A 72,089-nucleotide genomic window follows, 5' to 3' on the forward strand; every position below is an offset into this window, starting at 1 on the left:
GTTCCTCCCCCGAATACGGTGACGACTCAATGCTTCTTTAACCGCCCCCCCCCCCCTCAGAACCATCATTTTCTTTGAAGGGAAAATTTGGCCCCAAAAGAGTCAAGGGGCTTTTACCATTGGTGGGAAAATGCTGATTAATTGTGTGGTGGTCCTGTGAGAAAATACGCCCTATGCAATGCACTAATTATGGGCCCTGCCTGGGGGGAAAAAAGGGGCAAAACTTTCAACAAAGGCTCATCTCATATCTCAAGACAATGAGGACTCGGGAGAAAGGCAGAAAGGGAACTAATGAGGTGTGTCACCTGGCAGCTGCAGGCACTGGGTTGTTCAGGACCGCAGAGCACCCCCAACACCCCCTCCGCCACCCCGCCCCACCCCCCCCGGACCGTTTCCGTGGAGGCGCTGTGGCCGGCTTCTGCCAAGCCTGTGAAAAGATATGCATGACGTCCCAAAGCCGGATCGCCAGCCCGATCTCGCCCAAAACGTCCGGGAATTAAAAAAAAAAAAAGATTTAAAAGGACACAAAATACCGTTAGACTTCACCTATGCGCTGGAAAACATTTACTGGCCTTTTTCACTGAGGTCTAACAAAAAACTGTTTGGACTGTTGGGTTGCTTGTAGAAGGTTTTCCATGTATGGTAGTCATATGAGCATTTTGCCGGACGAAAACAAAGCAAAAAACGTGGTGTTAAGTTTCACAATAAGAGCTCATAGCTTTTTCACAGTTTCATTTTAATTTGCTCTTTGGATCCACTTCATTGGAAAGTATGCAACACAGATGCAAAAATAATCTTTATTTGAACTCAACAGAATACTAGAATACTTTTTTAAAAAAAACTGAATATAGTATGATTAAAAACTTAAAAATTTTCTGCTCGCTGTGTCATTTGTCTGTTAATTAACGACTGTTTTTCTCAGCGAAAGCCTCGGTGCGGCTCGGTGAGGAACTTCTCGACCGCACTGCTCATGCAGCATTGGACGACATAGCAAAGAGACGGGTGCGTCGAGGGAATCTGCCCTTGCCGATGTCTTCCAAGCTGAGGACGTGATAATTCTCATCTCTGTTGATTCCCAGTCGAAAATATACCCATCTCTCAGCTGCCCCCTTTGCCATTTTCACTTAAACTGTGCCCAAGTGGCATGTCTTGCATTGATTGGTTACTATGCAATGCGCTAATGAATCTCTATGCATTTCATTGTATCATTAACCTTTGACCCCTGGTCCTATTGTCCCTTCACTTTGATTTTGTAGTTTCATACCAGCTAGACATGGCCTCACAAAAGTCTTCATACACTAGGTCTGGGATAAGTGTCTCGCAGTTTTAAACCCAAACGTAGCATCACCCTGACCTGCTCCGGCAGTTGCGCGGTGAACAATGAGACGGTTGTACTACAGGGTTGAAAACGGGGATTCTGCTGTCGGCCCTTTGTCTGCCTTCTTTGCCACTTCAGGAAACAATCAGCACACTGGACCACCCTTTCTTCCCCAAATTAAACATGAGGAAAACAGTAGCCTCAGAAACTGAAATTTCTGAAGAAAGTACACCTAGTCATTGCATCACTGCCAAATGTGTGGGTAAAATTTGTCTATTAATTTTAACAGGGCGGACTACTCTTAAATATTAAATATTGAGGATCGTTAAATATCGAGGAACCTCCTTTTCCCCTATGAGAAACTCAAAGATATTAAAATTAGGGAAGGAATAGCTTTATGTACGGTACATATTGCGTATTACTGCTAATTTTGTACCGTTACACATAATGATTAAAGTAACTTGGTTAGATGAGTCCGCTGGGTTTGTTTAGTTAAAAATTCCACGAGATTCCTTTAAAGTAACTTGGAATTCATAGTTATGCATTTTTGTTATGGGTGGCTGGGGGATGGGGTGATCCTTGTGTGAATAACTGGAAACACCTCAATGTATTTTTTTTTTTTCCCCTCAATATCATGCATGTACGTAAAGTGTTTTCTTTTCCCAGCGTAAGCCGTAGCTCGCTCTGCTCCGGCTTCACAGGAATTCACTCATCTAGCGACCGAATGGTCCAGTAACCTCATTCGTAGGTGGGACGTCTATCATCACAGGTGCCTCCCAGGTTGAAGTCAAAAAAACAGCATGAAAACAACAATATTTTTGGCATATTTTGAAAGGTCTTTAATTTCTGCCCTATAGGTTCCTATTTTAACACAAAAGTGTGGGCTTTTGATTACCTGCTAGTTAAAATAATTACACCGATAGAATGAAACGAAAGTTCTCCATTTTAACTGGTGCCTCAGATTTTTTTTTTTTTATGTGCAGAGTGAGCCCCTTTGTTAAATACCCAGCATTTTTCTTAAATGGGTGTAAAACTAATCTAGGTCCGAACACCAAAACCATCTGTTGTCAAACAGGGGTAGCAGACGATGCAGCAGTTAAAGTGTTCGCTTAGCGTGTAACAGAAGACCAGGGTTAGAATCCCATAGCCTGTTTTAGTACCCTTGATCAGGGAAGCAGATTTCAGTAAAAATACAGTAAAAATTACCCTGCGCTAAATGGGTCAATTATTGTAAGAAGCTTTGCATGCAAGCTTCATATTTTAAGTTGCTTTTAATAAAAGTGTCAGCTAAATAAGCGAATAACCTCTTTAGCGTTCGACAGCGAGCAAGACGGGACAGATGTTGTTGCACCCTTCAGGGGTGTAGGTTCAAGGACAAACGGACGTCCTTGACAAAGGAGCTCCCAGCGCGTTGCTCTGCTGTGGAAGAAGAAGCAAACTGCAGACGTATTACAGAGGAGGTTTGGATCTGGCTGCTAAATTACAGGTCGAAAACCGTCACTGTGAAAATACTCGACATCTTTGTTTGGAATTACAGTGTAGGGTGGTGTGTTTGTATTACAACTCAGCCATTATTTTCAGCGCTTTTTTTCCCCATAAATACAGGGAGCAGAGCTGCTTATAAAGAACAGCAGAGGAAAATGTTATTTGAGCAAGATTTTGGTTTCCTGCACATAGAACTAAGGGGAAATTTTATGTGGAGAGGCAAGTGCTGTTCAACATTTCACAGCGTGTGTCACCAAGTTTCAGCTGACGTGGATGTTTATTATTGCGGTGACTGACGTCTGTGTTTCCAGAGGAGTGGGCGCGCACTTTGTCTCACTTCTGCACCACCGCTAATTCTGGACAAAAACAATTTTTCTTTTTTGCTTGTTTTCTTTGAAATATAGTTTGCTTTGGACCGTTGAACGTTGTTTCGGATTTACAGCCGTCTGGGAAATTAATCTCGAGTTTGAAAAGGAAAATGTTAGTGTTCCTGTCCGGATCAATAGCTCGGGGATTCGGAAGCACCTCTCGGTGGAATGCGAGGGTGTGATGAATATGCAATTTGCCGAAAGAAAAGAAAAAAGAAAAGAAAAAGGATCTGAAGGGCTTCATCTGAAAGTTACTGGTTCTGTTCCAGGCCGATTCGCCAGTGATCAAAGGTCAGGCCAGAGAAAAGCCCGGCAGGAGGCCGACAGGAGATGAGTGCTGCCCGTCGGGGCCGAGAGCACAGAGGACAGGTGTCTGCGGGGCAGTGCAGTCGGAGCGTTGAGCGGATGCTCTGGTGGCAATTGCTTCTGTCTGATAGCGCTTCTGGGGGAACATGTGGCCATCAGGACATCACACATGCAACTCTTATGGGCGAAATCATAAACCTGTAATTATGCTCGTAAGAAAAAAACAGTGATTTTAGAAAGAGTGCCATCTCCTCATGAGAGGACGCTCTCACGGAACCCAGAGATCCTTTCCAGATCAACACCTGTTTATTTCTGCGATAATTTCAAGTGTTCTGTTGATTTCTCATAAAACAGCATTTTTTCATAAAACAACTAAATTTACATGTGGCTCATTACAGCTGCTTTTGGGAAACAGATAATAAATTAGCCGGGCATTCATCACGTGTGGTTATGCCATATGGACTGATTGTTATGAAGGCAGTGATTCTGACGGCATGCTCTTCTACGATATTATTTATAACATGAGCACAGGGTAGTTCGCCACTGAATAAGCCCATAGAAACTGTATACTTTGAATTAATATTAATAATTGGTGATATTAATAAATAAAACTAATCAAATTAATAATTAAATTAATATTCAGATAAGCCCCATAAATATTAGTGCTTAATGTGATTTTGGCCTTTGGAGATACAATATGTAGTATGGTGAGGTAAATGATAAATACGAAGGTGATTAAAAGAGAAAAAATAAGGAGAATAATTGTATTTCACTGGAAGACGAAGGTTTGTCAGCATATTCATATGTTGTGAAAGCATTTCATCCGAAGCTGCAGTTTGCTTGGACGGTATGGTTTTAGAGGAGAAAAATTGGCTTATTAAAAGGATATGATGTATGTAATGGCAACCAAAAATAACTGTTAAAGCCTAAGAATAGTCAAGAGTTGTTAAAAAGTGCATTTTCTCACTGCTTCTATTTTGGATCATGAGAACTCCCCTACAGTTACTGTCAGATGGTGCCTTTTTTGTCTGACAACGCTTCTTTTTTCCAAAAAGCTGTCAGATCGGAGACTCTTAAACACGACGACAGTGTGCGTCGCAGTCCGACGTAGGTGGCAGCGCTGGAGGGCGGTCGATAGCATCGGTGGGAATTTAAACAAAAGGCATTTTTCTCCCAAAACTGCCATCTTTCAGTCTGACGGTTCATGTAAACAATATCCTCGCACAAAACATTATATGCCCATTACAGGGGCCTTGGAATGCGGCAAAACATTCCTCATCCTCTGTCTTCTCTTAAGGCGCAAGAAAAAAGCTTCAAATTAGTGCTTGCAAACAAGAGGCGCTCGCCATTTACTATCAAAAGAAACGTGGTAATTCTGCAGCCGAGGCGTCCATTTTTCACTTGAGCTCTTCAAAGGCCCGGCGTCAAGAGCCAGCGGGTTCAGGGGAGTCTGGAGGCGGAATCCTCTAGTAACCCTTTCTTCCCCCCCGCCTGCTATTGACACTTTGAAAAAAAGCACACTTCCTTCCGAGCCCGCGGTAGGAGTCGGCTCCCGCTTTGTGTGAGGGATGTTAAGAGACGGTCTCTGACTGCGGACCGGGGTCACGGAAGGTGTGCGGGTGGGTGTGCCGAGGACACGGCACTGAACACACGCTCCCGCCCTCTGACAAAGGGGCCTCGCTCGGCTGGCCCGCGCTCTCGCGGCGGCGCGTACGGGGGCAGCCGGGTGGAAGTCGATCAAGCGCGTTGCTCGGGACGGGAAGACACCTTTAAATTTCCATTTGGAGCCTAACGTACAATGAACCGCTAAATAACTAACAACTACCTCAACTGCACACACTGGCCTTCGTTGCTAATTTAAATGTGAGACTGAAAAAAAAATAACCAGGGTAAAATATCAGTATTTATTTAGCTGACCATTTTTCCAGCACTAAGCTACTTAGCCGTTCATACACTTGGGTCATTTTTACTGGAGCAATTTAGAGTAAGTACCTTCTTCAACGGTACTTGAAAACAGCTGGAGGTGTGATTCAAACCTGCACCTTTTGTGTCTAAAGGAACCAGTTTCAACCACTATACCAACTCCTACATGCAAGACTTGGGTTCCACACATTAAATTTGGGACAGTCTTTATCAGAAATTAGACAAACAATCATTTCAGGGAAACAACTGTGACTTTTAGAAGTTTTGAATACTGTGGAGTTGAATACTGTAGAATACTGAATAATTTTTGAATACTGCACACTCATCGTGAATGAACTGTCTTGGATGAATATAGCTCTTTATATGCATGGCAGATATTATGAACATATGCAGAACTGACAGTAGTTCTTAAACTTACCAGGAAGTCTTGACCCATTTACTGCTAGTCACCCCTCCAACACTTTGCAAGTTGCATGTTGAATGTTAATACTAAAAACTACACTGAAAAGTACAATTTTACCAGAAATTTTCCTAAGCATATATAACGGAGTAAACGTAACTTGTTACTACTCACCTCTGATTAAAGTATGGGTATATCAGCACAGCATACACCCCTAATTCTCTGGTTCCTTCTGGTGTATGAAATCACAACATGGACATTTAAAGACAAGCTGTTATCTGTGCAGGTGGGTTGACTCAAAGCTTTAGTAGTGTTGTATGGGGCAGGGTAAGGAGCCAAAATTACCCTTGATCAGCTTATCCTGGGTGTTTCATGCTGCAATGGAGGCACCTGAGTGGACACAGGGATGCTGGAGCAGCCACTGAGGGGAGTTCAGCTAGGAGGTGGAATGTACCCTGGTTCCAGTAAAGTGTGGTGATGCCTCTGGAAGACCTGATCTGGGGAGTGTTTCATCAGGGCAATATGATAAGGGAGAGGGGAAGGAGAGGCATAAGGTGTTATGAAAGCAGGTGTGAAGAGCAGTAGAAGAAAAATAGACATTATAGCCATTGCACAGGAAATTAAGGACATGAGCTTGATTAGCCCCAGTTCCTGCTGTAAAACCCTAGATCAGCATACCATCCGTGAATTGCTCTGATAAAAACTAGTCACCTCTATAAATGGGTAGGGCAGTGGTTTGAGCTTCTGCCTTTGGACCTAAAGGTCATAGGTTCAAATCTCATCTCCAGCTGTTGTACTGCTGAGAAACATATTTATCCTAAATATCTCCAGTAAAAAAATAGCTAGCTGTGTAAATAGTTGTACATAACAGTCTATGATGTGATAAACAATTGTACACAATGGTCTTCTGGATTAATGTAATCCACCTTTATTTAATTAAAATGTTCATTCATTCATTGTCACTATCTCTTTGGACTGGTCAGGGTCAGGCAGTCTGGAGCCTATCCTGGAATCACTGGGTGCAAGGCTGGGGACATACAACCCTTGGATGGGGCGCCTACTCCTTGCAGGATAGCCACAACGACAACCCACACGCACATAGGCACTGCAGGCAATGTAACATTGCCACTTCACCTGAGCTGCATGTCTTTGGAATGTGGGAGGAAAACCCAGGCTTACATGAGGAGAACAAACCTCACAGGAGCTGAGCCAAATTCAAACCTACTCTCGAACAGCCCAGATGCACAACAGTGGATTTAACATATATATTTGTACTATGAGTGTATATCAGTGGGTTGGACCAGGTCCTGCTCTCCGGTGGGTCCAGGGCTCAAGTCCCACTTGGGGTGCCTTGCAATGGACTGGCGTCCCGTCCTGGGTGTGTCCCCTCCAGCCTTTCGCTCTGTGTTGCTGGGTTTGGCTCCGGCTCCCCGCGACCCCGTATGGGACAAGCGGTTCAGACAATGTGTGTATGTGAGTGTATATATATTTACACGTATACTCACACATCATTAGCTAAAACTGCATATTGCTATAGAGCTGTTAACATTACTAGACTGGTTCGTAACATTGAAAAACGAAATTTTAATCAATGTGTTAAAACCAGACTGGAGCAGGGTTTGGACACAGATTTTTTCACCTGATTCTAAATTTTATTCATACAAATTTACATTACATTTACATTTATTCGTTTAGCAGACGCTTTTCTCCAAAGCGACTTACATCTCAGCAAAAATACCATTTGTGCATTACATTAGGAGAAAGAGACAGAGTTGCAGACATGTGATTAAGTAAACCTAGTTTGTTACTTTTCCATTTGATGCCCCGATGTTTATCGCTCGAGTAGATGTATAAAACGAAGGATAGATGAATCCTGATAACCTTCCTACAGAATTTTTTGTAGAAGGTACACAAACATTTAAATACAATACAGGAGTAGCAGCTGTGTAAAGGCTTATCTGGGCATGATCATAAAGTTACTGTGCATGAACATTTACACCATACATAAGCTGGAGAGATCTTGGGCGAAGTGAGTCCACAAAAGGTGAGTTTTCAGATCCTTCTAGAATGTAGACAGAGTTTCTGCAGTTCTGAGTGAGAGGGGAAGGTCATTCCACCACAAAGGAGCCAGAACCGAGAACCTCCGTGCTTTACTTTTTGTGCGCAGGACCACCAAGCAAGCTGAAGTAGATGAGCAAAGGGTCTGGCTGGGGTGTAGCGGATGATAAAATCTTGTCAATAGCTGGGAGCAGCTCTATTGATGCATTTGTAGACAATAACCAGGGTCTTGAATTTTATCCGGGCAGCTGTAAGAAGCCAGTGCAGAGAAATGAATAGGGGAGATACATGGGAACACTTTGGCAAGTCAAACACAACATTCTGTATCAGCAGTGTTCTGTATCAGCTGTAGAGGTTTGATGGCAGTAGCAAGAAGGCCACACAGGAGAGAGTTGCAGTAGCCCAGACGGGATGCCACCATGGCCTGGACAAGTAGCTGGGCAGAGTCAGTTGTGAGGTAGGGACAGATCCTACAAATATTATGGAGGATGTATCCACAGGACGGGGTTGTGGCATCGATGTGCTGAGAGAAAGACAAACTTGAGTCAATCGTCACTCTCAGACTCTTAGCCGAGGAGGTAGGCAAAATGAATGAGTGAGTTGTCCAGTTTGATCGATGGATCGTGACAGGAGGACAGCCCAGCTGGGAGGTGAAGAATCTCTGCTTTGGAGAGGCTGAGTTGGAAGTGATCATCAGACATCCATGCAGAGATGTCCGACAGGCAGGCAGCAATGCGTGTGGAAATGTCTGACGCTCCAGGTGGAAAGGAGAGGAAAATCGGGGTATCACCAGCATAGCAGCGGTATTTGGATCCATGGGAGGCTATGATTGGGCTGAGGGAAGGGATGTAGATTGAGAAGAGAAGAGGACCCAGTACCAAGCCCTGCAGGACACCGACTGATAGAGACAGAGTAGAAGAACGAGAGCTCCACCAGACCACTTGATAGGATCTGTCAGATAGGTAGGACTCAGACCATCTTAGTGCCGCTCCTTTGATACAAAGCTAAGTTGGCTAAGAGAGGAGAGTAGAATCCTGTGGTTGACAGTGTCGAATGCTGCAGACAGATGATTTATTTTAAGTGATAGTACTTTGAGTTTTGTTTTTGATTAGCCACCTCTCAAACAACCACATTTTCTTGTATATTATTACGAACGCAGTGGTATGCCTCGTTTTAATAATTTTTGTCTTGCTGTCTGAATGGTATAAATCACGGTCCCATTTGTAGTTCGGAACTTGGACTGTAATAATAACAGAAATAAAACTCCGAAGGACAGCTGTTTCTGCCATTAAACGATTACTTAACAATGGAGACTCCTTTCTCTCCAGCCGTAGCTACAGTATATACAAGAGTGCCTAGCCGGTCCTTCTCCAAAGTAGCTTTCCAGTTCCCAGATTCAGTTTTCTTAGAAATATGGCAGTAGGCCAGGAAGGCCACTGTGTCCAATCCCTGGTTTTTATAACAGAAACTGTTTCACAATATACTCCCATTTCTCTTTTCACCCCCACTACCCCCCACCCCTCAACCACCCACCAACACACCATCCCCCAATGTGTGCTGCTCTGTGCTGTCTCGGATAGGCTCCCGGTAGCCAAAAGAGGACACCCCATGAGTCGAAGGTGTCTTTTTCCTTCTCCTTCCATTACCAAACTCGCTGGTGTGTTGTCCTTGTTGCTGATGGCTCACGATTTGACTCGAGGATCTTCCTCAATGGGATCACCTTTTGGAAGCACCACAACAAACTGCTCACTTTTCAGAATCGTTAATGTCCAACAACTTGTTTAGGGCAATCTCAGATTTCCATGGACTGACAAAAAGGCCCATATTAAGGAGGTTCATAAAACATTCAAACAATGAAGGCAAAATATGATCAAATACCCGAAGCTTTGAGCATTTATTTAGCCGACAGCATTAACCTACTTATTTTTTTGTAGCTGGACAATTAGAATAATTCGGCATATCAATAAACACTACCTGATCATTTAATGTCACCTATTACATACCACCATACTTTATTCTGCAATGACTTGTATATCGGAAATTTATCAGCTCAGTGCTACTGCTTTACATTTCTTACAGCAAGTCCAAACAGTGAAAGTTGTCAGGAGACCTTTACAGCAAGTAGGTACATTTAAAAACAAACCAATTGTTTCCCCATCCAGTTAAGACTTTTGATGTAATTAAACATGTCTGCTGATAACATGTTTTATCATACAGCATAGCAGCACTGGGTAACTTTCCCAACCTAGAATTGCACTGGTAATAAATCACATTAGTCTCATGTCTGCTCATCTGTATTGTACATTGAGTGACCAAAGGATAAATACTAAATATGTACTCATTTTAAATGTTAAACCACTACTACCGCAGCAGCTACTGTGGGTACAATTTCCTGAAGAAACCATTGATGAAACACTGATGTCTTTCCTCCCTAGATGAAGTTGCAGTTGTGCACCATTGTCAAAAATAACCATGGACACCCACGAAAACTTCTGTTTTAAATAGTCCTCACTTTATTAAGAGGCCAAATAAATTCATTGGGATGTATTTACAAAGAAAGGCAATAAATATTTTATAACAGTCATAAAAATTATTTCCGCATACATTTTAAAACCATAAATGTGACATATTGTTAGTAGCATCTCATACACAATAGAAAACCGCCCCAGTGGCAGGTAAGTATATAATCCAACGATGAACCATGAACCATCGAACATGGCTGTCTAGCTCGCAAGCCTTATCTGGACCAAATCCTCATTCTGATAACCTGTTCTGGTAAATTTACTACATAAATCCCATAAACTGGACTTGATACAAGTTCAGAGTTCAGTCATGTTACTTCTTGCCAGTTCTGAATGGGGCAGAGAAAAAAAAGGTACAGGCCATACATCTAGGCTAGTGAGCCAGAACGGGAGTAAATAGTGGTCGTAACAATGATTCCCTCCATAACCAGAAGTACAAACGCACAATTGGGGCACCATCACCATGTCCTGCCTTTAGGTACCTACATATATGAGGTAAGACAAAAAGCTCTATGTCACTGGATTTGAGCTTAAAAACTTTTGTTGCAGTACACATTGTTTGTGATTTTTAAAAATGTGTATGAATTTTATTAAACTGTAGGGGTCATACAGGACCAAAATAGTGGCTACATCAGGTGGGAATTTCCAACGGTGAATAGGTATAAAAGTCACATTTTAAATACAATTTCATGAAAAACGCAAAGGCATTCATCAGGTAGCATTGAGATGGTTGAGAACTTGTGCAGTCCTGATTACCAAGATCTTTTTCTTGCTACCGTCAACAGGTCTTTCAGGCTGAGAACATCTTGAAATGAGTCGATGACTCCAGCGGTGCCAGTCGTTTCAGATTCTGCATTTCGTTAAGACCACCATCATGACCAACGTTGCGCTAGACGTGCCATGATGTGTCGAGGTCTACGTTGCACAAACACTCCAAAAAAGTTATATATAATCACACGGTACAAAGTTCAACGCACTCCACTCGGAAAAGGCCATCGTCTCACTGCCCTGTAGGTTGGCCCCTAAAAAAAACATTGTCACCGTGAGAAGGACAGGCCTTTAGTAAAGTATTGCACTTAAAGCTAAGCAGTTACCTAATGTGTCAGTGTCACGTGCTACGGTATCTCTTCCTCCTGTTTTGGTCTCCTTGATCAACACCAGTGGGAAAACACTGCATTCATCCTGCAGGAGGGCAACTCATGAAAACCCCACAGGATCAGTTAGTCTATATCTTCTTTAAAAGAGCCACTCGCTGCCACCCCCTCGCCAGAAAAGATCCTTGCCTCTTGTTACAACGGAAGTTGCAGTAGAAAAATCACAAACCCTCCCCCATTACCGCTGCAGTGTATACAGTATAAATAAAATATGCATAATTATATTAACCCACAAATGTCCAGCAGTTTGGAGATATGTAAATGCTCCTTCGGTATAAAAATAAAATCTTTTCCTCAAACTTTGTGGTTGTCAGTGAAGTCTTTAGGGTGTAAGGCAAGAAGGTTGAGATTTTTCCCAGGAGAAGATTACAGACACATTCCTTCGCTCAGCTCACGGCGTGGTTGGGCCGCAAGCGCCGCGCTCTACGTGTCCGTTTCGTCACTGTGGTGAAGCGGAACTCCTCCAGGGGGTCCACCGTGCCCTTGGGGTTGCGCTTCATGAAGTGGACCTCCTGCTGTGTCTGAGCAGTCCGTGAGCCCTTCTTCGGTTTCCCCTTCCGGTTGAAGCCCAGGTACCAGCCCTTGTACTTGGCAGACACCAGGGCCGTGTAGTTGTTCTCCAGGAACTCCTCCACAAAGACACACTCCTCGTTCCTCCCATCGAGCTGCAATTGGGGGGAGAGACATCAGACAACTAGCACCTGCTGCTGCCTACCGCTAATGAGACCGAAACCTGGATTTGAATCAGACTCCAAAAGATCAAATGTTCTACACAGCACTACCATCATTCTTGCTTCCTGTCTCAAGATTGGGGTGAAGGATAAAAGGCATCTCTACAAAGCAAGTGGCCAAGCCCTGTTGCCAAGACCTCCCTGACAGCACCAGTCAAAATGTTGTGTACACCCAAGCAATACTTGTATGGGACCAACAGAACAAAAGTGAGAGCAAAGCGAGAAGCGTTGTGCATTTCTGGGAATCGCTGCAGAGGACATGGTGCCTCACTTCCTGATTAAACTTAGCTCCCAAATGCCTGGAGCAAAATTTCCCAACATGCAGATTAAGACTTTTCACTGGTACTATATAAATCTCGTCTGCTGAAACAACAACCAGAAAACGACTTTTGCTGAGCACAAAGACCATCTACACACACACAGTTCATCGAAACAGATTTGACATATCTGCTAATGCTAACCTTTGAAAGTCAGGTTCGTCTTGGTAGTCTGTTCTATATCTCCAAGACTAGAATGACAGAATATACTTTTGATCAGAAACAGCTGTTTTCTGCTTTTGCAGAAAAAAAAACAGCTCATGGGGGATGTCTGTCTAGGAGAGCAGAACATTATTTTTGGTGAACAAGTGGATTCTGCCAAGTTATACACCTGGTGAGCAAGTGGTATCATAGCAATAGTCAATTGGCAAGGCCGCAGACTGAGAAATAAAGCCATATCTTTGTGTAAATCATCATTAGTTTTAGATAAAACAGTTTTTAATCTGATGCCTTTAAAACAATTTTTCATACTAAATCATCACTTGATCCAATTCATTTCCCAGTTCTCATAGCACTGGTCTCCACAAAGCCGAGAGCAAAATTATGGTGCCTCTGCAAGTAAACATCTCACAGCTTCACATTACATAACAGACTTGTTGTTCCAAATGGAGCAAAAATGTACAGGTTTGTCTGCAATGCATCCTTTTAGAAAACTATGACAGCTTGTATAAATTTGTGAATTCCAGTCTTAAGTGTCATCCTAAAAACACACACGTGGTAGATGCGATGGACTCTGGCTTCACTGCTTTCACGATAATTAATAGGTGTTGACGTCACGCTTTCTCGCCGCGCTGTACGCACACTCAATTACAATGAAAAGCCTCGGCATTTATTAAGCAGTCATTTCATCCTCGGTGTGGAATCTCTGAATAGGTTCCACTGAACTTAAAAGTACTTTGGGGTCTTGCCCAAAAACCACTTTACATGAAATGCTCAGTGTCTTACTTTTAGAGGACTGTTTTAGAGCACCGAAAAAGTTACAATAATAACAACATTCTGATGTTATCAATGTTTTGTACTCTGATACTCTTCTTTTAGTACCAAAAGATCCCAGTACCCCTTTACAGTGTCTAATAATTCCAAGTTTATATAGTTCATCTGTATCATGTCTAAGTAAATCTTCAAAATATTTACACGGGAACAAACTGCATGTATGTTCTTTGTGTTTGATCTTTCTATGGGATAGATAGAATTTTACGGAATAAAAACATTGAGTTCACTAAAAAACTAAAAGGTCAAATTGTCCCTTGACAACACCGATGCATCCCACCCCCAAAACCGGTGAAAACAATACGGGTCTATCGAGGCACATACCTTCCCGATTATTTTGCCATTCTTGTTCATGCAGATGTAGTACTCGCTCTCTTTTCCTTTTATTCTGATGTGGCTCCCAAACGTCTCCGTCTCAACCACAAGTAGAGCTGAGAACCACAACAGACATAACATGTCAATGACAACAGCAAAAAAGTACACATCATATACATCACACACCTGTTGTGAAGTTGCTCAACAAGTTTAACAAAAAAGCTCAATGACTAATCAAAATTAATACAGCCCCCCCACTATTTCAGTAACTCCATTGAGTAAAGCTGTTAATACCTTTGGTCCTCCAATACACAAAGTTGCTACACCACCGTTTACCAGGCAAAAGTGAAACATATGAAGTTCATGAATTTTCATTGTGGTTATAAGCTAATGTACTACGTAAGAAGTAAACTGGTTTTTATGAAATCAAGCAAAAAAGATGGCCCTAGGCATTATTTGAAACAGTACATGTGATCAGCAGGTGGAATGAAGGGGAAGGAGGGGTATATTGCCTTCCCATTTCAGTCATGCCTTGGGGGTTCTTCACCACCACTACCTACATTGATGAAGAAGAGAGGAGATCTGCTTTAACTTAGATAGCTCAAGTGCTCCAATTGCAAACTTTCCTCGGATTGCATTTATTCATTGTGACAGTTAAAGGAATCCAACAAGTTTAATACACTAGGTTCCTCTGCACATACTTCCAGGGACCGGCGAGGGGTCATGCAGGTAAAACAAATGAAACCAATGAAGATAAGGCCAAAGGCCATAAAAAAGATAGGACTGACTCAGCTTCAAGCAGATGCCCCCCAAGACTAGACAAACTACCGTGACTCCAAGACAACCAGACATATTCAGAGCTTCCCTTCCCTCAGCAAAAAAAAAAAAAAAAAGTCCACCTGAGGGGGAGTTTCATGACACCTGCCGATCATACGATCCAAACCCGTTCTCTAAAAACATCCGAGAGGTCCTCAGATTAGACTTGTCCATTGTACATAACTCAAATATTGATGTATAAATGACCTCCATAGTTTCAAATTCTTAACAGAAAATATCACCTAATCTCTTAAATGAAAACTTCATTTTGCATCCAGAATACATAAGCAGTCAAAAAAAAAAAAAAAAACACTGCAAGTAACCAAGTCACATTAGGTAAACCATGTAACAGCTGATGCCAACTCCTCTACACAGCTAAAATGTATGCAACTAATCTGATCAGTTGAGGTCTCGCATTCATAGGCGATGGAAGCAGAAGTGGGATTACATTATGGCTACAGTAGTGCTGGCACCAGCAAGTGTTACAATTCAGCAATACGACCCTCACAGTAACTTGTTCTAAAAGGAACTCATTTATAGTTAAGATTCAAGTATGTCAAAAAGACACCTAGCAATTAAAAAGTAGTAATTAGTAAAAACTACTGAAAGCTTGCTCACAGCTGCAGACCCCCCCCCCCTTTCTTTTTTTTTTTTTTAGTGTGCGCTTGTTTGGACTGATTTTCCAAAAACTGAGTTTGAGACACTGGTTGGATTATTGCAGGGATGACAGGAGATGTATGTTAATTGTTTAATTGGGAGGTCCCAGAGCAGAAGGCAGAATGGCGTTGCCATGTGTTATGCTAGTGCTCCACTCAAGCACAAGGACGGACAATTCCCAGCCGTGCTTTGCCACCTTTCAAACCCCTTCCCACAGGAAGACTGCACATACTGAGCACACCTGTTTACACCTGCAGTCTGCCTGTAAGAGCAGATTTTACTGAACACGCAATCAGACTGCACACCTGCACTAGTAAAACACACAGCTGACGACACCAGTAGGTTGAAAAACCTGCACTTAGTGAACACCAACAGCATAACCAGCTTTTACAGCTCATATAAAGGAGAAAAAATATCTGCACCAACTGAAGACAAGATTTCTACAGTAAAACCGTTCATCCAAGTGACAGGTAACAAAATATAATACTGTTAATACCAAGTCTTAACGCCAGTTATAAGTTACTTGAAAGTTATGGTGAAATCTAAGTAAAATATTTATTCACATATGATATTCATAACGCTCACATGGCTCAGCCTACTACTGTCAGGTTGTTCCATGATTTAAAGAAGTCTGATTCGGACAAAATTTCTGAAGTCGTTCATAATTCAGCACAGCACATGCATGCTTTAATGCACAAAACACTACTCATGTATAATCAAAGATTTAAGAAAATTAGTTGCAGCTATGGCGGCTATAATTTGTCAGCACCAAAGCATACTTTACCGATCTGGCATAAATATTCAGTACTCCGGACTTCGGAAGGTGGCCTCGCTGGCTTTTGGGAAACCAGGCGTTCTCTGAATTTATTGCCCAGAACTTCTCTGCAGTATTTTGTTTACCATCACCATCAGGTTTGAAGTGATACAGATTTGATCAGAAAAAGTCTGGCAATGCTATTTCTGCAGGAATTTAAGCTGGACCTTTTTTAAACCTCCAATTCTGCTATATTTCACCAGTGGTTTGTAATTAGTCTTTCTTGACATGAGTGCCTTGAGAAAATGCTCTGGCATCACTAATGATTAAAGCAAGGTAATTGCACTGTACAATTTGTACTGGAGATTTTTTCCTCTTACAGGCAAACCGCAGATGAATAATGGTTAGAGATGAGAAATTTGTCGTCTCAATCTTGCAAGAAAAATCAGTTTCGCTGACAGCCATGCATTTTCGTTATGCATTTTTTGTGTTATTCATAAGTGCAACCACTTGCTTCTTATTTTCAGTCTTCTCTTATGCTACAAATATTCACTTAATGCTACAAAACAGCAAGGCCTGAAATAAAACATATTAGAAGAAGGCACAGCACTACGAATTGGTTGACAACTGCTGAGAGGCATCCCTGCTGTACGTGCGGTGGCTCGAACCCCCAGGACTGCTGCGGTGCTCCCGGCAGGCCAGCGCCAACCCAGCTGTTCCCAGGGCTGTAGTGTTAGCGTGTTAGCTGAAGCATTAGAGATTGCTCCGCTCTCCTACGCTCGTACCATACTTGCCCCCATCGTCCCCGTTGGCGTTGATCTTCTTGCCCAGGATCTGCACGTGCTTGCCCGTTGTGCGGCTGTACAGCTGGTAGATGCGCACCTGCTTCCGGCTCAGGTCATCGGGGTTCCTCGTGTGGTTCTCGATGTAGAACCGGAAGTCGGTCGAGCTCTGCTGAGACTCCTGAAGATCAAACCAAGACTTGAGCCATGTGACTGAGGGACATTTGCACTGAAAGGGCTCATCGTGTGTGCTTGCATCTTCAGCCCTTATATGTTTCTCCTCACTGTACATAGAAATTTCTGCATTAATTGTATTTCTGTGACAAAGTATAGGACAGAAAAAACACTACTAGCACTATTTTAGTGGAACTTTTTTTTTTTTTTTTTACAAGGTGCATCTACGTGGTGGCCTGGAAATAAGTGGATGCAGCAGCCCGTTGGGGTTATAAAATCGAGGAGACGACAGCAGTACAGTACCATATTTACCAAAACAGCTGAATCACACCTGCCTTAAGCCATGCTCTCAAAGCAGAGCTACTCCTGCACTGCCAGACTACCAGACACTGCACACCTGAAGTAGCCAGACCTGTAATACTATCATTAAACAAATATCTGCCCGGGGTGAACATCTACTGGAGAGCGTGCGGTACAAGCCATAAATCAGGGCCGCGCTCGCCTCCGTACAGCGGCTGGAAAGGACTCGCCACAAAGGAGCCCACAGGAACATCCTCTCTGAGAAGTGCTCATTAAAACACCTGCGAGTCAGTTATCTCGAGGGCACTTTGCTTCCTCAGCTTGATCCAGCCCTGAAGAAAGGGCACCGATGAGAAGACCCCAGAACTCGGGCGGCATCCAAAGAAAGCCGTTTTCACACGTCAGCACCTTTGCTGGCTCAAGTTCTGCACAGATGAGAGTGAAAATGTACATTTTTCAACCTTTGGATCCTGGCCTGCGTTGAGTTTCTCTTCCCCAGAGGAGCTGCGCTGTAATTGCATAGTAATGGCCTTTTATATGGCTGTTCTCGGGTGGCTAATTAAATACACATTACATACTCATACTCCATGTTATTTTAACCTCAGCAAATTAATGACATTTACCAAATGAGAAGGGAAACACTCCCGCTATGACGAGCTTTGACGTTAAGCCTGCCAGTACTAAAGACGAGCATCTCCATCCAGCTCCTCAAAGTCAGCTCAAGCCACCATGCAGGACGTATGTCTGAAATAACTGACGCGTTCCGCATTTTCTCACAGCGTTCAGAATAAGCTCCGAAACGGACCCCAAACCTCCTTCCCTCCTACAATGTGAGGGCTAAACAAAGGGCTGTCAAAAATACAGCGCAGGAAAACGTACGGCTGGTATGACAAGCTTAAGTTAACTGTTAGGACAAAAAGCAATGCATGAGGACGTTTCGTAAGTCTACAAATTTAAATTTAAGTACCGTTCATTAATGAATAACCCCTGATTCGCAACATTTCATTAACATGTTCATCACCTAAACGGTGTGCTTGAAAGCCATTTCGGCAACCCCTAGAAATACAGCCACACGTGTACTAGAGTAAAATTTTAGTGTGCACATTTCAGTCTGAACATGTTAAGACTTTAAAACACTACTATTACAGTAAAGAGTAAGACAAAGGGGGCCACAGCAGACTGGTCCCACTAAGTCCTTGTTTGTGCCAAACCTTTCAGAATAAACAGAGCACAGACAAGTTATATAACCTAGTTTTGTCTTCTAGTCTTCATCCCCAGCTGGGCTGGTTGTAGGGGTGTCTCTTCATTATGAAACGCGTAGGAAACACAGCCCTGCGAGCATATTTGCTTCACCAGTTTGTCTGGAAAAAGCATTTCGTTCAAAGTGTCGCCACGGCTAAATAGAAGATCACACCTGCTGGCTCACAGTCTTGGGAGATATTCCTTGAGATACAGCAGGATGTTTGCGTTTGTACCTGGGACACCGTTGCGGTTAAACACACAAACAACTTGAAACACTGCCTTTTCGAACATTTTAAATTTAATTTCAGATAGCCATCCCTATTTTGCCACACGTTCTGCCCGTAAAGATGCTGGATTTTCTATTCCAGCTACTCATGTGAGTGTTATGTGGTATAGGAAGAGCCAGAAAATAGCAAGGCAACATGAGGTGAACAACAGAGGACGGGAGGGAGTTACCACAGTCTTACTGTGCATACTAAAAATTAAAGGCAGAAAAGACTCAAACCCAAAATTTTCACTGGCATATACCAAAACATAAACCTCCGCAATGCATCTGTAAGCAAGGGCATGTTTTACGCAACCAACCCCAGATGAGCTATACACACAATACACACTTGTGTGTAACAGGTGCATTGGATATACATTACAAATTGTAGCAATTACCAAATTTACTTAAGGCTTGTTATAATCTAAGGAATTCATAAAGCATTATATTGGTACTGTATATTCTAACCATTCAGGGCATTGGTTTTCGTTGAAATTAAAGGGAAACGTTAAGGAAAAGCCCTCTGAGCTTCATTTAACACTTTGGATGTTTAAATGGTACTGATGATGATGGCACTGATCTAATATAAAATCTGGTAACCGCAGTGTTTCGGGTTCTCTTTACAGTCGCTCTCCATTCACTTTCTTCCACGAGACGGTAAAACTTACACCGTTCTCCCGTTTCGGAAGTCACCCCCACCTCTCGACATCTTTCGCAACTCATTGTGCGCACACAGCAAATTCGCTTGTGTGTGAGAGACAATTAATTCCCATAAGGGCATTTTTACGCAGCCGCGCACTGCTGAGGAGCAGAACGAACTACTAGGATTCATGGCGCACAAGTAGAAAGTAACCCGAATCCAACCGGATAAACCTTGTAATTTCCCAAAGTGTCAATGTGGTGTTTAAATATTGAATAAATATCAATTAAACATGTTGCGTGGCCACGATTAAGCCGTTTTCTGCAGCATAGCAGTCTTCCCACCCGTAACAGGACAGTGAAATTATACGTTTATAAATGCTCCGCTTTTCACGGAGTTTTTCCATTCATTCCCAGCAGTGGAAAGTTATCATTTAATAATTCTATTTTAATAACTATAAGCACCCGAACGCGCAAGTTTACAGCAATTATCAGCGCGTGCGGCTACGTCAATTGCCCCCCCTGCAAATTCAACTTAAATATGTTTATAGTATATTACACAGATAAGCGCTATAAATTTTCAGCATGACATGCATGTTCAGTTTATCTGCAACCCGGTGTGTAACTGTTACAACTGAATTGCAATGTAAGCTTTTAATTCTCAACAGAATGTGTCACAAAATTCGCTATATATGCATTTTTATGCTTTTCAAGGCAAATCCGACTTGTGCGGAGGAAGTGATAAAGCCGCTCAGTCATTTATAAGACATTCAAGATAATAATGTAATTCTATTATATATAGCATAATAATAATTAGGCGCGCGCCTTAATCACCGTTCGACCGAAACAGCAAAGCTGAACTTAGGATATCGAAATAAAACATGTGTCTCGGTAAGCATGCTGTCGCGGAAAAGTGTGGAGACATGAAGAAAGGCATAAATATCCTTACCTGGAGCTGGAAATAAAGGACCAGGAATTGTAAACACCTGGAGGAGAAAGGGGGAGGGAGGGAAAATCGAGATGAACACAGTGGATGCATTGCTGCATCCTACCTGGACAGGGTGTAAAACATGGTTTTAGCGACTTCTATAGGCAAGAATGTAAGTCCCTGAGAGATGGAAAAGGAATAAAAGACGGGCTCCTTACACGTAGAGGAACCTTGAAGGTAGAAGACACATCTTGAGCTCTTCAAATACACCTGTTTCCAGAGATTTAAAAAAAAAGAAAAAAAAAAAAAAAAAAAAAAAACACCCCACAGGTGGGGGAGTGGAAGTGGACCCCTGCGGCGTCCTCACACACACAATCCACCGGGAGCCCTGCAGCCCCACCGTGATGATGAGAGACTGATGAAGAGCAACGAGAAACTCTGTATTTGCAACATTTGGTGCGTCCTGGTGCAAAAAAAAAAAAGAAGCCCTCCAAAAAGACCTTTTCTCTAGACCGGCTTCTCACTCCTTTCGCACGGACTCCATGAAGTGGAGGGGACAGGGCTTTTGCTTGCAGCGCATGGGCTGGAAACGATGTGTGTTCGTACTGATCGATAACGCCCGGCAGTGCAATCCAGTGCGCGCGGGCTGCGGGAGCGCGCCTCCAAAGATCCGAACAGCTTTAACTCCGAATGAACCTGCGGGGCACCTGGGAGCGCGCGCACCTTGCGGGAGTCATGGCCGGCCTTCGCGTCTATTCGTTAAAGAGCGGCATGAGGAAAAAAAATAAATAAAAAAAAAAAAAAAAAAAAAGGGAAAAAAACAGGACACAGTAAGTGAACGGGAGCGGTGGCGCCGGTTCGCGGAAAGAAAGCCGCGTGTCATCCAGTGTGTGGAAGGTGGAGTGAAGGTGCGCCAGGTCGCCGTCGTCCTCCGCCAGCGCCACCTCCTCCGCCTCCTCCTCCCCGTCGTCCTCGCTCTCGTGCGCGCGCTGTCCGTCAGTGGAGGGGCCCCGCGCGCCCGCGGCCTTTTCTCATGTCGGTGGGTGGAAACCTGTCAGCAGTTTGCACCTCATAGGGCGATCTGCGGAGCACCATCACTTCTCAGCTTTTTTTTTTTTTCCTCCCTTCTTTTTTTTTTTTTTTCTTTTTTTACCCCCTCCTGGGGGTAATTGCGCTAGGGGCAGGAGGGGGGGGTTACAAATTGGAGGATTTGCTCTGTCTTAAAAACATTTGCTCGTTCATGTTTTGCATGCGGATTGCTTTCAGTTTTGTGAGATATTAATTAGCATATAGACTCATCGAGATAAAAACAGCTCCATTCTTATCCATGGCACAGTAATACTATGTATAATAGTGCAATTTCTATATCTCTGGTTAATTCTTAAGCGACAACGACGCATGATAAAATTGCTGCTTTTCGGCAAATTAAATGGATGGTAATGACAGAAATTGCAAAGTTTATTTCTCATTTTAAAAGGACTGAAACACCATGCATGCGTAAAAAGCCCATAATAATAACCAGAGCGCACTTTTTCTGTTTTTTTTTTTTTTTTTTTTGCATTCTTTCTTTGCATTTGAGATTCTTGCTTTTGCGTCAGTGGTTTGGGAGTCGTGTCTTTAGTGGATTCCACAGGACTGTAATAAAATGCAGGCTGTTATCAGTCTTGTTTTTGCGATGATGCTCAATAACTGAACCGGTATTTACTTAAAGTGGGGGTGTGAATGTGTTTACAAGAACTTCTGGACTCACATGGTCACAGGCTGGGTACCAGGCTGGGTTTCAGTTTTTGCTCAGTTCACAATGTATTCCTGTATGCACAAATAAAAATAAATAAATTTGACCGAATTCAACGTGTGTGAAATTCACAAGGCAATGTTAAAACAGCCAATAATTCCATGGTAACCATTAAGTAAACACATATTTAAACCAAAACCATAACTTAGAAGTAGGTTATGTCAGCTTGCAACCTGTTATCCTCAGGAAACTTCAGTGACTCCAAAAGACATTTATAAGAGGACGGAATTTTTCCTATTTTAACAAACATTTCCGCTACACTTAGTCAAAGATCCAGTTTTATGAATAAAAAAAAATGAATTTATGAAAAACCATGAAATGTTTGAAGAATTGTCTGAAAGGCCAAACTGCTGAAGACACAACTGACTACACACGCATATGTATATATATATAATAAACAGCAATTATACCACCCACAAACAGTGCCAGGATTGTGATGTCAGTCATCACTTTCGCAGCTTCACATGATGAATTTTGTTTGGAATAAAGATATGAAACAATACCTGTGACACAGAATGAGGTGAAATTGCTTTGAAGTGTCCATCCTTTTTTACACTTGTGGCAAGCTTAGAGTAAGCTTTGAAGATCAGGCAAAACAAAAACAAATATACCTCTCTTCAGAGCCCAAAAGCAATATTCATTCATAGATGCTTTGATAAGTGCTGAGGTATGAAATTTTCCAGAACTCCTAAAAAAGGCCAGTCTTCACCCATGAGGAGCTAGCTCACGAAAAGCACTGAGCGCTACACTGCTTGACCTGCAGTCGCTTTCTATACTTTAGAGCAGATGGTAATACAATTGCTGTGATACTGATGGAGAAGAAGAGAAACTAATTTCACACCCAAGCTTCTGATCATACTGAACCAGAATGCTCGGCAACACAGACTCCCGGCCAGCTTCTTTGTCAGATCGGGGGGGGGGGACCATGGCAAGGGCCACATCCGGTCACTGCAAATTAATTGGTTTCTTCTTGGACACCAACCAATGGCTGCCACAACTGAAACAGCACAGTGGGTCCCATTGAAGCGAAAGTGTCCTTTATAGAGTGCTGGTGAGGCTGGACCAGAGCCGGACCTCCTGGCTGACAGAGGATGGCCTCATGACGCCTCCAGTTGCCTCCAGGATTGATGCAGTGGTGGAGCAGCGATGGCGCTGGGCACAGTGGCAGAGGTCATCCTCCAGGCTTCAGGGTCATCCTGCTGCCATTGTTAAGTATTAAAGACCCACATCACCTTCCAGCTAATGTTAACCAGTGAAGAGTTTCAAGATCTAATCTGGCTGGTACTTTTTCCATAGCTCCAACATGCTTCAACACAACTATCCAAAGTTCTCCATACTGTTACCTTAAACATGAGCAATGAAGTTACACGATTCCTCAGAACGTTCACATTTACGGTTTCAAATGGTGATACATGGGAAAAAACCTAGTGGATGCATAGAGATAACCCAGAAACATCTGGCGTCAACGGTGTACTGTGGAGCATGCATAGACTCTACATTTGCTACCAGAAACACTTTAGAACCCAAAGAACATGACTAATGTGCCCAAAGACAGGAATGTGCTGGGATCTTACCTCAAGAAGCATGACAATGACCCCTCCATCCATGCCCCTCCATCCAATCATGTAGTTGTTCAAAGGCTTATAAGGCTTTCAAACCTGACAAAAGTCCTTAGCAGTTGCTTAAGAAAAGACCTCCGCCCCCAAGTACTACCTCAGTGTCAGAGACCCCCACGCTTCTCTCAATTTCTGCTTTCATCTCAACATAGTCACATTAGCTCAGGGGGCAGGGCTTCTGCCTTCCATTCTGAGCAGTAGGTGTGGGATGGGAAGACCAGTGCACTCATACACAGTGCAACCTTCACAAGTCAAGGGCTCCACAACTGTGTGAAGGCACCTGGAGCTCTCCATCATTGCACAGGAATCATCCCCACCCCATTTGTTTGTGCCACGTTTTACCGTGCTGCCTGAGCCACATCCAGGCTTTGTGTCAGATGGTCAGGCTAGGTCACAATGAGGTCGCCATACCCTTGGGTTGGAAGAAGGTGCTGGAGAGAGTGCACAGAGGTGACACTGAGAACCTTGATCCCGAACCTGTTGCCAGAAGTAATTTGTACCCATCACGCATAGGTTGCCTGGAACCACTTTACGTAGGAAATTTATCCTTGGGTCTCTCTCCTTGGTTTTTGAGAGGTTAAAAGGTGATAAAGACAATCAAGCAATCTTTAAGTTGTATGTTGATATTGGAATCATTGTATAGGAATCAATCAGGTATTGTTCACGGGTATTACAGTTTTCCCTCAGCAATAATTTTTTTCAAATTTTTTTTCTTCTAAGTTTATTTTGGAAAAAGAGTGACAGTAAAGGGACTGTTGTTCTCTGGCCTCCTTGGCTCTTCCAGCATTCTTGAGAATTCGGAATTTTGCGTGGACGTCCCGGCTTGTCGTCGGAAACTAATTCAGCTCTTTGCATCCGTACTGGAAAATGGGAATTCTGTTCGTCTTGGAGCCCTTGACTGGAACTGAATGAGCAGATCAATGCCAGCGCTGAGCTAATGTAAGCATCTCTTTTGTCATCTTCAGATATTAGTACATTAAAAGGACCCTCATTATTGTACTTTGATTGCCGCAGTTATCAAATGAGGGAACTAGTTGTTTTAATGTGGCAGAAAATAGTTGCAGGAGTTAGGGAAGCCCGCCAAATCTATGACTCTTTCGGTATTTCTTTAATGACTCAACCTTTGATTTCAGTTTCAACATTGACTTTTTCATGCTGTGTTCAAAATGTGCTGAACTGGTTTACTGAAGTCGCTATTGGCTAAAAAGAGGTGCTGTCAGTTTCTGTATGTTAATTTTTCTCCTGCAAACTGTCATGAGTAGAAACTAATGTGATGGGTAAAACTGTTCACGCACTCACCCCAGTCATTCAAAATGAACGTTTAAGAAGAGAATTGCTACAAGCAATATCCTTGACTCTGACAAATTGGCTCCCCGTAACCCAAACTGAACACAGTTACCGATGACGTGTTGAACCAGGTGGGGTCAAATTTGAGGTTATGTTCCGAAGATGGCTTAGACAAGGTGAGAGGGTCTGAATACACTGAGACATAACCAAAACGTTTAATCAACCAAGGAAGTCGTGAGCCTTTTAATCAACGGTACCACTCGACATGCAAGTCCTCTTTACCGAGATGTTCCAGGAATTTCGGAAGGGGGTCAACAGCGGTGTTCATGTTTTCCATTATGGCAGCCCCTTCATTGACAGATAATGGGCCTGTACACCCCTCACCCCCACACATCCACCTACCCGAGCCCCCGCACTTGCAACGTTCCAGCACGGGTACAGTACAGATGGATTGTGGGACAAAGTTCCGAGGTACTGGGAGGGGCCTGATGTTTTGCATGCCCCCGCAGCTAGCCTCAACCTGTAGCTCCACTCAGCCTAATGGTTGAGTCCAATCCATTCCCTTGTCTAACACCTCTTTAGAGGAGGTTTGGCCCTTTGTTCTGACAATACACAAACGGCCATTCACACAGGGACCCTGTAATCAGTGAAATACTAACCCCTGGGCTTTTTTCAAAGGGGGGAGAGAAGCAAGAGAGAAAGAAAAAAAATCCACGCATGACCAATCTGCTTCTTAACTACCTGTCTGGCTTTTTAGCTGCAGATGTTATTATTTTTCACCCCCCCCTACATTTGGGCAGACTCCAGATGGAAACCAAATTGAGGCTTGAAAAGGGACACTGTGGAACCTCTTCATACAGTAAAATCCTCAGGTGCTCATGCATGTGTTTTTTTCCCCTTCACCTTCGCAGGCACTTCATGGGGAGTTATGTCTTTGCAACAAAAAGAAGAAAGTAAACCTGTGAAGCACCAGCTCACCTCTCTTGTCGCGCTTGTCGCTAGTTATTTAGGATGTTATAAAATATGTACACTAGTAATTGCTACACATACATTAGAGTCCAGGCTGCATTAAGCGGATGGACCCTGCAGAGCATCGGCAAACTGCAAGCAACACCTGGGCTGTGCCAACAAAGTGCGTCAAGGTCTTCCTAGTCCTGTCAGCTCTTGCCATGCACATATTGACTAAAATGGCCAAACTGATGGAAACGGTGTGGAGCTCTGTGCTTCCTCACTATCTCATCGAAGCGAGCAGGGTTTGACAGGGCTCTGGGAGTGGTGGTAAAGAGGGGGGCTGCCGGTGAACTGGAGCCGTACGAGAAAAGGTGAGCCACAAAAGCGTCACCTGATCCTTTTCCTCGGAACAGTCAATCCGTTACGGAGGGATAATTGCTTTTCGTTAGTGCCAAAAAAACGGTATCAGGAAGTTTCGGGACCTTAGTCCTGAAGTGCCATGTGTCTACTGGCTCATTTATTTAATCTCTCACAAACTGCAAAACGATCTGGTTTCAATTTTCAAAATACATCAGTTTGGTGCGACCAGCTATATACACTAGTTATGTGTTTCTTTTTTGAGCTGCACACATTATCTTTGTGCAAGAGGAATACATTAATAAATAGCCCTTCATTTTTAAAGGCCTTGTGTTTGGGTAAAATACCACAAACGTATTAGCTTGATTGATACTGCTTATATACTGACCTTGTAATTTAAGGCTAGGCTTGTTAGTCGGTGCCTATAAACCAGTCACTGGTTTAGAGAACAACCAGAGCACGTCACAGTGGCCTGGATGGGGTAAAATCAAAGTGCTTGTCACAGGACACTTGAATGAAGCTGGGATTGACAGATTTTGTAAAAAGTTCCCACTGTACAAATAATAGCACGTTAAAAAGTTTCCATCCAGACAAAGCAAGCGCTCACAGGAGGTACGTTAGAGAAATCCATATAACATCTAATCGGATGAAAATTTTCGCAAAACAGGACGTTTTCTTTATGATTCAGTTTCCAATCGGTGCGGAACAGAGTGTCCCGTGTTGTCAGAGTTAATCCAAATTTTTACACTTAATGAGCTAACAACAACAACATTATTATTATTATTATTAGTATGAGAATGTGCGCCGCACTAGATGTCGCAGAGGAGTAAGTGCTTAGGGGTCTTGGCCCTAATCCAGGTTGCTTGTGGTTATGCTCGGCAGCACTGATGGCCCGCCAGTGTCTAGCCATTGGAGAGCAGATGATGGGCAGGAGACCTTCACTAAGTGCTGATCAGGGTTAGGCGTACTTCCAAGGGCGGGGGTGCGGATGGGTTGGGAATGGGGGTAAATTATAAGTGATTCAGAACCAGTAGAAAGGTAGAGGTTTTAGGATTCTGCATGGACTGGGGGTGTGTTTGCATTACCTTGGCTTTCAGTGGATGAGAACTGGAAATGGTAGAGTGGTTTGTGGCATCGCCATGCAATTAAAGGACCTGGGTTTGATCCCCGGTGCTACCATAGTACCCTCCATCAAGGTACTTGCCCTGAATTGTTCTGTAGAAATTACCCAGCTGTATAAATGAGTAAATAACTGTACAAACCCAACACTGGAAGTCATTTAGTAGAAAGGCTAAAGGAATCGCTAATAATTCCGAAATGCTGCAAACCACTGAATGCTTTAACCGCGCATCATTGCTTCACTCACAGACCTACAAACCGTAAGTACACTGAGTACTAAACCGGCAATGAAACTCTGGTAAAGAATGGTAGACTAATGAAATGTATTCACACTTGGCTGTGTTTGGGAGCAAAAATTAAAACAATAAATCGATATCAAGGGTGGCATCACACTTTGCTCCTGTAAACCGCTGCTGTCCTGAGCTCCTCTCACCTTGAATCGAATCCTCAGCCGGTCTCGGTGGTGCTCCTGCAAAAAGTTTTGTTTGTGGGCAGAAATATGCGCCTCGCATCCTTGCCATAGCTAGCCAGGAAGGTAATGCACTCGCATGTTGGCGCATGTCGACGAAGGGTGCACCTCGTCTCTCCGCGGCGCTGCCCTCCGCAGGATGCTTACAGGAAGGTATGACTAACCCTTTCCCACCTGAACGCTTGTATCAGATGTCGGCGTCGGCGAGGCTATTAAAAGATGCCTTCAGTCCTTCTCCACACCACACTCAGAGAAATCCCTTTGATGCTGGAAATAATAAATTCCTTAAATTGTTTACTGTCTATGTTTTTGCAGATGAGGCATGTTTAAGACCAAATAAGCGCCGTGAACCTGACAAATCGAAAGACGTAATGCATTAGGGAGGGCAACGAGTGTTACCTGTGAATTATTTGCTGACAAATGACAACTTGGCTTCCTCTGTGTGTAATATAAGCATACCAATATGATCACTTTTTCCCCCTTGGGCTACCTTTTTGGTCCAGACTCAGTTCGGAGGCTTTCCACGAATGCCTGAAATTGCTCTTTGATTTGGGGAATCTGACTGTATATGGGCAACATGTGCTTGTTTCCCTGGAACATAAAACATGGCCTTCATGCTGCCGCCTGCTTCGCCGCTCATCGGTGAGTGACAAAACGGGGGGCCTTCCCCGCGTTCGAGGCCGAGACGGGAGCCTTGACGAAGGACAGACCAGCTACCGAGGAAAGTAACCTCGGTTGGCTATTTTTAGAAAATTTCACCTGGACCGCTTGCCAGATCTGTGCAGAAGCCACAGGCAAGGGGCCGAGAACGTTCTGACGGCATCGCGTTCGTGTTGCGGAATCACGCCCCAGCTAGAGGAGCGCTATAAGAAAATGTCACATGTTTCATGAAGACACAGATACTGTAAACCGTGCACTTTCATCCAAGATATAACCCTTGCAGGGTAGACGATATGGAGGAAACTGGCACAATCCCCTGTTCGCGAGTGCAAAAAACAGACTCGCAAACACATGACTAATATAGCGATTATTCTGTAAAGACACGATAGGAATTTGACAGGAACAAAGGAAGCAGCTGCTTGAGGTTCTGCGAAAGAACGAAGAATCATAAGTATGTTCAAGGCACTTTGAGGAGGTATGCTCATAAAGCCGGGGAGATCTGCCTCTCATCAGAAGACCAGAGTCACAGACATACGGTCCATTATTGATTATTGTCAATCTTCGTTGTGGTGGACCGGTGCATCGGAGACAGATGAATGTATGTCGTGCATCCAGTCACCCATCTATCTGTGCATACTGAAAATTTTATTGTCCATTTAATCCTAACCATAACCCCAACCCTAACGCTAACCCCAATCCCAGTCTTAATCCCAATCCTAACCCTAACCCTAAAACGCATTGCAGCCTACTGAGAAACCACTCTGAGTACTCATACCCTCTGACACACACACACACACAGGACAACAGTCACTTTATCACTGGCTGAAAACAGAGGGAAAAGCACACAAGGGAGGAACATAAACAGTGCAGGATTCAAACCCACAACCCGGTGGGTCAGCAATAAGAGCACTCCCATGGGAGCCACCCTGTTGTAACTGATCATTAAAAACGATACAATTATTATAAATTCATCTCATTCGGGTGTCAAATGCCACTCAAACGAGTCGTGCACAGGAGTCTGAAGGACGGCTAGAGACAGAGCACCAGGTGTCCTCTGAACACAGCAACCCGCTCTGTAACAGGTTGGCACGGGGTCCTGGCAGGACCTTCACACCGTGGGCGAACGCAGACGTGAGACTGCTGACCAATCCGCCACTTGAGCAAGGCATTTATCTCCAGCTCTGCAATAAAACTTAAGATGCCCATACGGGCATTAAGGCTCTGTGTGACGTAAAACGGTAAACATTGTAAAGCATCCCTGATAAGGGCGTCTGGTAGGCAAATAAATAATAGTCGTGCACGATAAATACATATCGTCCCAGTAAGTGATATTTGCCCAGACTGAGCAATGCAATAAATAGGATAGGTAGTGTATGATTTGAAGAATAACAATAACACATGTGGGACTTGCTCTCAGACGCAGGTTTGCAGTTGCGGGATCCCCACATTGACTCAACGGCGCTTTAAAGTGCCTCCAATTCCGTGGCACTCGGAGCAGGAGCTTTCAGCAGATTTGGGCTTTGCTCTCAAGGCAGTCCAGCTGAAGCACAGGGCAGCCATCAGCGATGACAAAGCAGCGAGTGCCTTCGATGTTTCTCTTCCTCAGTTGCTCCTGTCAAAGCTCCAGGACAACGGCCTTGAGAGCAGAGAAAACTCTTCAATTTCTGTATTTCACAAACCCAAGGTGCAGGGCTAGAGCAGCGCTGTCGAAGAGCACGACCATAACAAGGAAATTGGATTTCCACCATTCTCAGCACCTTTTTCAAGGAGTCACAAATCACACTGTCATAAGTAGTTAAACTCTAAAATGAGTCTTTATGGCCAGGTGCTCAGACTTCATTGAGCATGACTCCTTGTTCATGGACTTCAAGCGTTTAAAATTAACAAAAAAACTTGAAAGGATTGTTTAGCTTCTAGGAGCTGACAGTAGGAGGTTATACAAGAAAATGTGCTGATAATTACTGCCACCAAGTGGTAACCCAATAAGTGTCATCAACCAAAGGTTTTCGATTGCTTTTAAAACAAACTGTGAATAGAAAGTTAATACCATCTAACTAGAAGAAGCAGATATTGTGCTTCATCCGCTGTCCAAATTCGCTTTCATAATGTGGTACAAATACTATTTGCCTGCATATCAGACGTCTTGCTGGCATAGTTATTATTGCTTATGGTGCTAAATTAAGGGAGTGTCTCATGGCTCAGTCTTTGGTCCTCACCAAAATCCTCTCTGAATAGGACAGCATGGCAACATTTAGTGACCCCCACCAACTACCAAAGAACCTCACCTCTTTGTCTCAACTCCCAGCGGTAAAATATGTTATGTACTGCCTAGTAGTAAATAGGTTTACTAACCTTTTATCCCAAAAAATGAACCCAAAGAAAAAATTACTGATAATTTGACATGGCTTCTTCATAAACTCTTCCCTGTCCCTCAACTACAGATTTCCATGTTTTCCCTTCAATCAAGCAACAGTTTAATTCTGCCACATTGTGTAAAATTGCCCTTTTTTTTAAAAAAAAAAAAATAAAAAAATAAATGACTGTCGTGTGTTATTGTACCTCTGGGTACCCTTCAGGCTAATCCATCACCTATCCTTATGCAACAATAAAATTATACGTCCAAAGACTCCCGAGACTCGTCTGCATCCCTCGGACCAAGCTAATGTCTCTCCACAATTATAAAAGTGGCAGTGGCATCGCTCAAGTGTCCAGAACCCTGAAATTACACTGCCAATGTTGAATTCCCACCGTACAGTAAATAGATGTTGCAGCAGACATAGAAAGGCCTGATGTCAGCTCAATAAATGCATACATAAACATGTGGCTGATTTAAGGCGTAATAGAGGGGGTTGATTACACTCATATATTACTTCAAAGTAAGATGAATTATGAATACACAAACACTACGCTCAAGTGGCTGGCTGCAAATAGTTTCTTTGGTGTATCTCGTGTGCGTTTACTTCTTGAGGGCTGTGTGTAATGTATGACTGTAATTACCAACTCGGTTACAATCCATCATAACCTGGTTTGACCGAGGCACCGCTTTCTCTGTTGTCCCATTAGCAGCAAGTGAACACAAGTTTAGATTAACATATCAAATTGTGACAAGCAAGGGAAGGACACACAGGCTGGAGGAAATGACGACGGCGCTGAAAATAACAGTTTATTCGTTTTCGGTCAACAAAGGTAAAGACAGACTAGATGGATTGTTTTCTGCCCCCCAAGTCTTCAGTGAACCTACCATTAGTTCAGAAGATTCAAGTATGAAAACACAAGATTGTAACTATGTTTCATGGTATCAGAAGAGGCAATAAATCTCTGGGTAGCTACAGCACCCTACCTTACAAAATACCACTGTATTTTGTAGTACACTGCAGTACAGCAAGTAATTCGATCACATTTAACTGAATGAGGAGAGAATAAGTGCATTTTATACAAATGTTTTCCTTAACAGCAAAACTAACTTGCCACAAAAAAATGTAACCTGAACATCTGTGTTCATAATAGCCTAAGCATCAAAAGGGTTTTAATGGATTCCAGGACAAGATATTAGGAACAGATGATTTGATTATGGTGACTGCTGTTCTGTTTTACCAGTTTCCAGTACTTTCTCTCGCACCAGGTGTATAAAAACTAAACAGAAATGAAATACAATGTTTTACAAGCGCAATAATGCTTGTGATTGGAAACAAAGGAAATCCCCTTAACAACATGGAGGATGGGGCACAATGCTTTTTTACAAAAGCAATCTTCCTTAACAAAATGCAAAACAGTTTAAGCAATAAGGCAAAGAAGATTTCTTGTGTTCACATTTTAACTTTGCATAAACATTAAAACTTCAATGACTTTTGAGGGAAAAAGATATAGAGCAATAGGGGAAATAGAATATATTGTTCCCTAATCAAAAATACATGACGTTAGGATGGATATCAAAGGCAACACTATAAAGTAGACATATGAAGCTTTTTTTTTTTTGTAGCCATAGCTGAACTCCCTAACACCCTCTATGTTTTTACTTCTAAACTATTAAAACACTGACCAAGATTCCATCAGTTCCTATTCTTGGCCAGTCATACGATTCGGCCATGTTCATTATAAAACACAAAACATCACAGTCTTACACTATTAGAAGTTAAAGGCTAGCATTAGAGAACATATTGAAATTAAAGAATAATGCAACTGAATTCAAAATATTAGAGAGGAGCCTCTGGCATTTAAAATGCATCGACACTCCACACGTAGTGGGAGCTGCCACAGCAGTGTTTTAACAGAAGGTCGCAAACAAAACCCTACAAACAGAAGAGAAAGTGTGTATAACAATACTATGAAAAACCACCACTTTACTGTAGTGTGTTAAAATCGTTGGACGCAAAAACAAAAGATCTTTAATACCTGGTCACTAAAGGCCAGGGGAATCTGATCTAGGATCATCGGTCACATGCTGCATGGACGGCTGATGCTTTGGTAAAAAGGGACTTGGTAAGTTGGGCACACTTCTTACTTAGCATCTCACATATTCGGGCAGAAATTTTTTAACTCCTAATGAATTTAACGGTCCAAGGATCATGCATACGTTTTTTTTTTTATAAATAAAACTAATAAGGAAAGGAAAGAACAGCGAAGGGTTAACAGGAAGGCAAGGGCAACAAACCATCCTCCAACTCCGAACATCTGCCTCTCGGGGCAAACAGAAAAGTTAAAAGAACGTTTAAAAAAAAAAAAAAAAAAAAAAAAAAGACTCTGGATCTCAACCGGAACCAATAAGGTCGATCATTTTTTCTCAGACTTCAGTGTCTGTACAAAGGTCCAAAGTTCTTTGATTACCTAAATGAGAGGGAGGGAGGGAGAGGAAGACAGAGAGACTAATTATAAAGCAGTCTTAATAAGCAGTTGCGTAGTCATGAAGCATGACTTGGGTGACTCACTACAAAGGGCACTGCCCCACACACACACACACACATTCAAGATGGTGACGGGGGGGGGCGTTAATGGCACATACCAAAACACATGACTACCAGGTAGGGTGGCTTGACAGAAACATCTGACATCTGAGCTCAGCATCCGAGCCAAAGCAATTTGCAGATGTTTCCGCACATTACCATCCGCAAAGTGTTTACCTCCTAAAGCGGTTTACGCAAGAAAACCACGAGTGACAATAAAAGAAATGTTTTCAGGGCGGGCTGGGGGGGGGGGGGGGTGATCTATCTAAAGAGAATCTTCATTAAAGGCCAAACGTATTCGCATGAGAAGCTCTTTATGTAGATTCTTTCAGAAAATGATGAATCAGTTCGTCCAAAACAGAAAATACATTTTGTCACACAACCTCCTTAACAAAACAGTTCACAGTAAATCACAATGACACTTGTGTGAATTTACATAACCTACTCAAACTTTGATTCCTATACCATCTTCTATTTCAGAGTTAGGCATAATATTAACATATTTTTTAATTTTTTTTTTTTTTTTTTAAATGGTCCTTTGCACTATATTATTTTTAATAGAAGCATCATTATCAGGGTGCATTTATATTACATTTATTCAGTTAGCTGATGCTTTTCTTCAAACTTACAAGTATTCACCCATTTATACTGCTGGATAATTTTACTGATCAAGAGTATTATAGCTGGAGTGGGGATTCGAACCTGTGACCTTTGGGTCCAAAGGTAGCAGCAATAACTACGACGCTACCAGCTGTCCCACTTACTTATCTGGGCTTAAATCTTTTAAATCGATATTCATCATTGTTACAAGTGAAACGCTTGGCAAGCAATGAGTAAGAAGTGCGCTTTCAGAAACTTTGTGAATGACCCTGAACTGCCGTGGGAGCCTGGTACTGCCGACATAGCACCACTGACTTCAATGACACCACAAAACACATCCCTGTAAAGTTGTCAGTAAATCACAAAGACAGACTCTCTTGGCGTGAACGCTCCCTCTCGGGACTTGAACATTTCTGTATTTCTACAAGGATCCTCACTCTTCCGCTTCCCTCCAACAGTTGTCTCTGCTCCTTCGGTGTGTGTACATGTCACCTTTGCATGTCTTATGTGGTATTAATTTAGGTGGTGTTCCAAAAAAGGAACAAATCTTATTACACCTAATATCTGCTGGTGGGAAAACAGAAAAACAAACACAAAATACTCACATTTTTATCTGTGACTTTGAAAGAACTTCGGGCAAAATTCTCAAACTTCTGCTCCGTCTTGGGAAGAGGTTTCCCCTGGGAGAGAGGATGAGGGCATTCATTGACCAGCGGGTGACAACGGGCAGTCACATCCCGACCACACCACTGATACCGACAAGTACAGGTGACATTAAACTGTGGTCAAGACTGTGGACTTTTACCCTGAATGTGACTGGTTCAGGTTCCAGGAGGGGAACAGCTACTGCACCTCAGAGTGACACCCTTAACCATTTCAGAAAAATGCAAAAAGGCCAATTTAGCAACTGTAAATCCAACATGTTCAGCGCTCCTTGGATGGCAGTTTGATAGATAGATAAATAAATAAATAAAAAAATAAAATTACAAGCATTAAAAATGCACAACTACACTGAATGAGAGCCTGACCTATGTGCGCAACGTATTTTCCTTCTTACATTTATTCCTTTACCTGGTGTTTTTCCTCCAAAAGACTTTCCAATGTTAATCTACTTAAACCGATTAACCCAATTATACAGCTGGGTCATTTTTACTGGAGCAACTGAGGGTAAGTACTTTGGTTAAGGGTACTACAGCAGGAGATGAGATCTGAACATGTGACTATTGGATTCAAAGGCAGAAGCTCTGATGATTATGCTAACTGCTACCCCATAAAATTTTACTATGAAATGGGCAAAGAAAGTTTCCAAATTCATGGATGTATGATGATATTCTTAACCAGGAGTACATATCACCAACATAAGCCAATTATTCAGTTTTTTTGAAGTGTATGGATAATTATACATTAGTTCTGAATTTACACATCATGCTTATGTTATTTTTACAGAATTACGGTATGACTTTAAACAGGCAATTTACTATTACAACTGTGCATAAAAAAAATTTTTCTAAAAATTGCCCTGGTCCTTTCAGTAACTGAAAGAAGTAGTTAAAACATCAGGACCGGTAAACGTAGACGTGAACACGGCAGGAGCAAAGTGCCGCATTCTCACCTCCTTCACGTCAGAGGTCAGTCTGCTCTTGATGTCGCCCACGGAGAGCGTCTTTGGAGTCCCAGCTCCAGATTTCTCCTTGGATCCTTTGGGTGTCTAAATAAAAATAAAGCAGTGCTTTTTACTGCCCGCATCACACATTTCTTACTTTATTTACTTTACTTCAACAGCAGCCAACAAGAGTACTGGTAAAGTGTTATTTGACTGGGGGTACAGTTGGACACGATGGACATGCTTGCTCCCTGCAGGATGTGCCTGCAATGACACAAGGCCCTTCCATCACCCCACCCCATCATCCTGCATGATCCCCATGGCTCTCTTGTCTTGTCATGGGCTGACAGTGAAGAGGGACCCATTTGTCTGTGCTAGAGAACATGGCGTCACACCGGTCCAAGAGGTTCAGCGATCGACAGCAACCAGGTGGCATCAAGTTGTTGCGGAACCACAGGCTCGCGGACAACTGACGTTCACACGGGAGCGCAAACCTTCGGGACGCGATCGCCCTTCATGAGGGAATAGCATGTTATACTGTACACACCGCAGGAGAAGGAAATCAAAACTGCATGACTTAAAGGTGTCAAGATATTCCAAGATAAACTTTTGAATGACTAGTTCACGGAACATCTTCGCTTTGAACTGGAAGCATTCCAGCTTGATCCCAGAAAACACATTTCCGCAGCACCACGCAGTATTCGCTCTCCTGCCCCCCACCTCCTAACCACAACAAAGATACCGCAACCACTCTACATGTGAGACACAACATGCAACAAAATGTTTGCAAAATTTAACATACAAATTTGGTTTTTTTTTGTTTTTTTAAAAAATAATTTAAAAAACATTATAGCACTAATCTCCAGGTCTTCTTCAGCTGTTCCCTCTTGTGTTCAACTGGTCCACTTTCTAGTAGTGTTTCAATCAGCCTTAAGTAAATAAGCCAATGAGCAATTAAATCAGAGCACACCAATTTCTCCCTCAATTACACCTCCTTTTAACAAGCGTGTCACGCTACAAATGATCATTTTATTGCTTCCAAGCAGGCAAGGGCAAGTCTGGGCTTTGCGTCGATCAGCAAAGCAGAGAAACGCCTCGGGGTGCAGAAAGGTAACGTCTTTCAGTGCCGGTCTGGGTTTGCAGGTCCAGGATGACAGAACACTTTAAATGAGCCACCTGTGCTGGACGGGGCCAGGCCGGGCCGGAATAAACCCACCCGAGCACGTGATCACGAGCAATCGCGACCTACATGGTGCGCTTCAGATGCGCACTTTAGCGTGGGGCTTTAAGGGATTATCGTGACTGATCTTCTCCAAGCTCGGGGTCCTCCGGGATTCCAGCTCCTGACTGATGAAGGAAAGGTTTCTGTAAGGGTGTAACACAAGTGCGTGTTGAGAGAACAGTGAACTGGAGAGAGAGACGGGTTGGGGAGGTATCCTAGATCGCAAAAGAGACACGCGCACACACAAATGCATACTCAGACACATACATACACAAACAGCTGCGCTATTACAAGTGGCAGACTGTTTGTACCTCACCGACGGGCTTGTAATCTGCGTCGATTGCAGGGTTTCATTGACGGTCCGAGCCGCCCTTACAACTGCACAGGGTGATCGCCGAAAGGGTTTAACCCCCGGCAGCCAAGCGCATCTGAGAGAGTGCTGCCCACCAATAGGACTCCGAGCACAGAAATCCAACGTCTGCTGCAGAACCTCGCAGTGTTTTTCAGCAACTTTTACAACGAGCCTAACATACCAGATGAAGTGGTTGAGCCATAAATAACAAGACACTTTAAGAACTCCCACTACAATATGCAAATGAGGCTCATGGTCAGAATTAATAATGAAACTTCTTCCAAAGCAGGAGCACCCGAAACTGACCGACTCACTGGAAAAAGCTCATTAAAGTGAAATTCATATTGATGTCCTTGTGATCATCAGTTCAACTGAGTACAAAGAGCAGGTAAATAAAACCACTCACTCACTAACAGTCCAAGGATTCAGTAAAAAGCAACAAAAACCAAAGCAAAAAATGTGGTCATCTGCCATGTCCCCGGGAAAAACAAAGGCACACAACGTGAGATCAGAAGAAGCGAGTGCGCACACACACACAGTTTATTAGAGAAGAGCTGGGACAGCTGTGGACCCAACACAGCTGATGAACACACGGCCGGTGTCCCGTTCCATCGGCCCAGATGCTGATTACAGGTACCTGGGGCCCTGGGACAGTCTGCTGGCACGCCATCCTCTTGGACCAATAACGTGCCCCTGTTGCGTGTCACTGCAGCGAGTACGGCATGGGGCGCAGCTGGTGACCACTGCAGTGTGGGGACTTTAGGATCACATTGTTGTTAAAGGGCCAGTAAAGAAACAAAGCTCATCAGGTTACAAATAAGCCAATAACAATGACGATGCAACCAGTAACGCAGCGGTCACAACGTCAGAATAATGTTAAGTCCAATACAATCAAACATCCAGAGCAGCCCAAGAGAAGCACTACCAAAGATTCCCAGACATCCCAGGTCCATTTAAAAGAACCTCCGCCTCCTTTTGGCCCATTGCGTGCCCAACTATCCCTCCACACGCAACAATGAGGGGAGATGGTAAAGGTGTGTGTTTGTGTGTCGAGGGGTATCAGTGTGGTATCCACCAACCCCTCGCGTCAGTCCCATTCAAACAGGACCTGCCTGCTTTCACACCCAGCTGAAACTGCACCTGTGGAACAGGTTGCGAGACAATTAGCGCCCCCTGCGGCCTAGCCCCTAACAATGCGTCTCCTAATTAATCGTTCCGAAGCATTACGAGGGACAAGCCACCTTGAAACCGATCAGACGCCACACCGAGGGAGAAAGTGCAACGATTTGGCCATATCCTGGAATTAAAGAAAGGCCTTATTCCACAACAGTCCCTAGCCCCGAAGACAGGTCACAGGGTCAAACTGAGCCTGGGGAATGAGTACAAGTATGTTTGTTTAGTTGGGGGCAGCAGGGTGAGGGTGTCGCTGCTCTCTATTCCACCTGAGCACTTATCAGCTAATTGCCGGTTGTCGGGGCCAATTCAAGGCTCTACTCTCGGCCGTGAGAAGGAACTGATATTTAAGGAGCAGTCATCTGAAGACTGGCTCTCGGGGGTAAGCGCTACACCTCTGGTTACAGGCAACACACAGGTCCTCCTCTAGGTAAACAACATGCACCTTCGTGAATATCTAAATATGTATTTGACTCCCCTTACACCAATTTACCCATTTATACAGCTGGGTAATTTTACTGCAGTTTTAGGGTACTACAGCCAGAGGTGGGGATTGAACCTGCAACCTTTGAATCCAAAAGCAGTAGCCCTAACCACTACGCCACCAGCTGTCCCTGTATATACAGTCCTGCTCCCTCTACAGTTTTTGACCTTTAACCCAAGATCATTCTAAAACATTTCAGTTTGGCAAAATAACTGGAAATAAAGTAATAAAAGCTGTGCACACACGATACTGTCATGCAAACGCATTGCAAGTGGTATCTACTGAAAATCAGATTAATCCAAAGGCATTTTTGGTCAAGCCCATCCAAATATGGGCAGGCCTCCGCTACGCCTGACAACCAAAGGCACTGTAAAATGAGACATGTGCTCAACTTAAGAGGCTTCAGAGACAAAGAATCCCAATGAAAAGGGCCCGGGAATGATTACCGTACTGCTCATAAAGAAACCTGGACATGTGTCCTGGCACCCTAATGAGGGCACTGATGGTGATTTACGGCTCCAGAAGCCGAACCGACCCGCGGTGACACACGAGCCCCTGCTGGCCAGGCCCTGCCCGCTGCCAGGTTTGGCCCCCTCTTCACGAGCAAAAGGTCCTTCCAGTCCCCAATGGCCAGCTTTCACCTGTATCCCCCGAGGGCTGTTCTTTGTCACCTACCACTGTGCCACTGTTTCATTCATTACTGTGCAAAACTTAAGTTATATAACACAAAGAACCAAAAAAAATTCTCTCTCCCCCCACACATCGTTTCATCGGATACTTCCATTAAACAGCGTCCAGCTTCTCATCACCACAGTGCTGACTGGAAGAAATGGCTTTCGATGACACAGGAGACCACGATCTTCACCACAGCCCCTTTACCGCAGTGGAGCCACAATGCTGTTCCTTAGCAGGCATGGGAATCAAGAAGTGCATTAAGGGAGATCAGGAAGCCAATGTTGAACCCAAGCTTTGAATATCCACGGCTGGGCAGAGGAGTGGGGGGTGGGAGTGTCTACCTTGGCCTGGGGCTTTCCTGCTGGGCCGGCAGACTTGTTGCGAGTGCCATTCTCCTTGGGCGCCGGCTTGACCTTCTTCCCCTCGGCACTCTGGAGGAAACAGGAAGAGGACATGCAGGCTGGTCCCATGGGTGGGAGGGGCAGAGCATCAATATCACACCTTTTGGCAGAGAATCTTCGCTGGTGTCCAGTCATCTCAATTCGTGGGCTTTACCACATGCCCTCTTACAGTACAGCAGGAGGCATAGTGGTGGGAGACACCACTCTGCAATCAAAGCACCTCCACGTGAATTCCTGCTTCTGCTCTCATACCTGTGATCAAGGCACCCACCCTGAACTGATACAGTAAAAATTACCCAATTTTACAAATGAGTAAGTCACTGTAAATAGCACCAAGTCACTGTGGAGAAGTGTCAATTAAATGGATAAATGTGTAAAGCTATTACTATTAAAGTTGTGATTTATATTTACCTTAATCTATGAGATCAATGAGACTGATTGGAAGTAGGACCTATGTACTTGATTCTGTTATGGATGACGCATCGGTGTATTAATAAACTGAAGGAGTATCTGCCTCTGTTCAGTGCCTACAATAAAAGAGGGGAGTCCAGCCACCACTACTGGTACACTAGCGGTCACTGTTTCCACGGTAACGTACAGGTCAATACACCGCATTTAACGTTTACACTTACTCTTTAGATGATGCTTTTTCCAAAGCAACCTACAATGTTAATCTACTTACAATTATCTATCCATTTATACGGGGGGTCATTTTTACTGGAACGATTCAGGTTAAGTACCTTGCTGAAGGGTACTAGAGCCGGAGGCAGGGATCAAACCTGTGACCTTTGGGTCCAAAGGCATTAGCTTTAACCGCTACACTAGCAATATCCTGCAAAAATGACTTAACCAGAAAACAGAAACACTGAGACAAAAAACCCTCTGGGTTTGAGATACCGAGTGTGTGCCTGTCTGCCCCAGAATGCCAGCTCCAGGTTACCGCAGAGAATAAAATAGCCATTAGGGACAATCAAACAACCACTTATAGGACAAAAAAAATTCCTTGTACTGAATAACAAGCCCAGCTTATGAAAAGGGGGTATTCATAAACTGCTGCAGAGTTTAAATTTTCTTCAGCGAGACCTTGTTTATACGAGGGCAGAGGGTCCCGAGTAAAACTTCAGTATGATTAAGAATCAATGAAATTACTGGTCAAAAACCCAGGTATAAACCTAAGGACCCTTGGCTGGCAGAGCCACTTGGTTCATGTCTGTGTTTGTGTGTGAAGGGGGGGGGGAGACTACAGAATAAATCAACACGTGACACGAATGCTCAGCTGTTTTTTCTCCCCGAAGCGAGAATCAACAATAAAAAAGCAGGCATGCACGCCGGGCCGCTTTGATCTGCGCCGTGGCTCAGCTCCAACTGGGATACGGTCAGTAAAAACCTGTCTGTCTCACTCTCTCTCACACTCACACAGGTTTGGCACGAAGGCTGGAGAGCGGAGGAGGACAGGAATGGGAACGGCTGCCCTGAGCGCCAGCTGCCTACAGCATACCTAAGCGCGCAGCGAGATTACAGAGAAGAAATACTCATTACACCCCAAGACCCTGTGTTTTAACCACGCAAAACCAGATGGGTGCAGGACAGAGGAACATGAAAGTCTGCCAAACTCCTCATTTTAAGCGCTCTGCCCACTGGTACCATAAGACATTTTTGGGAAATGTTAAGCCTTTTAAAAAAAACATAACTCGTTTGATCTTGAAGCACCTTCTACGAGGTCTAATTTAAACTATCAAAAAGCAGAAACCATGGCAACAGTTCCAAACATGTTTACTTCATGATGAGCATTTTTATTAATCACCATCTGAACATTCCAGATGTAAGAAAATCCACCTTGATGCTGCAAATTTTGTTTTACCTTAAAACTATGGCGGCTGGAACAAGCATACGTACATACGGTTGTGCAATTGCAGTAAACAGGGTAGGGCAAAAGAGTGTAAACAAGCCTCTGCCCCCAGGTCTTCTACCAAGTAAACCATGACACCTAGTGGTCACCACGAGCGCTCTACCCCAATGACAGCGGCTCATGAGGAACCAGCACCAGTGACGGAGTAAGAAAAGAAATCATTACGCTGCACTGGCTCTTCAGCCTATAAACACAACTGGAAGCAGAACTTATGTTCAAACCTCCAAAGCCATTTTCATCATTAGTTCACACTTGGTGAAAGTTTAAAAATACAGATGTATCTTTTCTTTTTTTTTTTTTTTTTTTTTTTTTTTTTTTTTTAACAGGTTAGGTTCTGTAAAACTTGTATACAGGTGGTCCCCAACTTACGATGAGGTTATGTTCCGCGAAACCCATCATAAGTCAAAAATGCATTTAATACACCTAACCCACCGCGCATCACAGCTTAGCATATGCGTGATGGCCATTACGGGCCTGCCGCCTTCATGCTGGGCAATTACATTAAGTCTCTCCTGAAGAGTGATTGCCTTCTTCTTCCCACCAATAGCAGGAGACACAGATGAGCGTTTCTGTGACATTATGGATGCACAAAGCAGACGGGCAGACTGGAAGATGCAGATCGCGAGAGAGCATTGCACTGCATATCGCTTGCCCGGGAAAAAATTGTATATATATATACACACACACAGTATATATATGAAAATTCGAAGTACAGTTTCTACTGAATGTCTATTGCCAGCTCGCCATCGTAAGTCGAGGTGCATCTATATATAGCTATACTTTATAGCTACACTCCAAAACACCAAACAAGCTATAAACACTGTGGAAGTGAGCTGGATTAAGGTGGTGCCACACTTTACTCTTTACTGGCACCCATCTGCTGGAAGCATAAAGACACATTGCTTTTGTTCCATTTAAATTTTGTACACATTTTCTAAAATGTCAAGAAATATTTGGGGGGGGGACTTTCTTCTTCTAAAACCCAAATCTCAACCATCTGTAACATGTGGGCTTATTATTAAACTGTATTTAGCTGACACCTTTGCCGGAGGCAACGTAAAAATTACAATGATTTACCCAGTTATACAAGGAGGACATCCTCACTGGATCAATTCACGGTAAGTATCTTGCTCAAAGTGACTACAGCAGGTGAGATTCAAACCCAGAGTTTTCAGATTACAAGGTGACAACACTGAACAGCAGTAAAATTCCAGGAAATTCCTGACTGGGAGCTGAAACTGTTGCGTTAGACTGAAGAACCGTGGTATTATTTGTTGCGTGGGCAAGCAGAAACAGGAAAGAGTGCCTTACTGTATTTGGCGCTTTAACTTGGTGTTTCAGCTTTTTGTCAGATATGTCCTCCTCCTCATCATCATCTTCGTCGTCATCATCTCTGGAGAAAAAAAACATGGAAAAACAACAGAAAAATGTAGGACAATACTGTATAGAATGTGTGTGTAACCTCAAAGTACTGAATGTGTAAGAACTCCCAAAATGCCATAGAGATTGCACATGTGGATATAATAAATTTAATAAATAAAAAAAAAAACACATACTCATCATCTTCATCATCCTCATCATCCTCATCCAGCTTTAGCTTTTTCTACACAGAGGGACATAAAAAACAAAATTTAAAGAAATCCTCTTTTTCTGGAGTTCTGTTCAATAAGCTCAATTACATTTCTGATGTTCTCTGTACTTCATTTTTTTTTTACTTTATTTTTTGTTTATTTTTTCATTTTTAAGAAATGACTGCACATTACCGGTAATTTGTAAAGGGAGGAGGAGGGAGGGAGTCACACCGACACAGTGACACTGGGAAGGAAACCTAGTCCTACCGGCACAGGTAGCTTCCCTGAAGTGGAGGGTCTTTTAATGGGCGATGTGTTGTTCTCCTCTTCCTCATCCTCATCTTCATCTTCAGACTCCTTCACACCTTCGTATCACACACACACACACACACACACTTAATCACACTTACACTCACAGGATCATCGAGTTACACCTTGCTATGGGAATCAGGCCCCTTACAAGCTGCTACAGCAGTATGGAATCTGAGAGCACCAGAACCGCTCACTTACTGACGAAATGCTGCCCGCTGATGTAGACGGGTCCGGAGCCAGACTTCAGACGAAACGTGACGGGCAGCGAGATCTCAAACCCTCCTAAACTCATCTGAGAAACACAAAAGTGGGGGACAGAAAAGAAAGAACATTCAGCCTTTGACACAGGCGGCAGGTGGCGTTGCGATTAGCGCTGCTGCCTTGCAAATGACGGACGTGGGTTCAAGTCCCACCTCCTGCTGAAGTACCTAACCTTAAGTGACAATGTAAAAGTTACCCGGCTGTATAAAAAGACAATCATCGCACACAGCTCTGTGCAAAAACATTGTATTTTGGAGAAAAAACATCAGACAATAAATAATAAGCTATAATTTAATAATTCTGGCCAGCTGTTTTGTTGCTTTATTTAACACTAATCCTCACTACTATTATTAATAAAGTCTCCTTGCATGCGCCTATTATTGCCCTCATTCTAAAAGTGGTTCCTTGACTTTCTGATGTAGGGTTAGCCTCACACACTACAGTTTTTTGGTTTTGTATCTGGCAAAACCACCAAAAAAAAAAAAAAAAAAAAAAAAAAAAAAACTTACCCACATATTTAGAACGTAACATGTTCTTCCCGCTGTCACTAAGTAGTAGTGACACACCTTGGGTAAGTCCCCCGAGCGACGGCTCGCTAAACAAACACAATCTAGATGAGTACTAGAAACGCCATCATTTGTCTCGATATACATGACAGCCTGTAGCGTAGCGGTTACAGCTGCTGCCTATGGACCCAAAGGTTGCAGGTTCCATTCCCACCTCCAGCTGCAATACAGACTACTTACCTACCCTGAGCTGCTCCAGTAAAAACTGCCCAGCTGTATGAACGGGTAAATAACAGTAAGTACCTTAAGTGTAAGTCACTTTGGAGAAAAACAGAAAGAGACCCACCCCCAATAAATGAATATGCAACCAGATACAGCCTGAAGGTTAGAATATTTTTCTCAGAGTCACACCAAAACAGGTATATGTGTCGATGCAAAATGCTAAACACGCTACAACATTCTGGTGATTCGGGGGGGGGGGGGGGGGGGGGCATTTTAAGCAAGGGGAAATTGGTGCGTAAGGAAAGCAACGTTATTGTGTCTCTTGCGCAAGGCCCTGCGGAAACTCACAGAAGGGAGGATGGAGGGCTTCAGGGCAGCCAGCTGCACTTTGGTCACCTTGCCCGCGTAGGTCATGCCCTCCAGCTCCACCGTGTGAATGCGGTCCTCGGCATCCGCTCCCAAGCAAGCCTGGAAGACACACGCCGGGTAACCTGGACCACGGCTTCCGATACCGCTGGCGCAACTGACCCCTTCGCCCCCGGACCCTGAGAAACACACCGTGGCGATATGGGACGAGCAACCCGAGGCCGAGCAGGGCAAACGCCACCCGGATGTAACCGGGCCCAGATGCCACCTCCGTGTTCGTTAACGCACGTTAGCAGCGGCACTTTCGCGCAGCAGGGAGCGCCGGTGCCTCACGGCTTCCGGGCCATTCGGACGTCGGTTCGAATCTCGCTCGGCACGTTCTCTGCGTGGGTTTCATCCGAGCGATCCGGTTTCCGCACGCGCACTCCAAAAGCACGTTTGAGGTGTAGCGGTGACCCAAACTTGCTCGTAGGGCGTGCACGTGCGTGAGATCGCCCCGCGATCCAGCACGTACTCCGTCCCATGCCCCCCGTGCTTCCAGAATACACTCCGGACCACCGCCATCGCCCCTGCGCTAGACGGATGGGCGTAGGTAACGGGCCAGCTGACGCACCCTTACCACTTTGAGCGAGAGCTGGTGCTCCGCCTCATCATCCTCCGCCTCCACCTTGTACTCCTTCTTGTCGGACTTCAGGTCACAAGCTGATGGAGAGAACAGCGATCAGCGATGACACTTCACACGGAAGCGGGCACAGCGGTCAGAAGGACCGCCCAGCACTCCAAGGACCCGGGTCTAAACCCAAACTCCTGTTGTAGTACCTCAGTGTAAGGTACTTACCTGAACTGGCACAGTAATAGTTACCCTAAGCCTGGGGTAAAACCCTGTAGGTAACTTAACACTGCAGGGAGTTGTGCAGAAAGCGACAGCCTGTCAATTATTATGAGCATTTTGTGCATATGATATCTGATATGAGTGTGAAACTCCAGACATATGTGGTTTTTTTGGGGAAAAAGCCCCAAAAGCGGACTTCAGCGCCGAGAGACACTCCGAGATATTATTGCCACTCATCCTTTTCGCCCAGATCGCTCCGAAAAGCCGCACTGCACGCCACGCGTGCGCCTGTCAACCGCTCCACATCGATCGACACGCGCGAGAGCCCCCCGCCATCACACGAGCCGGGCGCGAGCAAACGCGCACAGAGCAGGTGAACGTCGCGGGATGACTGAGCTCTCTCGCCCGCGTTACTAGTATTTAGTATTTGTATTTCTGCACGAACCGAATTTTTACGTGCTGACTGCATGGAATCAAACTAACTGGATGCAGTGGTGGGCGAGGGGCGCGACCGCCGTGGCACCGGGAAGCGCGTGCAGTGCAGACAGAGCGCTCACCGAACAGGTACAACAGGGGTTTCCTGCTTTCCGCCATGTTCGTGCCGGAGGTTTCCGCAAAGTGCGTTGGAGGGATGGGGCTGCATTGAGGGTTCAATTAAGAGTGGCAGGGGAACGAGCCAATAGGATGACTCAACTGGAATGACGACGTTTGCGTTCTCCGAGTGAAACCGAAAAGAAACGAAAGGGTTCAAAATTATTTTTTTTTCACTAGTAATTTTTCGGTTCGCTAACGGTAAAAATGCGAAAATTTCTCTTGTACTTATTACTTCTTTACGTTCCACAGTTGCGGTTCTCAATTTACGAGTTGGCTTCCAATTTCCGTTAGATTTCCGGTTCACAATGACGTTCCTCCGTCGAGGTTTGTCATTGGTTCTCGCGCACGTGACGCGTTTATAGCTATATGTGTATGTATATATACCTATATACTATATATAAGACGAATAAATAACAGTTAAAAGTCTAATCTCCTCTTAAAATACATTGTATCAGATTCGTGGCCTTATAGAAAATAATACAAATATATATTAATAGTACAAAACTATTTTCCTGACAAAGGAAACATTTTTTCAATTAGTACACCCACCTTTTCTGAAAAAAAAGTTCAAAAGTTTCAATTTGAAGTCCCAGCAGCTGGAAAAAAGTTAATCACCTTCCTCTTATTATTTCTAGAATTTTCTATTATTATTGTTATTTTCAAGCTCTGATTGGGAACCTGATACTGTAGCACTGTATGGGGGAGGCTGCATTAACATCCAGGAACAGCTGTGGCTCTGCAATTTCCTCCCTTTCTTTAGGATTTGATTAAAACGCCCCAATATGTGGGAATGGCAGCTGGATTTGTGCATTGCTGATGACTCCGGAGGTGGGATTTCTGTCAGCATTTCTCACACCCCCATCCTGAGCCAGCCACAGTCATCAATCAATGCAATTTCTACTTTTACAGCAAAATTCAACTGCTGCCAGTTTGCCAAATGCCAGCTGCAGATGTTTTGAGCCACAAATAATAATAATAATAATAATAATAATAATAATAATAATAGTGGTGATGAAGATGATGATGATGATTATTATGGTGATGTCATTCCACTTTTACATTACAGATGCTGGCCTCACTTCTGTCTGAAGACCCTGATGTTCATCATGAGATCAGTCTCCCAATAAGATCATTGTTGAGCCATTGCTCAATGGGGCAGCTGGTAGCATGGAGGTTAGTGCTGCTGCTGCCTTTGGATCTCAAGGTTGCTGGTTTGAATCCCACTTTTAGCTTTAGTACTCTTGAATTGGTCCAGTAAAGTTACCCACCTGTGTAAATGGATGAATTGCTGTAGGTGCCTTAACATTGTCTGTTGCTTTTGAGAAAAGTGTCAACTAAATGAATAACTTCAGACAGAAAGCGCCATAAACCTTGGTCATCTTCCATGTCCCTCCAGCAGTGAAAACTGGTCTGTGACTGTAATGTTTATAGAGCCATTTGATACTTTGTTAAGCCATTTGGGGAAAATATATTGGAAAGGGATCAATTTTAAAAAATTACTAAACTAAATGAAAGTGAGCGTGGATTATGGATGTATTTCCACTGTCGGAGAGGGGATCCCTTTTTTTTCACTTTCATATCAGTCCCAATAATCTAATTCTAAAAGGGGTGCGGTGGCGCAGTGGGTTGGACCGCAGTCCTGCTCTCCGGTGGGTCTGGGGTTCAAGTCCCGCTTGGGGTGCCTTGCGACGGACTGGCGTCCCGTCCTGGGTGTGTCCCCTTCCCCCTCTGGCCTTACGCCCTGTGTTGCCGGGTAGGCTCCGGTTCCCCGTGACCCCGTAAGGGACAAGCGGTTCTGAAAATGTGTGTGTGTGTGTGTGTGTAATCTAATTCTGTCATGTTGTTATAAACCTCACCGAAAGAGGGCGCCAGATGTCACCCTTTTATTCTGAGCCAACTAGTTACTACATTACTTGTACTTTAAAAGCATCAGTATTTGAGCAGTTTTTGCACCTAATTACTTTCTGAAAACTTTTTTCTTTTGACTACCTTACCCACCTCTGTATATCTGACAGCTGCACCGGCAGGTGCTGTCATAGAAAGTAACTAATAATAACAATAATAATAATAATAAAAATAATAATAATAATAATAATAATACAGTGGTTTAATTTCAACAGTGATCCCTGCAATAGAAGAATGTTAAAATATTCAAAATGACCGATAACAGTATAAGTGGTGTCAGCAAACATGATCAGTTCCTTCCAGTTTTCTCCAAAGTGACTTACAGTGAACACTCATTCATTGTTTATGTGTTTAGACTTTTTTTCTCTATCAGATCCACGTTTTACTGTCTGTTTATTCAGTATTTAACTTGTGTTTAGCAAACAAACCTGTATACGTAACTTTTTTTAGCATACCAGCTTCTCAGACGTAATAAACCCTTAACTTGTTCTGACATCTGCGAAGGGCTTTGAACCCAAAACATGCCGAATTCGACGTAGCCCACCACCCACGACTACAAAGCCACGTCTTAAAAGTGCGATCACGATACAGTTGATGGGTGCCTGTGAAAATGCCTTTCCTTCGCCTTGTTGTCGTTACTCCTCCGTGATACGTTCCCGTGTTGTTTGTGGACGTCGGCTGGAAGCAATAGGAAGCATCGCTCCGCGTCAGGAGGAGATCGAGCAGATAGTCTGCATGCAGGCTTATGGTAAAGTGAGCCTGCCATAAATTAAAAGCCAGCACACGGAAGGCAGGGGGAGGCACTTTAAAGGTGAATGAGCCGTCGCGGCCTGGATGCTCCGCCAAGCCAATGCTGGTGTTGTGAAACGCTCAGAAGGGCGGGCGGGCGGGCAGGAGCGTGAAGCACCGGGCCTTTCAACGTCCCGCTCGTGCTGCACCGGCTTGTCCGCCTTTTGTGCCGCCAAAGGCGTGACTCAGATCCCTCCGTCGACAAGCCCCTTCGGCGCGCCCCCGCAGGGCCGTTCGCAGCGCGAAGGACGGAAGGCGCGAGAGCCTGACTGTTGGGAAATCGGGGATGAGGAATGCGGCGCGTCACTGCTGAGCAAACGGCCGAACGCAAAAATAAGCGTGAGACGCTGAATGTTTCAGGAGGACTTGTTAGTATTGTAGCTGTAGTCATCACTGTGCCTCACATGCACTGGAAAGTCAAGAAGGAGAAACATTTATTCCTTCAGCTGATGCTTTTCTCCAAAGTGACTTATAACATCAAGGTACTTACAACTGTTTATTCATTTATACAGCAGGGTAATTTAGGGTAAGTACCTTGCTCAAGGGTACTGCAGCTGGAGGTGAGCTTTGAACCTGTGACCTTTGGGTTTGAAAGCAATAGTTTTTACCACTAGCCTAAGTGCTACCCCCCCATAAACTGAGTAATAAATATTTGGAATTATCACATGTTGTGCTTTTCCAATGGCCCAGAGAGGTGAGTGAAATCATGGTAAATAAAAATCAGCTAAGGTTTGTTTTAGGGGTAGCTGGTAGGGTTTGGGCTGCTGTCTTTGGACCCCACGGTCACAGGTTTGAATCCTCCACTCCAGCTGCAGTACTGTTGCGAAGGGTACTTACCGTAAAGTTGCTCTAGTAAAAATTACCCGGCTGTATTAAGGGGTAAACCATTGCAGGTACTTTAATACCATAAGTCGCTTTGGAGAAAAGCATCTGTTAAATGTAAAAATGTACTTAGGGATTGTCACTGATAGATATATATATCTGGATGGACTTAATTCAGAGCTAGAAAATACCTTTTAGCTTAATTTTAAAAAAAAAAATAAAAAAATTTGTGTAATATGCTGAGAATTTGAGGGGGGTGCTGTGGCGCAGTGGGTTGGACCGCAGTCCTGCTCTTCGGTGGGTCTGGGGTTCAAGTCCCGCTTGGGGTGCCTTGCGATGGACTGGCGTCCCGTCCTGGGTGTGTCCCCTCCCCCTCCGGCCTTACGCCCTGTGTTGCCGGGTTAGGCTCTGGCTTCCCGTGACCCCGTATGGTACAAGCGGTTCTGAAAGTGTGTGTGTGTGTGTGTGTGTGTGTGTGTGTGCTGAGAATTTTTCATATCTTGATAAAAAAAAAGCAAGGAAATCTTTAAGTACTCTACCCTTTTGACAGGCTGCAGTTATGAATATAAAAATGGTGCATATGTGTCATGAGGAATGGAAGAGTTCCTCAGCGTGATTTATAGGTTTTAATCTTTCAGAAGCGTAAAGCAGAAGAGCATTTCGGCCCATCAGCAGTTTTGGTTTATATTCGCTTTGCGCTGACGCTCATGCTGCGATGTTCATTCGCAGTTCATTAAATTCCCAATTAGCTCGTCGCTTCTCAGTGACTTGATTAAATCGCTAAATTCGTGTAACTCAATAGCGCCATGTTTCGACATTAGAAAGTTCGCCGCGCTCGTCCCCGCAACCCGAGGGTTCGGATGGCGTCCCGTCACAGGAACCGGCCTAGTTCCAGTCTGAAGGGTCTATAGTATAGTATAGTATAACCAGTGTAAGGGGGTGGGGGGTTGGATGCTGAGAGATTCCTGGATGAAGTAACGTGTCTCGTTTAAGTGTCTTAGTTAAAAGAGTTGCAGTGACCCTTCGGAGGCGAGTCTTTGTGCAGGGCGCGCGATACACACTCGGTGTGTTTTCTCACTTCCTGGGCCTCGGAGCCTCTCCGAGGAGGGAAGCTTTTGAAGAGCACAGATAATGGACACCTGCCAACGGCGTCCTCAAGCACCTGTACTGAGCACAATGAACAGTTTGGAAAACAGCGGGCCGGAGGAATTCCGGCGAAACGGGCCAGGTCACGTCTGCGCGGGCCGCCGAGACAGGCGGATGAGCGATGGCTGATATCTGCTGGAGGAAATAGGGGCAGAGGTGGGCGGCACCGGGGGGGAAGTGTCTGCCACTGACAGGATTCCAGTGAGGCGCGACACCGCAGTCAATGAGAACATGCTGTCACTGGGCGGAGAGGGCTGGCGCGTGGGGGCGGGGGGGTAAGCATTTTTGTTATTTCTTAGACGCGCAGCAGCCTCGCGTCAATCAGACTGCGAATGCTGGTTGTTTTTTTAGGTAGCAAACCTGACTTAAAAGCCTGCAGTGAATATGAAGCATCTTAGCTGACGTGCGTGGTGTCAGATTAAATATATAAAATAAAGTAAAATAAAAGAAAAGAAAATAATCCACTCATTCAGTTTCAATAACCGATTGTCCTGCGTAGGGTCGCAGTGATGATGATGATGATAATAATAATAATAATAATGTTATTATTGTAACAGATGTAAAAGAATCTGTAAATTATGATAACGATTACGAGTTTATAAAGTATTCATATAATCTGAGAAAAAATTCCCATTCTGTACCTTGCTAAATCAAAGTGTGTATTTTGAACATGTTGCAACATGCATAACGCACATAAATGAGAGTAAATAAGTTAGTTATCCGAATCGTGTTATAAGTCCCGTAAAGTTTGCTCGTACCGGATTGTTTTCAAAAGTACGAGATGGAAAATCTCACTGTGATTTTACAACCTCGTCCATGTGCGACTTCACTCCGACGCCCCGACTACGCGGATGAAAAACCCTGTGCGTTCACGACTCTCGATTTAAGAAGGAAAAATGAAGGAAACGGCACGTGGAAGCGAATAAGGTCGCTTTCCCAGACGACCCCGTAGGCTGGAGAGAAAGGAGCAGATGGCTAAGGGAAGCTTTGCGGAATGAGCCACTCGAGGTCAGGAAATGGAGGAAACGGATGGGCCTCGTTGCTGAGCATATGAATATAAAAACGTGTCCAGATCATTCAGTGAAAACTGGCCGAAGGCCATTTTACATCACTTGTTTCAGGTTTCCTTTAATTTTATTTTTCTCACTAGACAAAATACATTTACTTCAGTTATACCCTTTAAAACATACCCAACCAGGTGGTTACAGACGAAGAAACACTATTCAGCCTCCCATTGAACCAAGTCAGTAACCGTCTCACTAGTGTTGTTCAAAAAAAAAAAAAGGTGAGCAGAAGAGAATTTAATTTTAAGGTCCTAAAATATCCTTCTTGTTTTCAGTACCCTGGTAAAAAAAACATTTCCCTCCTTCATTGCGTTCAGTGGATCTCCTCATCTGTAACCCATTTAGAAGCTGTCAGATCTTCTTAGCAAAGACTGATTGTTTATTTCCACATTTAGCCGTATGTCACAATACATATTTTGTTTCAGTCATTATCTTACAAATAGTAGAACCGCGTCTTTCCACACAACGTAGTAATCGATACAAATGTTATTTTTTTTCGTTTCTAACAATGATAACCTCCCAGGCACAGATTTAGTAACTTATAACCATGGAAATTCAGCACTGACAGTCTGAGCACAAAAATGTGTCAATGGCAATAAAGCATCTTTTTGAGTCTTGTCTTAAGGTCCCTCAGCAAAGATAAGAAAATGGATCATACTTTTTATCCTTCATGAACTGAGCATTTTTATCACTGGAACTCCTACAGATAAATGACCTGGGCGCAGCGGTTGGTGCTTCCGCTTTCCGCCCGAATGACTCAGGTTCGCATCCCACCTTCTGCCGCAGTACCCTTGAGCAAGGTACCTCAACTGGAACAAGAAACACCCAGCTGTACAAATGCATAAATCATCATAAGAAGCTCCACACTGTGTGCTGCTTTGGAGAAAACTGCCAAGTAAATAAATGGAAATGTAAACTGGTATTCAACCATGTGATGGAATTTTTCTTTTCTTTTTTCTAAAGGCTTTCATAATTTAGAGAGAAGCGCTGTCCTTGTTGCTGTATAAACCATCCGTGGTGAGATTGTTTATGCAGGGTTTTGATTTCATAAAACACCCAATCTGGCGTGTCCTGCGTTGACGATGTGTGTCACTCTACCCTTAGAAGCACAAGGCGCAGTCATAGAAAAGCTCTCCTTTATTTCTACGTCATGAAATACGGCAAGTCGCTTCTGCTGAGTTCAGTACAGTCGCACGTGAGAACAACAGTCGAGTCCCACCGGGGTCGTCACGAGCACACAGCGTTTCAGTGGCGCGTTCGCTTAGTTGAGAAATGAGGGACAAAAAATAAGGGACAGCTGGTAGCTTAGTGGTACTGCCCTTGGATCCAAAGGTTACAGGTTTGATCCCCACCTCTGGCTGTACCCTTGAGCAAGGTACTTTCCCTAAATTGCTCCAGTAAAGTCACCCAGCTGTCTAAATGGGTAAATCATTATAACCTCAACATTGTAAGTTCCTTTGGAGAAAAGCATAAGCTAAATGAATAGGTGTAAAATAAGGGCAAACAGGTAAAAGGTGTGACCTTCATGTGTCAGCAGTCTATATATTAATCTTTATTTAAAACTGAATAAATACTTTCCTTTCGTATATGTGGAAGATCCAGGACTTTGAGAACATGAGACGTCAGTTGTAAAACATGATAAACAGCCGCCTTGGCAGTCAGCCAGAGTATAAAACGCTCACCCATTTCTCAGATTTAAACGGTCCGAACAGGTCAAGACACATGAGGCAGGGGTACGTGTCAAAGACAGGCACGCTCAGTGGGAACTCAAGAGCTTGCGCACGGCACTTAATGACTGTTGTAGTTCAGATGCTACCATAGCATCATTGCGTTCGTAGCACAAAATACGAATTCCGGATACGTGAGAATTTGAGATGGCGCCAGTCCCTTACACAAGAGGCGGTGGCTCCAAGCCAGGTGACGCGAGTCTCCTTTGGCTCGTGTACTTGTTTGTTTGAGATCCACGAGCGGCTGAGGTAACTGATTTATTTCTTCGGAGGCTCCCATGAAAGGCTAACAAAGTCTACCATGCGGTGCCAATTGGGGTGACGAGATAGACACCTCATCTACTGGCTTATAAACTGCTCTGCGCATTGCTGATACGCAAAACGCATCGCTTCCACGGCGATCTGCCCTCATGGAGATGTTTCGCGCACCTGGGACGGCTATTCCTGTTTTGACTAACCGTGATGATCATCACGTTGACCGGGGCCAACGAGGTGTTGACACCATGCACCGACTGCTGAACTTGGCTCCCTGGGAAACACTGAACATTCTCCTAAGTCATCATTTGAGGAAGGACAAGTGGTTGTTAGGGAGATGAAACCTGGTGTAGCTCATCCCGAAGAAGGCTTGAGATGTTGGGTCTTCAAGACATGTCAAGATATCAGTGCCATGTTGGTGACACTCTGCTCTTTCTGTCTGCAGCACTATAAATACACACTGCGTTCAAATAATCATTCTTGGGGGGGATGTTAACATGACTCCTGACTATCATATCAGCTGTGTGGAAAAATAACAAGTCAGCTGGTCCATGAGATTCTGTTTTCTCGTAGAAAACCAAGTAACTAGCAAGGTGAATACAAGCAGGGCTCCGTTTGATCACCCCGGTAAAGGAACGAAAAGCTTCAGTATAAAAACACGTCACATGGTCGGTCACGGCGAGTCCGGTGTGACTTCAGTAGAAAATACCACAGCTGCATATGAGCCACACCGGCGTTTTGTAAAAGGCAACGTCCAGAGGTTCCGGAAACTTCAGCAGCAGTTCCACGCACACACAAAGAGATGTCTGAGACATGCATGGTACAGGTGTAAAAAAGACAACTCAAAAGCCAAGTGAGTCCGAGTCAGTGTTTTGCTCCTGCTGAATGACGGGATGAGGTTTGATCTGAGAGAGGTGTCGGGTTCGCCTGGTGATGAGGGCAAAACCACACAGCTGAGGGCAGAGCAAACGTGGTGCAGAAGGTCAAAACGGTTCACGTGTGGACAGGGCGCATGTAAAAAGTACAGGTCTCTCGCCGGGAGGTTCTGTCCATCATTTCCGTTTTAATGAAACCGAAACTCCGCAGTGTTTTCAGTCCAGATCCAGCGCACACGTTTTTTTTGGGGGGGAGGGAGGGGGGGAGACAGATAAAACTGGCACAGGAGCAGATACACACATATGGGTGGTTAAATAAAGTCTCGATGTCCTTCTGCACCGTCGGCACCCACTTCCACCAGCTGGCGAAACATCACCCCTGCAATCATAAGAAACACGGGATTGATTTCACTCCAGTCCTTCGCGTCTCTGCAGCAGCGGAAGGAATTAAATGTACAGAGAGGACAGCGCCCCCCGTCACCCCCGCCTGGCGCTAACTGGGCCGTGCGGGGCGCGGGCCACTCCGACTGCTCCACATGGCGGTGAGCGATCGCTTCCGGCACCCTGACATTTCCTTAAAAAGACCCAACCCGTCTCCCGCACCCCTCCCGCCTTAACCCGGGGGGGGGGGGGGGGGGTCACACCACAGACGCCACAGAGGTGACGGAGGTCACCTTGTTGTCCTCCGCCCAGGGCTGCAGGTTCTGCAGGGCATAGAGGGACGAGTTGTGCAGGCACAGCGGGTCCTGCTGCAGCGGCTGGGCCAGCGTCTTCTGGAAGGCCTCTTGCTGGAGCTGCAGCATCAGCCGGTTGGCCTGCTGCCTCTCCGCCTCTCGCTCCTCTGCAGTCTGCCTCCTAGTGGTGGGAGGTGGCAAGCGCAGAACGATCAGCTCGTTGGCCCCCGGACCCTGCGTGATTTCGTTCTTGCGTCGAAAGTGATATTCTCTGCATTTCCTTAATGGTACAATACAGTGTGAGGAAATAATTCACTTTAGGTGCTGCGAATGGACAATTGTAAGATCTTGATTTTTTTTCTGGGGAAATCATTTACTGCGCAACATTCCTATGTGTCGAGCCTTCGCTCGGTAATAAAGCAGTTATTTCAGCAGCTGAAATCGTATTTTGAACAACATTGCTCTTGGTAACGACAAACTAACTGCAATGTCGATTCGTTGATATTCCTGGCACATTTCTCAGATTTCAGAAATGATTTTATGTATGCCATTCCGTTATACATCAGTGAAGCTGATCTGGAGTCTTACTATACACAGAGCTGAAAGCTGATGTTTTTGCTCATTCAGAACTGATGTATAAATAAATAAATAAATACATTTTTTAAAAGCATGCATACATCTTCATAGGCTGTATCACCTTATACGGTCCCAAAAGTTTGTTTTCTTAATTCTCCTGTTATAATTCATAATGCACCCATCAAAATGAGCCTCTTCATAGATGTACGTACCTGACCAAATACAGTCTTTACTGATAAGCATTATATATGAAGCATTGTCACGTTTAACATTGTATAACCTAATTAATAATAAGTATTAGAATGTCCGAAGTTTTTTAAACATTTCTTTTCAATTTGAATGCAGTTTAACTGACTTCAGCTTCTTATTATCCCATTCCGTGAAATCTGTGGAGGTTTTGTAGGTAACATATTTACAGTATTTGAATTCATATTAGAGTAACACTGTGTACGATATCGTAATAAAAGTAAACGTAGGGGATTGGTGATGCCCCGTACCTAAAACGTGTGACAGAAAATGTAAATATTGTTTAACCTTAACTATTTAACCTTAACATGCACTCTCACTGAAGAAGTCAAACACTAACAGCTTGCCTCCATGCTGGACCTCGCTTGTAAAAAGCAGTGGAATAAAAGGCTCATTATAATTGAATTGTGCACTCCTCCATTTGGAAAGGGCCTCACGCTGCTGGCTGAGTGTATTAGGCTTATGTTTCTTCACTGAACAGTGTGTTCCATTATTCAGACCACTGGGTCAGTATTGCTTTGGACAGCAGGGCCAAGGAAACCTTTTAAGGGCTGGAACAATTTTGCTTGCTCAAGAGATTTTTTTCCTATTAAAAAAAAACTAGCCAAGCCAAGCAAACTGTATTATTGTTTTATTACCATGATGCCCTGGGTGAATTTTAAGGGGAATAATTGAATCGCCCCTGTCTCTGTAAGCAGCACCTCATTCAATGAGCTTCTCTCTCCTCTTATTTTAAAAAATATACAAAATGAGCATGTCATGTAATAAATATTTTAAACCTACCTAAATAATTGAAAAAGACTGAGTGTCATATGGTGCCACTGATAAAACAGAGATCATTATGTTTTTTTTTTTAATCCAATTTTGTCTATCTGCATTTGCTTATTCCCTCATTCCAGGACTTTATCTTCCACCTGTAGAATATTTAAAATATAATCATTAATTACTGTTAGTTATTAATATTAAAAATAAACATTTTCTATGTAACTAGATTCTCACATAACTAATCACCAATACTTAGTTAACACTAATGTGAAACCAGCCCGGTTTTTCAGACATACAGCAAAATTTTTTTCTTAAGAATTTTTACATTTTTCAACAATGTAAATACGTGTTTACGGGTTTTGTTTCTAAACAGAAACCAATTGCGCTGCACAGCGTGGTTCTGGGCCAAAGTCACAAACTTGAATCTGGTGTATAGTTGTGAACACAAAATGTGCTGATATCACAAAATACATAGGTAAAGTAAATATTTAGCATATTAAATGAAATATTTATTTTAATTCTCACTGCTTTTAATTCAAGGTAAGCATAACAATTATTGTAATCGTTTTTTGTGAAAAACATGAATGAAAGCATATACCGAATAAAGCAAAATATGAGCATATTTTAAAAAATCACTTCAACTAATGATATAAAATGTTGGATTTTCAGCATGGATATGTATTCATGTAAAATTAAAAAGTAAGTACGCTGTGGTCTGCTTCTTGAAATTTAAAAAAAAAAAAGAAAAAATAAAAATTACATCTACCAGACAGATTTTGAAGCAAGATGGTGACTTGATTGTGACACATGATTTCCAGAAAATTACAAATATATTTTTTTCCCAATTATCTTACACTTTGTGCCTCATACAAAAATGCTGGGAAGTTTCAGCTTGTACAAAAAAAAAAAACAATGTGGGTTTGGAAGCAGTGGATCTAAATATTTCTTTATTATCAACTTTCAAAGTAAAAAGTATAATGACAACCCATACACACACTGTATTTTACATTATGTTGTGTGAAAAAGAGCAGTGAACCTACCGCCATTTTGTCCTGCGGTTCTGGAACCAGGTCTTGACCTGGGCATCTGTCATCTTCAGGGCCTTAGCCAGGGTGGCGCGCTCAGCTGATGCCAGGTACTTCTGCCGGTGGAAGCGCTTCTCCAGCTCACATATCTGCACGCGGCTGAAGGAGGTGCGTGGCTTTTTTCGCTTCGGCGGCGTCCGGTTCTGGTACGGGTGGCCGATCCGCCGGGTCACGGAGAACGGCGAGAGGGCCGCTGCCAGGAAAAATGGAGAAAATCCTTTTTTTTAAAACTGCCAGGCATTCAGGTTCGCCATAGACTGTTACAGTGGGAAAAAAAAAATACCTAATTACCTACAGCTCCAGAGATTTTTGTGTTCTTTTACACTGGAAAAACATATTAAGATTTGCTTAATCTTAATTTAAGAAGGAAACTGCTCATTAATTTTAATTTGTCTTTTTCATTTTGCTTTGGGTTTCCACATTATAGACACTGAATGCCTACAGATTCAATGGAGCAGAAATGTAAATAAGTATAAATTAGTTTTTTATTGAAACCATAAAAGAGACAAATTAACAAGTAAACATAAAATGTTACTGAATTTGTTGAATTGTTTGTATTTCTTAGTTTAAATACTGAGCTGAATGAATTGCACTGATTTCTCAACTTCATTTCAATCTGTCTATTTGTATTGGATATCAACCTTAGTTAACATATTACTCCCGATAATTATGCAAGCTAGTGAACAGGCGCAGGTCTTTGCACCGTATGGATATGATTGATGAACTGTGCCCATATGAGAAATTGCAACACTTGTACTCGGTGCAGTGGAAAATACAAAAAGTGATGACAAAAGTGATTGCAGCAAAATAAATAGCATCATATCCATAGTAAGCAGTGACATGGACTGACTGGAGTAAGAAAAAATTCAGTAAAAGTTAGTCGGTGAAAGGCAAAATTCAGACCAATAGCTATAAGATAAACACATAAAAAACATGTATGTCTAAGTGTTAATTTTTTTTAACTCATCATCATATTAAAAATGACCAAAATGATAAGCCCCCCAAACCCATTCTCAATTTTTCTAAAGGAAAGAAAAAAATTATTCCATGTTATGAAATTACAAAAATGTAATATTACTCAGAATATGGCTCTGTACATAGAATAATACTGAATAATATTTTTAAAATTTAAATTTAAAATATATTAATAACATCAGCATGGAAAGGCAATTGCTCTTTTTCTTGGTTTTTGTGGTTTTCTCAGTAACACTTTACTGCATCCCCTGATGGGAGGTGGTCAGTTCAGGGTCACCTATGGCCCCCGGTTGCCTGGGGGCTGTAAACTCACCTGGGCAAGCGCCCTTGAGAAAGGGGTAGTCCAGGAGCGGACTAGCGTCTCGCAGCACAGCGAGATCGGGGTAATAGTGTTTGGCTAACGCTTCCACGGAGCCCCAGGCAGGAGGGGCCCTGCCCGCCTCCCCCTCGGCCACGGGGCGGGGGCTCTCTCCCGGGCCTCCCGCTTGTCCGTCCACCGCCTGCTCCGCTGGAGGACGACAGAGGGAGAGACAGTCAGGGCCCAGCCGCCCCTGCGCTGCCCCGGGGAGGCGCCCCCCGGGGACAAGGTGAGGGGGCATTCTACCTGCATTGTACTGCTGCGGGTGTTCATACTAATTAACGAAATGGAAAAGGAAAAACCCTCGGTTATATCACTGGGTCGTGTTTTCAAGACTTCTTTCTTTGAAATTGCATCAAATTCAGTTACCACCATTTACTAAATATTTCCTGACGTTAACATCCTGCGAAGTAAAGTGCGCACCGGGAGTAGCTGTACTGAGCTATTAGGAAACTATTACGCAATACTTCAGACACTTCAGTCCAAAATGACATATGCAGAAGACAAATAAAATCTGTACAACTCAAAGCACTCATCGATTCAAGGGTAACAGGTGAGATTTAAAAGTACACTTAATTTTGCGTGATTTGAAATAGCCCTTTTAGCAATACGTTTAACGTGAAAATGCAATAATATAAGCTGCGGGAGGGTCACATATTATAGCAGGAAAAGGAAAACGTGGAAGAAGGCTTCAATATTCGGTAAGTAGCACATTTCTTTTCCAAGCTCAAGTGCAGAGTTGACTTGTTGGGGAGCTAAAAGAGGAGCTGGTGGCCACTTACACTTCTGGCAAGACCACCAGGAGCCCCTGTGCACGTCTGTGGTGGGATTCCTCGAGAAGGGAATCGCTACGCTGACAGATTAACAACGAGCACCGCGAAAGACGCTTTGGGGGTCGATAGGGGACAGACCACTCTTTCCCCACTCGAATGGCGTCGCGCTCTCATCCCAGAGACCACAGCATTAATCTCCTGTGATCAGTGTTCTAGCAATGCGCCGAAATAAACGACTGATTACTCTATGAGGGAGATGAATGTGTTCGCAGGAAGGTTGGCGCGTGATTCCAAAAGTGTTTTTTCTACAAATGACTAACGTGTGTGTTATTATTATTTTTCTTCAAATCCCATCGGAACACGTAACACTTGAAACCAAAGGAGAAGCGTGTAGACAAGACTTGTGGTCTTGATGTCCACAGCGTAGGGTCGACACTCCCTCTCGGAATGGGAACCAGCGGCCTGGACGAGCTGGACGAGCCCTGACCCTGGTTAGGGCCGCTGGTTCCCAAAAATTTTTTCTCTATGGAAAGGCAAAAAGTCCTCCAAGTGGCCAAGAAAAGGGAAGGCAAACAGCATCTGAAAGTCATTTGACTCTTTTTGACAGCAAGGGCTTCCGTGGGGAAAACACTGTAAAAGTATTTGTTTAGGACCCCGAAGTTTCCGTTGAGTCAGAAGAAGAGCAACAGAAATTCAGTTAACACACAACGGCCGTAAGGATGATGGTAAAATTGCCTGTACACGGTTGGTGAGGAAAAACAGAGCGTTCCAGTGAATAACTCTAACATAAAATTATTATCGAAATACAATACACAGTGCCGCCTGAAAGCATGTGAAACTCTTGTGTGCCTTAGTTTTACCACAAAATGGTTACTTAATGAGAATCAGTCTTTCTCATGTGACACAGTAGGTGCGTAATTACAAATTCCATATGTTGCTTTAGAGGAAATCGTGTGTGTAGTAGAAACACAGAAGTTTATAAGTTTATTTTGATATTTTATCCAAGAATAATGACTATCAGTGTAGGGTTGACATTTACACTTTTTGGCAGCACTGTCTCATATAATTTTTAAGAATTTTTCTTAAAGGTGACATAAAAGTGTGTTCTAGACAATTAAATGACAGCTATTTAGACTTGCTGTTTTACGAGGCAGCGAAACCAGTAAAAGGAAATGACAGCGGAGTAGGTCATCTTTGTCAAAATTGAAAATAAAATTTTGCTCCATCGTATCACTGAAAATCCGCCGTGATGCGACACATCCGTGATGTCTGCGTACAGCAGATCACGCAGGGTTTGAAAGAAGCGCTCGCAGATAAATCTCTTATTAGTACGTCATTATGGCAATCCCAAATGATCGTTAACACTGCCGAACCATGTTAAACAAGAAATAAAGCTCCCGTTTCCAAATTGCATTGCCGCAACCAAATGATCTGCGCGAGTAATAAAATTTAGCATCCACATATCAAAAAAAAACAAATGCTGCCGTAGAGAAATTGCAGCCCATAACAAAATCATTTATACTTAATAACGTTCTGTATGACAGGGCCTGTCGTCCCCACTGTGAATATTCCCTTTGTTACAATCTAATAAATATAACTGTGAAAGATTCCACGGAAAATATTGAAATTTACCAACATCTGTTCCTATTTATTATATTGTCTGGCAAAAACATATTTCAATTTTGCTGTCAGCTCTTCTCCGCTATTGCTATGTGTACGAAGCCACCAAAGAGCTCTTTGGAAAATAAACAGCCTAGATGCCGAACGATAAACAGTCTCTATTTTGGAAGAGCTAGAGGCAGTTATCTCTCCCCAAAGCCGGTGCGATCATCGCTGCAAACACGCTTCTTTATATCAGTCCACATTCACTTGGAGAAAAGAAGTGATGTCATTAAGGTCAGTCTCCTCAATCGTACCGGCGACACATATTTTATGATATTAGTAACGGAGTGTCTCTGTATCAGTGATATTAGAGCCTCAGATGGCTCTCTGGTAATGCCGGATGTCACATTACTCAGACAAAACAGCCTTGGTGTTTCCGCACTGAATGTTGAGCTAAAGGCAGCAGGGAGAAGGTGGACGAGGCCTAGGGCACAGATCCTCCACCCTCCACGTACTTATACTCCAACAAAATCCTCAAAACACTCACACTGCTCCAGTATTAAGAGGTACGATTTGAATGACGGCAAACTGTTAACGTAATCGTGGATAACTGCTTGACCTGGTTAGAGTCACAGCAGTCCAGAACCTATCTCGGAATCCCAGAACACCGGTCCATTGCAGTGTCCAAATGGTCATTCACACACTATAGGAAGGTTAGTGGTGCCATTTCACCTTAACTGTATGTCTTTGGACTGTGGGAGGAAACCTGAGCACCTGGACGAAACCCACACAGATGTGGGGAGAACAGGCAAATTCCTCATAGAATAAGGCAGACTTGAATCTACATCCAAATAGCACAGGTGCTCTGAGGTGGAAGTGCTACCCCCTGTGCCACCATGCCACCCAGCTCTATGTCAGATATATCTATGTCAAAAAAAATCATTATAATTGTAGCCTTGCATGTGACAAATGTTGGACTCTCCACAACAGTTTAAATGGACTGTGTATGAAATGATTTGGCCCTTTTTGACACACTTTGTGGATAATTCATATAGGCTTATATCATTTTCTTGCATTTCTTACAATTCAGCCATCAAAATGATGAACTGTTATGGTTGTAATTTAGCCTCTGTATGACATTTGCAATAATCTTCCACACACTAATTTTATTTGATAAGTCTGAGGGCAAATTTGAAGTTTAAAATTTAAAACCTTCTTTAATAAGGTCAGTCTGTCATGAATGCAATTAAAATTGCCCTTGTCCACTGTATTATTTCTGCTTCATGTTTTTTTTTTTTTAAATTTCAACGAAAAATGCAGATGGAGAGTTTTTTTTCTGCTTTAGAGGATAAGATTCTCATGTTATATTATTACATATTTCAAGATGATCCACCTCAATAGTATGAGTGATACTTGTGGACAACAAACACTTGAGAACATCCACAGCAGCACAGCACAGTCTGCTCATAATTTCATTTGCACTATAATTAACATACACTTCAATATGTGTAATGAATACGTTTCAATGAGTGTACATAAACCATTTCGACATAAAGATCCAAATGATCAAAATGTCATTCAAAACTTCGCAGTTCGCAGGTGTGTCTAAGTGCGATTTCGTTTGTCAGAAAATTTCACTATTTATCATTCCTATGGCGTCATTCCTCCCTTCTTCTTCTTCTTCTTCTTCTTATTATTATTATTATTATTATTATTATTATTACATTTTAGGTGACAGCTGGACCGTTGCTTGAGTTTCGGATCACTCTCTGTGGAGTTTAAATGTTCTCCCCCTATTCGCTTGGATTTCCTCTGGTCATCCAAGTGCTCTGGTTTCCCACCACGTCCAAAGGCTGGTTTCATTTGAATTGTTGACCAAAATGCCCTTTATGCGTGAATGTGTAAGCGAATGAGTGTGTGTGATTGCCTTGCGGTGGAATGATGTCCCGTACAGGGTGTACCCTGCCTCACGCCCAGATAGCCTCTCGACTAGTAATTATTATTAATAACTGTATTTACATTCGCGCTCTGTGTAAATCTTATACTCAATAATAATAATAATAATAGTAACAAAAAAAATAATACATGTTTTCCTGCTTATTCCACGATTTTAAAATATATGCCATCTTATAGACGCAACTCAAAGGTAAAAATGATCCCACTTAATTATAATTGTACAGCCAGTGTTCACACAGCTACGTTTCTTGGATTAATTATATATTATTATTATTATTATTATTCTTTACGTGACTATCATGATATTTATGATTGCCGAAAACACTACTTTAGTAATTTGTTGCAAATTAAATTACTAAAGTAGTGTTTTCGGCAATCATAAATATCATGATCGTCACGTAAAGAATAGATGTAGTGAAGTGTAGGAAGCCACCAAATGATCGCTAAAATGCGTAGGGGAAAAAAAGTAAAATTAATCCCGATATACACGCTCTGCTGAGGGTATCAGATCCGTTAATGTTGCACGTGTCTGCGCGGAGACTTCAGAAAAGTCAAATGTAATATGAAGGAAGCGACGATCATCATTCTGCAGCTCGGTTTGTGTTTCTCGGAGCCATTATCTTCTCAGCTTGTCCGAGTGCGCGCTGCATTGTCGGGAATTTTTAATGGAAGAAGGTAAGATGATAGATAGATAGATAGATAGATAGATAGATAGATAGATAGATAGATAGATAGATAGATAGAGCGTCATTTGTGTTTAATGGAACAAAGCTCACAACACTTGCGTAATAATTAATGTGAAATATTTAGTAGCGCACACGGTGACGTCGACGGCAGTCGGAACTGCGCACGTGCCGCGTGGAGACGCGACGGCGGACCCGGGCTCGTGCCGCGCCGTGACGCACTGTGGCGCCTCCGCTCGTTTCGGGTGCTTCGTCGACGCCACGAGACGCGCGGCCCTCGCTGGATGTGAATATGGTCCATACAGTATATTCACATCTTCGCATGAGAGCTTCTCCTGCAGCTGACATATCAATCCGCCCTATGAATGATTGATGAGAACCCTGGTTTTCTGAATATTAAATGAGCAGAAATCCATAATGCTCTTCATTCTGACTTCTGTAAATACGCGTGACCTCAGCATGGACGCTTGCTCATATTGCTCATATTGCACAGTGGAGAGAAATTAACATCATTCTCGAGCAGAGGGGGGAAAAGTCCCATTTGTTCCCGGCTGTACGCCCGTGCATTTGCTCAAAGAGTTATAATAATTATGGCACCTGAGGTACATAATTTAATGGGCCGGAACATTATCAAACACTCTTAATAACAGCCCTACTTTAAATGAGCTTTCTGAGCCTGGTGCTCTTTGAATGTAATGATAGGAATCATAGGCAAGTGTAATATCATTTATATTGTGCGTTTTAATAGCATTAAACCTCACTAATATATTCATTCAATACAGGCAAAATTATAGAAATTCAATACTGAAGGAAAAAATTTCCCCAGTTTCTGAAGTTAGTCATATTTCTGAAGTTAGTAGTGCGCATATCACACTATATATGTGGTATACAGTACATAATAATATTATACATATATATTAATCAGTATTGAGGAGAACCTTTTCACGACGATCAATGTTTATTATATTTTTCTTCTTCTTCTCACTTTAATAATAATAATAAGAAGAAGAAGAAGAATCATTCGCAGTTCGCAGCTGGGTTTCCTTATTATGATTATTATTATTATTATTACTCTTACTCTAATTGTTACTATTGATAATGTATAAAGTTTCACAGTGTGCAGTATTACGCCATTCGTCTTTGCAGATTATAAACTAATAATAATAATAATAATAATAATAATAATAATACATTCACACAGATGTCAAACAGTAACCAAGGCAGATTATCAAATGTGGTTAAAATGTACATTTTCAGATAAGTGGAATAAAGCAGTGTTACGGGGTCATCTCCACACACACTTCCGAGGGTGACACTTTCGGGTGTGACGTGTTCGTAGCAGCACTGCCCACGATGCCCGCTTCGCACAAGTGTGTGTCCGTGTTTTCTGCTGGGAGCCACGCGATCCCTGTCGGTGGGAAAACCTGGCAGGGGACGCACCTTGTTCCACGTTCACTCACACACACGTATGTTTTTTAAAAACAAGAGCAGTGTGAGTAGCATCTCTGTCACCCCTGGAAATTGGATGAGAGGCAGTGGCTGGTGTCTGTTTATGCTGACAGTGTGTGTCCCTGGGCCCAGATTAGATCAGAACCCCAGCCAATAACGCAGCCCCAACTCTGATGCGAGGTATCTTTTTATTTTCCTACAGGCACGAGCCTTTTACCTCACATCACACCCCTTTTTTTTTCCCACGGAGCGGTACACACGCACTCACGGGTCTTCCTTGACACACTTCATCCCTCGTACACACAACAATGAACAATCTCCAGATCACACAAAACAAACTGGCACACACACGCACACACACACACACACACACACACACCTGCTGACAGACAAGCCTGGAAAGTACACAGAATTAACGCAATTGACTTCATTTATCGTGACCATAAAATCCTGGAATAAATTCGTTACTTTGGAACCCCACAGTACATGAAAGGCTTAATACCTGTAGTGAATCATATTTTTGACGCTGTGCCCTCCGAAAGGTGGTTGGGTGACAATCACGGAAAACTAAAATGATAAGATTCAAAATTATGATGGCCATTGTTTCTTTAATCCGAAGATATAATTTGTAGAAATTTCTTGTGTATTGTAGTTAAAATAATGACAACTCTTCTTGCAATTACAAAAGTAAAATGGCAAGCATAATAATAATAATAATAATAAGTACGAAATGCTGTATATTTATAAAAGGAACAGAGGGCATTTCCTGGATGCTATTTTACAGAACAATTCTGATATATAATTTGGAGATCTTACTGTTATAAGTACAGCGGTATCTATAAATTTAATTAAGATGAAAACAACAATTTTGTAGCATTCAAGAGTTTTTAAAACCCCTCAGAAAATATTCCTGCTAATTTAATTAATTTGCAGACAGAATATATACTGTAAACCTAAATGCCTACGCATATGAAACAGTTTTGTTTAATTAAATAGTATGAACACCCAGCACTCTAGTAAGTTCTTGTAATCAGTAGATTTTTGCAAAAAAAAAAGAAAAAAAAAAAAAGAGAGGACCTCTTCAAAACTTGATGTAAGAAAGTGCTATGAAGATGAAGGGCTTAGAATTTGGTTTTCTAATTCACATCAATTTCAGTTTTTAGTATATTTGTTTTCCTGTTAGTTACAAGAGCTACTTATTAGTTATAATAGTTATTTTTTTTAATCCTACTAGAAAATTCAGTAACATGTTTTTTTTAAAAAAAAAAAAACTGCATTAGTAATGTTACCAAAGGTGTTTACTCTTGCGTTTTTATGCTGTAATATATATTATTAATATTATTATTATTTTATCAATTTCAGTAATATATTACTATATTACTTCAAGCATAATACGTGTAATAATACTAATAATAATAATAATAATAATAATAATAATAATAATAATAATAATAATAAAAATATGTCCCATAGATCAACTGTATTGCTTATGCTCGGAGTTCCACATCAATAATTCGTGTTGTCGTTGTGTACACTACAATCACATAATTCCTCGAGACGACACTCAGTTATCAGTTAATGGTAACTGGTCAGTGACCCTGTTTAAATCGCAAAATAAAGCATTGATGCTTTTTAAAGACACACCCGAAGACGTTGTTCCTTTGAGAGGGAAAATAAAATGAAATTCCATCCAAGAAGCACTGAAAGTGTTTTGTGGTGAAGCAACGTTCAAGGTGTTTTGCACCATTTAGACTATAATGTAAGGCTGCGCGCACGCACACACACACACACACACACACACACACACACACACACGTACTTGTCACACTTGGTTTACCGTTACTGACCGCAGCCCCACCGCCTCTCTGACACTCAACAGCTGGGCTGCATGCATTCGTTTTAAAACTGAAATACGATTAAATTAGCATTCGATTCCTTTTGCAAAATTTAAACAGAAATGATTGTCTCCGTTTAGCTGCTTACGTAATAATTCAATATGACTTTGAACGCAAATGCAGTCGTCAGTGAGCTATAGATATAGATATATAGATATATATATATACAGTATCAATACATTATATAACATATATGTAATTATATATATATATATATAGAAGTTACAGGTAATAACTTTGAAAGCAAAATGTGTTTTCTGTTCTTCGCCGAGATGTTTAAAAGTGGGAAGTGCTATTTTGTAGTTAACTAATAATAAAATTTGAAATCCGGGCGCTGGTTCTAGTTGACGGTCACGGTCATTTGATACCAGGGATGAGAAATTAATAAGTAAGTAATAAGTAATCATTAATGACCGATCAAAATTTGGAAACTGGGATGTGATCTGTAGTTAACAGAGAAAAACATTGAAACTGGGATGTGATATTTGTAGGTCATTGATAATCATTTTGAAAGTGATCTTTGCGGCTCACTGGTAATAATTAGAAATTATGATGCGGTGTGTGTGCCTCACTGGTTAGGATTTTCAAATCGGCATGAAATCTCTTATTTCCTTCCTAATTATCCCGCAACGGGAACGTGATGTCTCTCTCTCGCTCTCTCTTACACACACACACACACACACACACAAAAAAAAAAAAAAATCACGGCTTCCGTGCGACCGAGGAATACGCCCAAGGTGTGTTTACCTGTAAGCCTGTCCTTAGCGAACCTCCTACTGCTCTCCATCCAGGGAAATGTGAAGTTGGCCACGTTCCCCATGCTGGGCACCGTGGGCACCGTGGGCATACCCGCCGAGATACCCGCAGGGTGCGCGGGTGGGGGTGGCGGATGGGGCGTCGCGGGCATGGGTCTGTGCGCCGGGACCCGGATCACCCCTCCGGAACCGGCCGAGTTCACGTTCACGTTCATGTTCATGCTCACGTTCATGTTCATGTTGACGTTGTACGCCATGGAGCAGGCCGGGCTGTACACCCCGTTGTACCCGGCGTTGGGGTAGACGTTGGGGGCCAGCTGGTAGTCCCCCTCCCCGCTCCGGCTGGGCAGCATGCAGCTGCTGGGCTGGTCGCCGCCGTTCAGGATCTGATCTATTCCGAAACTGATGGGCTCGTGCTGCTGGTGCGTCTGGTTCACCTCTTCGATCCCCGTGTGCTCCATGGTGGTGGTGACGGGCTCCAGCAGCACCGCGGGGCGCCTTTCGCCAGGTACGGAGGTGCCGCAAAGCGGGTGCCGCGAATCCAGCCGCGCTCGGACTGTCAGGGGTCTGCGGGTGTCGAGAGGCCGAGCTGCGTCCAGAAGATGCCCAGAAGGCGCAGCAAATCTGCAAAATCGGCACGATTAATCCATGGCAAAAACGTCTTCGGAGGAAGCCATCGCAGGACAATATCCATCATCTGCTCGCATGTCGGAACATTTGCGCCGAAACGCAGAGAAGTGAAAAAAAGAGCTGGAAGCCCAACGCTTCGAACAACGTTCTCCAGGAAAATGACAAAAAAAAATAAAAATAAAAATAAAAGTAAGAATAAAATAAAATAAAAGAAAAATAATAAGAAAAAAATAAATAAATAAAAGCAAAGTGGAAATGGAAGAAGTGCCAAGTCTATGTGTTGCTGCAACAAACGTGAAGGCGCAGGAGAGCACGAGGACCTTCGGCGTGGAACTCCATCAGATGGTGCTCCTTGTCCCGCGCATAAATATTAATTTATGCGAAAGCTGCGGATTGCTGCGCTGTTCAGCGTGTCCCAGTGATTCTGAGCAGGTGAGAAGGTCCCGCTGCCAAAAGGCTCGGATTCACCCATTCATTGGCTCTTGCGCGCTCCTGCGCGCTCCCTCCCTCCTTTAAAGACACAGCTCTCCTTTTCCAGCGCCCTTCTTCCATTTTTTTTTTTTTTTTATGATTCCATTTACGAATTATACCAAGGCCGTCATCAACCGGAGGGATTCTATCCAGGAATGTAATTATTTTTCCCATTTTACTTTATTTCAGTCTTCCTGTGTTGCTCCGTTATTTTAGCCCGTTTTGTGGGAAAATGGGACGGGATTGTTTAGACTAACATTTAGAAAAAAAAACATGGAGCTTCTTCTATCTCTCCGAATGTGTTGCAGAAATTAAGAATTAAATTAGTGCGTATCGACATATCTTCGTTTGCCATAACCACGCGTTCATTCTTCATTTGCTTCATTCGGATGGTAAAATTGATTTTAGCTGAACGTTTAAAAACGAAATAAGATGTGATTTTTGTTCTTCTCCTTTTCTTGCTGTTTATACTGTGAGTAAAGAAGAAAAAAAAGGTTCCTTCTTCAAATTTCATTGTTTTTAACCTTTAAAGCCTGGTGGCTGGAAGCTTTCGTCCATCTCAGCTGCGTCCGAAAGTGTCGAATGCGTAAAAGCAGTTCATTTCATCACTTTCACTCTTTAAAAATCTGCCAAAATAATAATGTACCACTTTATGATGTTTTACTACATTCCGTTAATGTGTTCAAACACCTGGTCTTCAGGTTAATCTTTTTTCAGTCATGTGACGTGAAGCAGTCCATGTGAAATGTGTTTCGCAGTAATTTAATTATAGTTTTCACTGTTAATATAACTTTTGGTTGGGATCAGTGAAAGAGTCTTTTTATTTCCCAGGTTTATGTAGCTTTAAAGCATGGGTACATTTTTTTTTCATCTTGCTTTGATTATTTTTTTTAGAGAAGATGACTGGAGTGGAGCACTGAATGGGCGCCTCTCCCTGTTTGGAGATTTATGGAACATTATAATATAATATATACTACTGTATGTATTACATGTCTTAATTACCAAGAATTGAAAAAATAACCTTTTTTGTGTAGTTGGTACAGATTCGAGTCGTAACAATGATTTTCACTGGTATCATTTTACCATTTACTCGCGTATATAACCCACCGCGCATTCCGAGATTTTTAAAATGTAGCCATAATGCTTTAAATTTTTAAAACAAATGTAAGGGGGAAAACAGGATCTGTCTGAGAGCCGGGCTAACAGTGCTGCTGATTGGCACAAATAATTTAACCTTTGTGTGCCTGAAGCTAGACGAGGCATTGCTCAGTTTCAATTCAATAAAAATGAAAAATGGCTTATAATAAAACCGCAACACGGGGAAAACGAATTTAATATATCATCGTTTTATTACGCACTTATTTCAGCTTTTGCGAGGATGAAAATAATTCTGAGATGCTGAGGGTGGCTAGGGGATGGATAAAAATCAATTGTGTGTATTCCAATCTATATCAATAATGAAGGTTGATACATATTTCAGAGTGGACTGGGAGGGCGAATGAGTAATATATGAAATATGTATCCCTCCTTAAATGTCAGCGAGAAAAAGAACATGTGTTTGCGGTGAGCAGGGAGTCTTTATGCACCAAGTCTGTTGTGTGAGAAGTGAAATGCTCTCGTGTTCAAACTCGGTCACAAAATAATGGAAGATGATGCGACTGAATGTCATGGAGAGTTTGATGAGCGCTTCCTAACGGACTGAGCGCGTCAGAGGCACATTTCTAACTGGATGCACGTGTGTGTGAATTTATGACACTTATCTTGCGTAGTGATTTGTTTTAGTATTGCCTTTTGAAAGGTCGAAGTCCAAACTCACGTATTTGTTTGAATTATTGCGTTTAACAAACGGACGGAAACACAAATGCCATGTAATTTAAACATAGATATATACC

The 72,089-nt window shown here is 43.1% G+C and overlaps 3 protein-coding genes across 5 annotated transcripts; all 3 read right to left on the reverse strand.

The window, feature by feature from the left end:
• Positions 1–10,942: 10,942 nt before the first annotated feature.
• On the reverse strand, positions 10,943–20,718 carry fgf24 (fibroblast growth factor 24). The gene is made up of 5 exons (XM_018746379.2): positions 20,663–20,718; positions 20,466–20,502; positions 16,900–17,077; positions 13,897–14,003; positions 10,943–12,199 (listed from the first exon to the last, which is right to left on the reverse strand). The coding sequence occupies exons 1-5, from the start codon at positions 20,692–20,694 to the stop codon at positions 11,921–11,923; spliced, it is 633 nt and encodes a 210-aa protein (XP_018601895.1). The 5' UTR covers positions 20,695–20,718; the 3' UTR covers positions 10,943–11,920.
• An 11,117-nt stretch (positions 20,719–31,835) lies between these two features.
• On the reverse strand, positions 31,836–46,768 carry npm1b (nucleophosmin 1b). Its single transcript, XM_018746412.2, has 11 exons — positions 46,685–46,768; positions 45,915–45,997; positions 45,278–45,397; positions 44,139–44,232; positions 43,896–43,993; positions 43,614–43,660; positions 43,369–43,450; positions 40,089–40,178; positions 35,851–35,946; positions 34,844–34,918; positions 31,836–33,522 (listed from the first exon to the last, which is right to left on the reverse strand). Exons 1-11 carry the CDS (start codon positions 46,719–46,721, stop codon positions 33,469–33,471), a joined length of 876 nt encoding a protein of 291 aa, XP_018601928.1. The 5' UTR covers positions 46,722–46,768; the 3' UTR covers positions 31,836–33,468.
• Positions 46,769–53,877: 7,109 nt separating this feature from the next.
• On the reverse strand, positions 53,878–69,563 carry tlx2 (T cell leukemia homeobox 2). Of its 3 annotated transcripts, none has more exons than XM_018746357.2 (4): positions 69,089–69,559; positions 58,606–58,843; positions 55,979–56,159; positions 53,878–55,683 (listed from the first exon to the last, which is right to left on the reverse strand). In XM_018746357.2, the coding sequence occupies exons 1-4, from the start codon at positions 69,555–69,557 to the stop codon at positions 55,678–55,680; spliced, it is 894 nt and encodes a 297-aa protein (XP_018601873.1). In that variant the 5' UTR covers positions 69,558–69,559; the 3' UTR covers positions 53,878–55,677. The 3 variants fall into 3 exon arrangements, with proteins under 3 accessions (XP_018601873.1, XP_029108406.1, XP_018601872.1); XM_029252573.1 differs by lacking the exon at positions 53,878–55,683 and adding an exon at positions 59,939–60,133 and having other exon boundaries at positions 55,943–56,159; positions 69,089–69,563; XM_018746356.2 differs by lacking the exon at positions 53,878–55,683 and having other exon boundaries at positions 55,943–56,159.
• Positions 69,564–72,089: the final 2,526 nt, after the last annotated feature.

This window comes from Scleropages formosus, chromosome 5 (assembly GCF_900964775.1).
Source record: "Scleropages formosus chromosome 5, fSclFor1.1, whole genome shotgun sequence".
NCBI classification, from domain to species: domain Eukaryota; kingdom Metazoa; phylum Chordata; class Actinopteri; order Osteoglossiformes; family Osteoglossidae; genus Scleropages; species Scleropages formosus.

Coding starts and splice junctions, on each gene's coding strand:
- fgf24 (XM_018746379.2), bottom strand. CDS start 20,694: ATGTGTCTTCTACCTTCAAGGTTCCTCTACGT. Junction 20,503..20,662: donor CCTTCAAGGTTCCTCTACGT/GTAAGGAGCCCG, acceptor TTTCTCCTCCAG/GTGTTTACAATTCCTGGTCC. Junction 14,004..16,899: donor GGACGATGGGGGCAAGTATG/GTACGAGCGTAG, acceptor TGTGGTTCTCAG/CTCTACTTGTGGTTGAGACG.
- npm1b (XM_018746412.2), bottom strand. CDS start 46,721: ATGGCGGAAAGCAGGAAACCCCTGTTGTACCTGTTCG. Junction 44,233..45,277: donor AGCCCTCCATCCTCCCTTCT/GTGAGTTTCCGC, acceptor TGTGTTTCTCAG/ATGAGTTTAGGAGGGTTTGA. Junction 40,179..43,368: donor AAGTTAAAGCGCCAAATACA/GTAAGGCACTCT, acceptor TGTTTCCTCCAG/AGTGCCGAGGGGAAGAAGGT.
- tlx2 (XM_029252573.1), bottom strand. CDS start 69,557: ATGGAGCACACGGGGATCGAAGAGGTGAACCAGACGCACCAGCAGCAC. Junction 58,844..59,938: donor TCTCAAGGGCGCTTGCCCAG/GTGAGTTTACAG, acceptor TTTTCCTGGCAG/CGGCCCTCTCGCCGTTCTCC. Junction 56,160..58,605: donor AACCGCAGGACAAAATGGCG/GTAGGTTCACTG, acceptor TCCCACCACTAG/GAGGCAGACTGCAGAGGAGC.